Genomic DNA, 62,033 nt, shown 5'->3' with positions numbered 1-62,033 from the left:
TTTTGTGGTAATCATTCTCTGAAAGATGCTACTTAACTAAACACATTCATATTCATACGGGACAGAAACCATATCACTGTGATATCTGTGGTAAAGCGTTCTCTCAAACGGGTCAGTTAAGTACCCACAAGCATATCCATTCAGAAGAGAAGCCATATCACTGTGACGTCTGTGGTAAATTATTTTCTTCAAGTACTGGCTTGCTTAGACACAGGCGTATTCATACAGGAGAGAAGCCGTATCAATGTGGTGTCTGTGGTAAATCATTCTCTGTAAGCTGTCATTTGACGACACACACGCGTATTCACACAGGAGAGAAACCGTACCATTGCGATATCTGTGGTATCTCATTCTCTCAAACAGCTCACTTAACTACACACAAGCACATTCATACAGGAGAGAAACCATATGACTGCGATATTTGTGGTAAATCCTTCTCTCAGAGAGGTCACTTAACCATTCACAAATACATTCACACAGGAGAGAAACCACATCACTGCGATATCTGTGGTAAATCGTTCTCTCAAAATAGCGATGTTACTAAACACAAACGCAGCCACACAAGAGGAAAGCGATGCCATTCTGAAAAATACCAAGATGAAGAACAAACATTGCTCTGAAGAAAAAAAGTTGTATCAAGAATTTCTGTCATGAATTATCCTCTCAGAAACAATCTTTCACCCCTCTGTTCCCACATTTCTTTTGAAATTGCCATTGTTTTAACCCTTTCTATACCAGCCTGGTTGAAACCGGCTCTGGCTCTGTAGTAGAAATGTCTTGTTTTCAGAAGTTCTGAATGAAAATCTTTCACCAAACCTTAGTCACAATTAATGTTCCTAACATTAGCTTAATGCTAAGTTTGTTTACTAAATTCTTTGTTATATTTTAAATAATTGAGAAAAACTCAGAGCATCTCAACAGAAATATGGTGACAAAAGGGTTAAAATATATAATAGAGAAACAATTCTTAACCCTTTCGATACCAACCCAGCTGAAACCACCTCTGTCTCTGTAGTAGACATGTCTTGTTTTCAGAAGTTTTGAATGAAAATCTTCCACCAAACCTTAGTCACAATTTATGTTCCTAACACTAGCTGAATGATAACTAAGTTATTTTATTAAATTCTTTGTTATATTTAACCCTTTTGATACCAACCCAGCTGAAACCACCTCTGTCTCTGAGTAGAAATGTCTTGTTTTCAGAAGTTTTGAATTAAAATCTTCCACCAAACCTTAGTCATAATTTATGTTCCTAACATTATATATATATAGTATGTATATATATTATATATGATATATATATATATATATATGTAATATATCATAAACTAGCTGGACTACCCAGCATTGTTCGGATATTAAATACTCAGCAATGGTCTTAATAAGTTGTTCCATTATTATTTTTGTTGTACATCTCTTTGAATATTTTTTTGTGTTAAGTTGCAAACATTGACATTGAGGAAGAAGTGATTTTTTCCCCATAGACCATAAATAAAGTAGTAAGTACAAGGTGAAAAGCCGTGGAGAAGCCACAAGAGCATCTCAGGAGGTGCAACAATTGGAAGTAATATAGCTCTGAAAAGGGCTGTATTTCATTCTTACAATAGCCCTGAAGAGGATGGTTAACCGTTCACTGGTATAAACGTTTTTAATAAGGCGGCGAGCTGGCATAAACGATAACACGCCGGGCGAAATGTGTAGCTGTATTTCGTCTGCCGTTACGTTCTGAGTTCAAATTCCGCCAAGGTCCACTTTGCCTTTCATCCTTACGGGGTCGATAAATTAAGTACCAGTTATGCACTGGGGGTCAATATGGTAGACTTAATCTGTTTGTCTCCTCTGTGTTTAGCCCCTTGTAGGTAGTAAAGAAATAGGTATAAACGTCTTTTTTCATTCACATAAAAAGTAGTGAATGCAATGATGCCAAAACTCAAGCCATTTGCAAAGAGATTGAGAATCTGTAATAGACAAAATTTTAAAAGGACCTAAGAAAAACAGGTAATTTTAAAAGAATGGCAACAATAGGTGCAGGAGTGGCTGTGTGGTAAGTAGCTTGCTAACCAACCACATGGTTCCGGGTTCAGTCCCACGGCGTGGACCTTGGGCAAGTGTCTTCTGCTATAGTCCCGGGCCGACCAATGCCTTGTGAGTGGATTTGGTAGAAGGAAACTGATAGAAGCCCGTCGTATATATGTATATATATATATATGTGTGTGTGTGTTTGTCCCCCTAGCATTGCTTGACAACCGATGCTGGTGTGTTTACGTCCCCGTTACTTAGTGGTTCGGCAAAAGAGACCGATAGAATAAGTCCTGGAGTCAAGTTGCTTGACTAAAGGCGGTGCTCCAGCATGGCCGCAGTCAAATGACTGAAACGAGTAAAGAGTATAGTACTTGCTCACCATAAACCTGTTTGGCAGGGAAGTTGCAGTATGCTGGACGGCCTACAGCACCTCACAGTAGACCTATTTTGTTTTGGTTTTCGGGGAAAAAAAGTCCGATAGCATAAGTACTAGGCTTACAAAGAGTAAGTCCTCGGGTTAATTTGCTCGACTAAAGGCGGTGCTCCAGCATGGCCACAGTCAAATGACTGAAACAAGTTAAAGAGATATATATATTTTATATATCATATATATATATATATTTATATATATACTCCTTACTCTTTTACTTGTTTCAGTCATTTGACTGCGGCCATGCTGGAGCACCGCCTTTAGTCGAGCAAATCGACTCCGGGACTTATTCTTTGTAAGCCCAGTACTTATTCCATCGGTTTCTTTTGCCGAACCACTAAATAACGGGGACGTAAACACACTAGCATCGGTTGTCAAGCAATGCTAGGGAGTTAAACACAACACACAAACGCATATATATACATATACATATTAGACGGGCTTCTTTCAGTTTCCGTCTACCAAATCCACTCACAAGGCATTGGTCGACCCGAGGCTATAGCAGAAGACACTTGCCCAAGATGCCATGCAGTGGGACTGAACCCAGAACCATGTGGTTGGTAAACAAGCAACTTACCACACAGCCACTCCTGCGCCTATATAATATATATATTTTTTTTTTTATATGTCATATATATATATATGTTTGTGTGTGTCTGCCCCTCACCATTGCTTGACAAGTTTTTTTTGTATCCAACTCTTGAGCAGCTGACGTATTATTGGCCATACAAGAAGCATGGTTGGCCTAAATGGAGGCCTGTCATTGTAAGTGCTTGGCCTTAGGAACTGTTGATGGACATGGCAAAGCAAAGTCGAAGAGGGAACTAAAGTCGATGCAAGGGACGGGCATTGCTTATCTGATATTTCTTTACTACCCACAAAGGGTTAAACACAGAGGAGACAGACAAAGGGATTAAGTCGATTACATCGACCCCAGTGTGTAACTGGTACTTAATTTATCGACCCCGGAAGGATGAAAGGCAAAGTCGACCTCGGTATTTTAGGTATAAAGACGTTTCAGATGCCGCAACCCATAAGAATTGTTGCTTCAATAACATGAGGCAGCACATTTTTTACCGCTAACCGCATTCTGTTGCATGGATGTAGTGGCTCCAAGTTCCTCAGCAGAATGACCAGGTGTTCAAGAATTTGGACCTGGAGATCTCTATTTCCAGCGACTTCGAGGGCCACCTCCCAGTGGTGTCAGGCTTCAACGAAGAGCCCTCGATTTCAACATGATGACCAAAGTTTTTTTTTTTTTCCAAGGTCTGGGTTCTCCCACCCCTAAGCCCTAGACCATCACCTAATCACCCTTACCCGTCTTGTTGCTTAACAACAACAACAACAGCAGCATGACCAGAGCTCCAATTTTGAGGTGATAATTGGGAGGGGTCCAAGGAATTAAGGAATTCCGTGGGAAAATTCACGGCCTCTTCTTGGTGAACAAATAAGGTTTGCAGGGCAGAAATTATTGTTAACAAAGATATCAAAAGTAAAGAACAAGCGAAATAAGGAATGACAAACTTGATTAGATGGAGTGTTTTGTGCTTGTTGCCTGAAACTAAAACTGAAGGCAAAAAAATAATAGCAAGCTAAGAAAGAATTGCTGAGAGACTATAAGTATATATGTGACGGAGAGTATATATGCGTACACCGGGACCACTGTTCGTTAGTAGTACCCCACTCATTTTTCATACATAATTCTTTACTACCCACAAGGGGCTAAACACAGAGGGGACAAACAAAGACAGACAAAGGGATTAAGTCGATTACATCGACCCCAGTGTGTAACTGGTACTTTATTTATCGACCCCGAAAGGATGAAAGGCAAAGTCGACCTCGGCGGAATTTGAACTCAGAACGTAACAGCAGACGAAATACCTATTTCTTTACTACCCACAAGGGGCTAAACACAGAGAGGACAAACAAAGGGATTAAGTCGATCACATCGACTCCAGTGCGAAACTGGTACTTTATTTAATCGACCCCGAAAGGATGAAAGGCAAAGTTGACCTCGGCGGAATTTGAACTCAGAACGTAACAGCAGACGAAATACCTGTTTCTTTACTACCCACAAGGGGCTAAACACAGAGAGGACAAACAAAGACAGACAAAGGGATTAAGTCGATTACATCGACCCCAGTGCGTAACTGGTACTTTATTTATCGACCCCGAAAGGATGAAAGGCAAAGTGGACCTCGGCGGAATTTGAACACAGAACGTAACAGCAGACGAAATACCTATTTCTTTACTACCCACAAGGGGCTAAACACAGAGGGGACAAACAAAGACAGACAAAGGGATTAAGTCGATTATTCGACCCCAGTGCGAAACTGGTACTTTATTTATCGACCCCGAAAGGATGAAAGGCAAAGAGAGAGAAGACTTTATTTACAGAAGGATTAAGTCGATTACATCGACCCCAGTGCGTAACTGGTACTTTATTTATCGACCCCGAAGGATGAAAGGCAAAGTGGACCTCGGCGGAATTTGAACACAGAACGTAACAGCAGACGAAATACCTATTTCTTTACTACCCACAAGGGGCTAAACACAGAGAGGACAAACAAAGACAGACAAAGGGATTAAGTCGATTATTCGACCCCAGTGCGAAACTGGTACTTTATTTATCGACCCCGAAAGGATGAAAGGCAAAGAGAGAGAAGACTTTATTTACAGAAGGGATTAAGTCGATTACATCGAGCCCAGAGCGGAATTTGAACTCAGAACGTAAAGACCAACGGAATGGTAAGTATTTTGCCCGGTTTCGTAACGATTCTGCCAGCTTGCCGCTTTCCTGGTGGCGGGATCGAACCCCCGTCACCCGCGTGATATGTGGATATGTAGAAGAATGAGACTAAAGTTTGGGCGACTACTGAATTTTCGTCACTTGAAGCCTTCCATAGTTGCTAATGTAGTTATGCAACTTCATTTGTAGAGCTCGGCGTAATTTGAACTCAGAACGTACAGACGGACGGAATAGTGCTAAGTATTTTGCCCAATTTCGTAACGGTTCTGCCAACTTGCCGCCTTAACAAATATGAAGCTCCCCGGTGGGGAATCGAACCCTAGTCACCCGCGTGACAGTGCAGAATGAGAAGTAGGGGAAGCACTCTGTCGGTTACGACGACGAGGGTTCCGGTTGATCCGAATCAACGGAACAGCCTGCTCGTGCACCCTTAACGTAGTTCTCGGGGATATTCAGCGTGACACAGAGAGTGACAAGGCCGGCCCTTTGAAATACAGGTACAACAGAAACAGGAAGTAAGAGTGAGAGAAAGTTGTGGTGAAAGAGTACAGCAGGGATCACCACCATCCCCTGCCGGAGCCTCGTGGAGCTTTTAGGTGTTTTCGCTCAATAAACACTCACAACGCCCGGTCTGGGAATCGAAACCGGGAATCCGCTGCCCTAACCACTGGGCCATTGCGCCTCCAGAATGAGAAGTAAAATACTGAATAGAACGAAACATTTTGTAGAGCCATCTACTGGATAATTCAAGAACTAAATCTTATAAAGGGAAACAACTTTTACAAAACTTCGTTTCCAACCGGTCCTGCTTCGATGTTTACATTTTGAAAGCGGTAAGTTTACAAAACGTTCAGTTTCATAATTTCATAATGTGGAAAAAAAGATTTAATTATGTGACCTTTCAAGAATGCAGTAATAATATAAAAGGCAAAACACACACAACATTGGAAAAAGATGTTTCTTTCTCCAGACGTTTACCTATAGGACAATGATATTCTACAGTTTGAAATATTAATCTATTATTATTTTTAAGATCTAAGGATAACTTTTGTGGGCAATCTTTCGTCTCTAGTAGACCTTTCCGTCGATTTCCGTAAAAATTTTTTTTTTTTTTTACATATGGGCTTGCGGGAACTTTTGAAGTAATGAGAGCGAAAGAGACTAAGAGAAAGCGATTGTATGACGAGGGAAGTTCTTTTGAAGTTACCGTGCATGGGAAGCATTGATGTACATGTGTGTGTGTGTGTTTGATGGGGTGTGGGAGACAGACAGTATGTTGTGTAAGTGAAGTGCTTCTGTTAGTGTGTGTGAAGAGACAGACAGAGTAATGTGTGAAAGAAAGAGATAACTGAAATTTTTTACTCGGTGTATGTGTATATGTATGTATATTACTTCAAAAGTTCCCGCAAGCCCATATGTAAAAAAAAAAAATTTTTTTTACGGAAATCGACGGAAAGGTCTACTAGAGACGAAAGATCGCCTTTTTAAATCTAAGGATAACTTTTGTGTGCTGTGTAAAGTAAATTGCCTGCATTTGCTGTAAAATGAAAGCAGAGCGGCTTCCTTAATTTTTATATTGTGAAATCAGAATAATAATTTCTGTCATGTCCGTCCTTGTAAGCAAACTTCCGGTTTGGTTTGCAATTAAAACCATCAACCATCTTTTCTATTTCTTTATTACCCACAAGGGGCTAAACACAGAGGGGACAAACAAGGACAGACAAACGGATTAAGTCGATTATATCGACCCCAGTGCATAACTGGTACTTATTTAATCGACCCCGATTAAATAATGTATTAATGTATTTGTGTACGTACAGTGAATGGCTCAATGGTTAGAGCACCTGGCTCACAACCATAAGGTAGTGAGTTTGATTCCTGAACCGGGCTGTGCACTGTGCTCTTGAGCAAGAAGCTTTATTTAATATTGCACCAGTTTGATCAGCTGTAGAAATCAGTTTCACCACCAGATATATGTATGTATATATATATATATATATATATATATATACGAGGGGCGTTCAATAAGTAATGCCCCTGACCCACTTCCCATAGCAGTAGAGCAACGACACTTGGCACAGTTATTAGTCTTTTCTTACATAGGAACTACCCAGAGTTATGCATTTCTCCCATCGTTTGATACAGCTCTGGAGACCGTTTTTGTAGAAGACCCCAGCTTGGTCCTCCAACCACAACGTGACTTCAGAAATCAAGGCTGCATCATCTGGGAAACGCTTTCCTTTCAAAATCAACTTCATGGCTGGGAAGAGGTGAAAATCAGAGGGTGCAAGGGGAGGAGTTCATAGCTGCACGCCTGTGCTTCTGATCTGGCGACACGCGAGTTGTGGACCGGAGCGTTGTCCTGCAGGAGGAGGATGCCTTTGCTGATCTTGCACCGCCTCTTGATTTTGATAGCTTCTCTTAATTTCCTCAAAAGTGAAGCATAATAGGCTCCTGCAATTGTGGTACCCTTTGCCAGGAAATCTGTCATCACTACTCCGTCCTGGTCCCAGAAGACTGTGAGCATAACCTTGTCAGCGGAGGGCTGCACCCTTGCCTTCTTTGGAGGAGGTGAGTCACGGTGCTTTCACTGCATTGACTGGGCTTTGGTCTATGGATCATAGTGATGGACACAGGTTTTATCCTGTGTGATCAGTCTTTTGAAAAATTTTGACTCATCTTCTTGGCACATCTCCAAATTCACCCTCGAGCACTCAATGCGTTCTTGCTTCTGGAAAGGTGTGAGCAACCTGGAAATCCATCTGGCAGACACCTTTTGCATATGCAAATGGTCATAAATGATAGTTTCCACAGACCCGGTACTAATCTTGACCTTATGGGCTATTTGGTGAATAGTTATGCGTTGACCTTCCAAAATGGCAGCCTCAACTTGACGGACAGACGTCTCATCAACGGCAGAAGGGGGCGACCAGATCTGGGAGCTGTTTCCACAGAGTTCCGACTATGTTTGAATTCACAATGCCAGCGTTTTACAAGGTCATATGATGGGGCATCATCACCATAAGTTACTTTCATTTCATCAAAAGTCTCCCGTGGTGTGCATCCTTTCAAATACAAACACCAGATCACTGCTCGACACTCAATAGGCTCCATTTCACACTTGACTCATTTCAAACACCTGTAAATCAGAAACCACAATTAGTTCAGAGCTGTAATTCGCCACTTAATCTATAGAGGTATAAATAATTGCACATTCAAAATTTCAGCTAGATCAAACAACTGCAAGGGGGTCAGGGGCATTACTTATTGAACGCCCCTCGTATATATGATACAGGCTTTAAACTATGATGTGTGATGTAATTATAATAACAAATGGAAAAGTAAAGTTCAGGTAAAGGAATATCTTTGCTACTAAAATGATTCCTCTATATCTAATACTGTTATTTCTCTCTTATTTCAGAATATCAGACAACTGTGACATCAAAGAATTGCTCCCATCAGATTCATCATCAACATTTGTTATCTTTTAAAGACTAAAGAAAAACGTTGTATACAACAAATATATAATTCTGTGGTAAACTACATTGAAATATTTCTTGTGAATGGAGTTTAATGGCAGCATTTCTCTACTGTGTAGTCTGCAGTATGTACAAGATGAATTTGCCTTCAGTAATTAAATTTGGATGAAGTTTCAAATACGTTTGTGGCATCTTCAGATATTGATGAAAATCAGAGTTGATGGGAAAATAGTTGTAAAACAGTTGAAAGAAATAATTGATAAAAAGTGAAACAAGAAAATAAACCGTATATTGTTCTGAGACAAGAAAACTATTGAAGCAATGGATAATGTTACAGACTTAAAGGATTGATTTATTATTTTGTTGAAGAGATGCAGAAAGTGACTGAAAAATCCTCATACCATTGTGGTATCTGTAAAAAATCATTTTCTCTGGAAAGTAGGCTCATTAAAAAAAATGTATTGATAGAGGTGAGAAACCATATCACTGTGATATCTGTGGTGCATCCTTCTCTAGAGGTGATGGTCTTACTGGACACAAATGTACTCATACAGGAGAGAAGCCATATCACTGTGATATCTGTGGCAAATCATTCACTGATACTCGCAGCTTAACCAGGCATATCCGTATTCATACAGGGGAAAAACCATATCAGTGTGATATCTGTGGTAAATCATTCTCTGAATCTGGTCACTTAAATAAACACAAACGTACTCATACAGGAGAAAAACCATATCAGTGTGATATCTGTACTAAATCATTCTCTACAAATCATTGTCTTATTACACATAGACGTATTCATACAGGAGAGAAGCCATATCACTGTGATATCTGTGGTAAATCATTCTCTAGAAATTGTTATCTCACTACACATAGACGTATTCATACGGGTGAGAAGCCATATCACTGTGATATCTGCGGTAAATTATTTTCCGAATCTGGTCATTTAAACCAACACAAACGTACTCATACAGGAGAAAAACCATATCACTGTGATATCTGTGGTAAATCCTTTTGTGAATCCGGTGACTTAAGTAAACACAGACGTACTCATACAGGAGAAAAACCATATCCGTGTGATATCTGCGGTAAATCATTCTCTAGAAAGGATGGTCTCTCTAAACATAAACGTATTCATACTGGTGAGAAGCCATATCATTGTGATATCTGTGGTAAATCATTCTCTAGAAATAATGGTCTCACTGCACATAGACGTATTCATACAGCTGAGAAACCATATCAGTGTGATATCTGTGGTAAATCATTTTGCCAAACTGGTCACTTGAGTCAACACAAACGTACTCATACAGGAGAGAAACCATATCAGTGTGATATCTGTGATAAATCATTCTCTGAATCTGCTCATCTAAATCAACACAAGCATACTCATACAGGAGAAAAACCATATCATTGTGATATCTGTGGCGAATCCTTCTCTAGAAATGATGGTCTCTGTAAACATAAACGTATCCATACAGGTGAGAAGCCGTATCAGTGTGATATCTGTGGTAAATCATTCTCTCGAAGTAGTAACTTGACAAGACACAAACATACTCATAGAGACGAGAAGTCATATCACTGTCACATCTGTTGTAAATCATTCTCTGAAAATATTCATTTAACAAAACATAAGCATATTCACACAGAGAAGCCATATTAGTGTGATAAGGCCAAACCAATGTGAACATCATCATCATCGTTTAACGTCTGCTTTCCATGCTAGCATGGGTTGGGCGATTTGACTGAGGTCTGGCGAACCAGACTCCAATCTGATCTGCCAGAGTTTCTACAGCTGGATGCCCTTCCTAACGCCAACCACTCCGAGAGTGTAGCGGGTGCTTTTACGTGCCACCGGTACGAGGGCCAGTTTGGTGGTACTGGCAACGGCCACAGCCATGCCCAAATGGTGCTTTTTACGTGCCACCTGCACAGGAGCCAGTCCAGCGGCACTGGTGACGACCTCGCTCAAATGTTTCACATGCCACCAGCACAAGTGCTAGAAGGCAATGCGGTAACGATCACGCTTGAATGGTGTGCTTAACATGCCATCGACACGAAGGCCATCTTGTTGCTCTGGTAACGATCTCACTCGTATGGTACTCTTAGTGCTCCACTAGCAACGGATGCCAGTCACCGTCAGACACAATCAATATTGAATTGCTGTACTTACTTCACTCAGTTCTTCCTCTTCCTCATCTTCAGGTACAATTTTTAGATCAGCGGCAGTCTTGTTCTATGAATGTCCACCTCTATCATATCTGTAGTACATCATTCTCTCATTTAAATACCTTCTCACAAACCTTAAATCATTCTCTGAAAGATTTAGTTCAGCTGTTCACATATGCATTCACACAGGAGAAAAACCACATCATTGTGATGTCTGTAGTAAATCATTGTTTCACATAACTGCTTTGCATACTCACAAAAGCATTCATACAGAGGGGTAAAAAATCATAGTAGTGTGACATCCCAAGCAGGCGCGAAAGAAATTTCTTTGTCCTGTCAAAAAATGATGGATGGATTTGAACTCGAACTCCGACCCAAACTGTGTCACTTAAGGGACAAGTGAACAGGCGGCAACTTACATAGGTAGAAATTACTTCTGTGGTATGTTTGTACTTCTTGCTGGGACGACCATTATAAATACAGACACACAACAGATGGGGAGATAACCAGCAAGGGGCAAACGGTCGACAGACAGCAGTTCACTTGTTCCAGTCAAGCAGCCAACAAATAACCACATATTCAGCATGTAGCAGTCGCAGAACATAAACGGACACCACCGAATGACCAATGCTCACTCGCGTACTCGCGCAAGCTAGTCGTCACTAGTTGATCCTACAACGAATCATACAGGGGGAAAAAATCATATTAGTGTAACATCTGTGGTAAACCGCCGAGGTCAACTTTGCCTTTCATCCTTTCGGGGTCGATAAATTAAGTACCAGTTACGCACTGGGGTCGATGTAATCGACTTAATACCTTTGTCTGTCCTTGTTTGTCCCCTCTGTGTTTAGCCCCTTGTGGGTAATAAAGAAATAGGTAAACCATTCAATCAAGTAGGTAACTTCACACAAATTCATCCATACAGGAAAGAAGCCATCATCATCATCGTTTAACGTCCGTTTTCCGCGCTAGCATGGGTTGGACGGTTCGACCGGGGTCTGGGGAGCCAGGGGCTGCTCCAGGCTCCAGTCTGATCTGGCAGTGTTTCTACAGCTGGATGCCCTTCCTAACGCCAACCACTCTGCGAGTGTAGTATCAGTGTGATATCTGTGGTAAATCATTCTCTGCAGATAGAGACTTAACAAGACACAAACGTTCTCATACAGGAGAGAGACCATATCTCTGTGATAACTGGTAAATCATTCCCTCAAATGAATGGCTTTACTAAACGCAAATATATTCACATAGGAGAAAATCATGCCGTAAAAGGGGGATATACAATAGGATAAATTTGTATTTTACATGATAATGATAGGAGTGGAATTTGATGGTCATCAGACTTCCTCTTTGTGCTTCATTCTTGTCTAGCAGTAGGCTGTTTGATCCCCCAACACAACTTTCATCATCATCATCATCATCATCGTTTAACGTCCGTTTTCCGCGCTAGCACGGGTTGGACGGTTTCGACCGGGGTCTGGGGAGCCAGGGGCTGCCCCAGGCTCCAGTCTGGTCTGGCAGTGTTTCTACAGCTGGATGCCCTTCCTAACGCCAACCACTCCGCGAGTGTTGTGGGTGCTTTTTACGTGCCACCTGCACAGGTGCCAGAGGGGTCTGGCATCGGCCACAGTCAGTTGGTGCTTTTTATGTGCCACCTGCACAGAAGCCAGTCGGGGCGGTGCTGGCATCGGCCACGTTCGGATGGTGCTTTTTATGTGGGGGGGGGGTGCAGAAATATAGGGGAGCACCAGTGGGGAGGGGTGTTCGGAGAAACGATGACAGGTTCTAGACAAGTAGAACATAGGATATCACGAGAGGGGTAATGCATGGTGAAATAGCATATTGAAGAGGGGGGTTCGAAGAGTAGACACCTATAATGGTGGTGGGAGAAGCGACATCCGGTATAGATGGAGCAAAAATATAGAGATATCCGGTATTGGTGGTGGGGGTGGGCAAGGGCGGGTGCACCGCGAATACGCGAAGGTTGAAAGACGAGAGCGCGAATACGCGAAGGTTATTGGACCATTGATCCCTGTTCTTCCTTGGTGCATATGGCCAGAGGAACACCCATTTTTACTATGTGACTCATGAAAAATCGAGTAATACTAGCTACGGCGATACATATTCTAAAATTGAAACCTGGCACAGCTTTGAAGACACATGGAAGCACTCCATCGGTTACGACGACGAGGGTTCCGGTTGATCCGAATCAACGGAACAGCCTGCTCGTGAAATTAATGTGTAAGTGGCTGAGCACTCCACAGACACGTGCACCCTTAACGTAGTTCTCGGGGATATTCAGCGTGACACAGAGAGTGACAAGGCCGGCCTCTTGAAATACAGGTACAACAGAAACAGGAAGTAAGAGTGAGAGAAAGTTGTGGTGAAAGAGTACAGCAGGGATCACCACCATCCCCTGCCAGAGCCTCGTGGAGCTTTAGGTGTTTTCGCTCAATAAACACTCACAACGCCCGGTCTGGGAATCGAAACCGCGATCCTATGACCGCGAGTCCACTGCCCTAACCACTGGGCCATTGCTCCTCCCTTTTGAAGCCACAACCACTACACAACATGTGTTCAACCGGCATTCTACCTTGTGACCCCAACATCCTGTTACAGTACTATTACTATTGTGTGACCTTACTATGAACTGGCAAATTAACTCCAACTTATCTGAATATATATTTCTTTACTACCCACAAGGGGCTAAACACAGAGGGGACAAGCAAGGACAGACAAACAGATTAAGTCGCTTAAATCGACCCCAGTGCATAACTGGTACTTAATTTATCGACCCTGAAAGGATGAAAGGCAAAGTCGACCTCAGCGGAATTTGAACCCAGAACGTAACGGCAGACAAAATACAGCTGCGCATTTCGCCCAGTATGCTAACGTTTCTGCCAGCTCGCCACCTTAAAGGATGAAAGGCAAAGTCGACCTCGGCGGAATTTGAACCCAGAACGTAACGGCAGACGAAATACGGCTGCGCATTTCGCCCAGTATGCTAACGTTTCTGCCAGCTCACCACCTTAAAAGATGAAAGGCAAAGTCGACCGTAGCGGAATTTGAACTCAGAACGTAAAGACGGGTGAAATACCACCATGTATTTCGCCCAGCATGCTAACGTTTCTGCCAGCTCGCCACCTTAAAGGATGAAAGGCAAAGTCGACCGTAGCGGAATTTGAACTCAGAACGTAAAGACGGGCGAAATACCTATTTCTTTATTACCCACAAGGGGCTAAACACAGAGGGGACAAACAAGGACAGACATAGGTATTAAGTCGATTACATCGACCCCAGTGCATAACTGGTACTTAATTTATCGACCCCGAAAGGATGAAAGGCAAAGTCGACCTCGGCGGAATTTGAACTCACAACGTAATGCAGACGAAACACCGCTAAGCATTTCGCCCGGCGTGCTAACGTTTCTGCCAGCTCGCCGCCTTATCTTATCTGAATATACTGAGAGACTCATTCTATGCTCTGTATTGCATTCTTCATACGCCTTGTTTGTACTTCTGTCGCACACAGACACAAACACTTGTCGCACGTACTCAGACACACCACTCTGCTGGCACCCATACTTTATCCTATTGTACACTTCTGTAAATAAAGTCTTCTCTCTCTCAAACAGTAGAACGGTTGTCGTCCTCATTATTCCTTTTGGCACTTATTCATTTATATCATGTATTTGGCTTCTTCTTCTTTTGTGGGATGACTGTGCGGCGTTGAAAAGGGGACATTTCCATCACCAACTCCTTATGTACGGTCGTATTTTTCCCTGCACCTATATGCTTGTACACATTTGCACCACTCCCTGTTCTTCACTCCTGCTCCAGAGCGTCGGCTGCGGGGTCACTCCGAAAAGCTCTATCTGCGACGATTTCATCTCAATCGAAGGAGAGGGGCTTTCTCCGTCCGGGTTGCAGATCTGTGGAATAAGCTGCCGGATGAGATAGTGAAGATGCCGACAACCGCTCGGTTCAAAGTCTCTCTTGACCACAAGTGGCCTGAACTCTTTGCATGAACACCACCTTGTACATAACTCCATGTCCCCCGACATGGCCTTGCTTTTTGCTTTTTGAGCCAAAAAATTAAATTAAATTAAAATTATTATTATTACTATTATTATTATTATTTGTCTTATGAAGAAAGCTGAAGACGCTCGACCTTTATTCTCTAAAACGACGACCCGTGGTGATCTCATTCTCGCTCAAACATCAAAGCGGAAAGTGTAACTCTTGAAGAGCTGTTCTTCACTCCTGCTCCAGAGCATCGGCTGCGGGGTCACTCCGAAAAGCCCTATCTGCGACGATTTCATCTCAATCGAAGGAGAGGGGCTTTCTCCGTCCGGGTTGCAGATCTGTGGAATAAGCTGCCGGATGAGATAGTGAAGATGCCGACAACCGCTCGGTTCAAAGTCTCTCTTGACCACAAGTGGCCTGAACTCTTTGCATGAACACCCTCCCTGTACATAACTCCATGTCCCCCGACATGGCCTTGCTTTTTGCTTTTTGAGCCAAAAAATTAAATAACTAATTGGTACTACTATTTCTTTATTACCCATAAGGGTTTACACAGATGGGGTCATGTGGACGAAATGGAATTATTTACAGTGAAATCGGATGAATTATTTGGAATGAAATCGAATGAGTTACAAGAACACACAAACAAAATGGGACTTATGAAGTCAAAAGAACAGGATAGCCGACCCCACGAGCCCTGTTGTTTTAACTGAAACCTTTTGGTAAGGGATCACAGCGTGTTCATGCAAGGCCTTTCACACCTAGCATCCGTGCAACACGCAACCATCTTTTTTTGAATACAGACTCTGACAGACACATTTTCTCTAGCCCCACCTTCCTTTTCAGATGGAGCTACTCATTGGTACTACTTAAGAACAGTGGTCCCGGTGCGAGCACACGCGCAGTCGTGCATCCACACCAGCTAGTCATGACTAGTCAATCTTTACTATGTGTTTTTGTGTGCTCTTTTACTTGTTTCAGTCATTTGACTGCGGCCATGCTGGAGCACCGCCTTTAGTCGAGCAGCTCGACCCCGGGACTTATTCTTTGTAAGCCCAGTACTTATTCTTTTGCCGAACCGTTAAGTGACGGGGACGCAATTTACACCAGCATCGGTTGTCAAGCAACGCTAGGGGGTCAAACACAGACACACAACAAATACACACACATACATACATAAATACGACAGGCTTCTTTCAGTTTCCATCTACCAAATCCACTCACAAGGCTTTGGTCGGCCCGAGACTATAGCAGAAGACACTTGCCCAAGGTGCCACGTAGTGGGACTGAACCCGGAACCATGTGGTTGGTAAGCAAGCTACTTACCTCTTGCACCTTTCTTTTACTTGTTTCAGTCGTTTGACTGTGGCCATGCTGGAGCACCGCCTTTAATCGAGCAGCTCGACCCCGGGACTTATTCTTTGTAAGCCCAGTACTTATTCTATCGGTTTCTTTTGCCGAACCGTTAAGTGACGGGGACGCAATTTACACCAGCATCGGTTGTCAAGCAACGCTAGGGGGTCAAACACAGACACACAAACATATACACACACATACATACATAAATACGACAGGCTTCTTTCAGTTTCCGTCTACCAAATCCACTCACAAGGCTTTGGTCGGCCCGAGGCTATAAGTAGAAGACACTTGCCCAAGGTGCCACACAGTGGGACTGAACCCGGAACCATGTAATTGGTAAGCAAGCTACTTACCTCCTGCGCCTTTCTTCTACTATTTCTTTTACTTGTTTCAGTCATTTGACTGCGGCCATGCTGGAGCACCGCCTTTAATCGAGCAACTCGACCCCCGGACTTATTCTTTTGTAAACCCAGTACTTATTCTATCGGTCTCTTTTGCCGAACCGCTAGGTGACGGGGACATAAACACACCAGCATCGGTTGTCAAGCAATGCTAGGGAGACAAACACAAACACAGAAACATACACACACATATATATATATATACATATATACGACGGGCTTCTTTCAGTTTCCGTCTACCAAATCTACTCATAAGGCTTTGGTCGGCCCGAGGCTATAGTAGTAGACACTTGCCCAAGGTGCCATGCAGTGGGACTGAACCCGGAACCATGTGGTTGGTAAACAAGCTACTCACCACACAGCCACTCCTGCGCCTATATACTTTGTTTAAAAAATTATTTATTTTGTGTTTCATATACTTTGCTATTTCTTTACTACCTACAAGGGGCTAAACACAGAGGGGACAAACAAAGGGATTAAGTCAATTACATCGACATCAGTGTGTAACTGGTACTTAATTTATCGACCCCGAAAGGATGAAAGGCAAAGTGGACCTCGGCGGAATTTGAACTCAGAACATAACAGCAGACGAAATACCTATTTCTTTACTACCCACAAGGGGCTAAACACAGAGGGGACAGACAAAGGGATTAAGTCGATTACATCGACCCCAGTGCGGAATTTGAACTAAGAACGTAAAGACCAACGGAATGGTAAGTATTTTGCCCGGTTTCGTAACGACTCTGCCAGCTTGCCGCTTTCCTGGTGGCGGGATCGAACCCCCGTCACCCGCGTGACAGAGGGCAGAATGTGAAATAAAATCTTTATATATAAAAGTGAAGTTGTGTGTCTGTCTCCTACGAATTAGATTCCTAACTACTCCCACATTTTGCGGTGCAGTTTAACCAAAAGCGGGTATCTTATAGTTGTGATTCATATCGAGCCCTTCTGGGTATTAACGCACGTCTACAATGAGTCTACGATTTTAAAAAAAATTTACCATAATTTTTTTCCATTTTAATGCATTTTTTCGCTATTATATAAGGGAAGTAACTCTCTAAAAATGTCTACGATGAGTCAACGATTTAAAAAAAATTTACCATAATTTTTTTTCCATTTTTTATGCATATTTTTGCTACTTTGGGGTTATAACTCTAAAAATGCTTATATAGTTATTTCCCTTACAAAACCGAGCAACGCCGGGCGATACTGCTAGTACTCTATACAAACAAAACATGATTGATTAGAGCCACCTACTGGATAATTCAGGAAATACATTCATTAAAGGGAAACAACCTCCTCAAACTATTGTTCCCAACGGATACTGCCTCGCTGGTTACGCTTTGAAAACAGTAATTTTATTTTATAATCGGCGATCAATTCACAACATCTGATGTTTTTCCCTCGTAACTCTGAGGAAAAGGGATATATTTCTACTTCACAGCCACGTAGGAAACGAATCTGGAAAGAAAATTGCGCGGAAAGCAATGGTGGTGGGTAAGGACTCCGGATTACTCATAAGATTCATGTTTTTCCCTCGTAACTTTGAGGAAAATATAATCCTTTTGAAATCATAAATTAGGATTTTCCTCAGGAACTTAAATGCTAAACATCTCGGCAAGACTTCCTCCCGTCACCCCACCCTCCATTTTCACGCAAATTATTGGGTTTTTTTTTGCCAAAACCCACGTTTTTGTTTCGTAAATTGCCTGCATTTGCTGTATGATGAGAGCAGAGCGGCTCAAGTGTTTGACCCTGTGATATCTGTGGTAAATCATTCCCTGATACTTGCTATTTAACCAGACATATCTGTATTCATACTGGTGAGGAGCCGTATCACTGTGATATCTGTGGTAAATCATTCCCTGATACTTGCTATTTAACCAGACATATCTGTATTCATACTGGTGAGAAGCCGTATCAGTGTGATATCTGTGGTAAATCATTCCCTGATACTTGCTGTTTAACCAGACATATCTGTATTCATACTGGTAAGAAGCCGTATCAGTGTGATATCTGTGGTAAATCATTCCCTGATACTTGCTGTTTAACCAGACATATCTGTATTCATACTGGTGAGAAGCCGTATCAGTGTGATATCTGTGGTAAATCATTCCCTGATACTTGCTATTTAACCAGACATATCTGTATTCATACTGGTGAGAAGCCGTATCAGTGTGATATCTGTGGTAAATCATTCCCTAATACTTGCTATTTAACCAGACATATCTGTATTCATACTGGTGAGAAGCCGTATCAGTGTGATATCTGTGGTAAATCATTCCCTGATACTTGCTGTTTAACCAGACATATCCGTATTCATACTGGTGAGAAGCCGTATCAGTGTGATATCTGTGGTAAATCATTCCCTGATACTTGCTATTTAACCAGACATATCTGTATTCATACTGGTGAGAAGCCGTATCAGTGTGATATCTGTGGCAAATCATTCCCTGATACTTGCTATTTAACCAGACATATCCGTATTCATACTGGTGAGAAGCCGTATCACTGTGATATTTGTGGTATATCATTTCATCGATCTGGTTGGTGTCTTAAATCATCACAGACGTACTCATAGAGAAGAAAAACCATATCAGTGTGATGTCTGTGGTGAATAATTCTCAAGAAAAGAAGGCCTCTCTACACAGACGTATTCATACAGGTGAAAAACCATATCGCTGTGATATCTGTGGTAAATCATACTCTTCAAATTATCAACTGACTATGCACAAACGCGTTCATACAGGAGAGAAGCCATATCACTGTGATATCTGTGGTAAATCATTTACACAATCCAGTGGCCTTACTAGGCACACACGTATTCATACGGGAGAAAGGCCATATCACTGTGATATCTGTGGTAATTTATACTCTACAAATACTCAACTGACTATGCACAAACGTACTCATACGGGAGAGAAGCCATATCGCTGTGATATCTGTGGTGAATCATTCTCCCAGTCTGGTGTTTTACAGAAACACAAACGTGTCCATACAGGTGAGAAGCCATATCAGTGTAATATCTGTGGTAAATCATTTTCTCAAAGTGGTGGCTTAACTAAGCACACACGTACTCATACGGGAGAAAAACCATATCGCTGTGATATCTGCGGTAAATCATTCACTGTATCTGCTCACGTAACTAAACACAAACGTACCCATACAGGAGAAAAACCATATCAGTGTGATATCTGTGATAAATCCTTCTCGAGAAATGATGATCTCATGTGTCATAGGCGTGTTCACACAGGAGAAAAACCATATCACTGCGATATCTGTGGTAAATCATACACTAAAAGTAGTCACTTGGCTACACACAAATATATTCATACAGGAGAGAATCCTTATCAATGTGATATCTGTGGTAAATCGTTCCCTGGCACACATGACTTGACTAAACACAAACGTGTTCATACAGGAGAGAGACCATATCGTTGTGACATCTGTGGTAAATCATTCTCTAGAAACGAAGGTCTCACTTGCCATAAACGTACTCACACAGGTGAAAAACCATATCACTGTGATATTTGTGACAAATCATTCTCTGAATCTGGTGTCTTAATTAAACACAAACGTACTCATACAAAAGATTAGCCATTTTACTGATGCTGTGCATGAGAAGACCCGGCAGGACAAGTGAGACCATAACCCGTGGCCTTTTATCTCCTAGGGTGTAACGAGGCCTGTTATGGTGCAAGGTCAAGATCACCAGTTTGTAAGCGATGCCTTGAAATGTGTAACGGCAGAAATTAAAATATATGTGAATAATATTTCTCCCTTCTTGGTGTCCTTTCTTCGATGTTTACTGGTTCTTCCAATGCGAGAACCTTCAAGTGTTACATCTACACGCTACATTTAGTAGTGGGGTACATCATATCGATGTGATATGGCACATCACATCCAACCCGCTACAAGGTTGCCAAATACCTATTTCTTTATTACCCACAACGGGCGAAACACAGAGGGGTCAGACATGGGTATTTAGTCGATTACACCGACACCAGTGCGTAACTGGTACTTAATTTATCGACCCCGAAAGGATGAAAGGTAAAGTCGACCTCGGCGGAATTTGAACTCAGAACGTAAAGACGGACGAGATGCCTATTTCTTTATTACACACAAGGGGCGAAACACAGAGGGGACAAACAAGGACAGACATAGGTATTTAGTCGATTACATCGACACCAGTGCGTAACTGGTACTTAATTTATCGACTCCGAAAGGATGAAAGGTAAAGTCGACCTCGGCGGAATTTGAACTCACAACGTAACGGCAGACGAAAACAAGGTTGCTAAATACCTATTTCTTTATTACCCACAAGGGGCGAAACATATAGAGAGGACAAACAAGGACAGACATAGGTATTTAGTCGATTACGTCGACACCAGTGCGTAACTGGTACTTGATTTATCGACCCCGAAAGGATGAAAGGTAAAGTCGACCTCGGCGGAATTTGAACTCACAACGTAACGGCAGACGAAAACAAGGTTGCCAAATACCGTTAGTGTGTTGTTGGAGCACACCTCCAACTCCGGAATCGGATGCATCAACTAGTGGGGTGCCTGGTTTTGGGATACACCAATATGGTAGCATCCGATAATGCTGTTTTCAAGTTAGCGAAAGGGGAAAGTTGTTTTTTTCCCTCAGGGCAATGTTTTTATTTTTGTTTGTTCGCTGTACCCGAAGTAACTGTCGATCGCGTCGATTTGGTAGACGGTCCCGAAGCCCGAATGCTTCCCGTAATTCGCAGGAAACTTGTTGGTACCACCGAAAATTTGGAACACGGTCACAGAATTGCACGATTCGATGCTCATTTTTAGCATCCCTTTTGGGAAACAGCACAGCAAGGAATTGAACGCAACGGAGGTTCCTCATTCTCACCCACAAAGTCTCCTGTTTTTCGTTTGCGATCGTGTTAACAGGCACCTGTTCCCTTGTTGACACCGGCACGGAAGTCAGCATAATCCCTGAACGGTAGTGTAAAAACTAACACTTCCTTTTTCCGGGCTGAGATTCGAAACCGAATGTACAGATTGCCTCTTGTCTGACCCACCACTGGCCAAACAAGCGCGAAAGAAATTTCTTTGTCCTGTCGAAATGTGATGGATGGAATTCACTTCGACCTCCGCGACCTTTGCTGTGTCATTTAAGGTTCAAGTGGACAGGAGGCGACCGACCTACATAGGTAGCAATTACTCCTGTGGTATGTCTATCCTTCTAGCTGGGATGATCATTATACATACAGTTTGACACTTCTTAGAGAAGCACTCCGTCGGTTACGACGATGAGGGTTCCGGTTGATCCGAATCAACGGAACAGCCTGCTCGTGAAATTAACGTGTAAGTGGCTGAGCACTCCACAGACACGTGTACCCTTAACGTAGTTCTTGGATATATTCAGCGTGACACAGAGAGTGACAAGGCCGGCCCTTTGAAATACAAGGTACAACAAACAGGAAGTAAGAGTGAGAGAAAGTTGTGGTGAAAGAGTACAGCAGGGATCACCACCATCCCCTGCCGGAGCCTCGTGGAGCTTTTAGGTGTTTTCGCTCAATATACACTCACAACGCCCGGTCTGGGAATCGAAACCACGATCCTACGACCGCGAGTCCGCTGCCCTAACCACTGGGCCATTGCGCCTCCACACAGTTTGACACACGACAGATGGGAAGACAGCCAGCAAGAGGCAAAACACCGACAGACAGCAGTTCACTTGTTCCAGTCAAGCAGCCAACAAATAACCACATATTCAGCATGTAGCAGTCGCAGAACATAAACAGACACCACCGAATGACCAACGGACACACAGACACAAAACATGTCCGGTTCTACCTCGTTACATCGACACATTATCTCCCATGTTTATTTTATATTCCCCACTTCGAAGCAAGTTAGTAATGTCATGTAACGAATTTTCTGGTGTATATATTTCTTTACTAACCACAAGGGACTAAACATAGAGGAGACAAACAAGGACAGACAAGGGGATTAAGTCGATTACATCGACCCCCCAGTTCGAAACTGGTCCTTTATTTAATCGACCCCGAAAGGATGAAAGGCAAAGTCGACCTCGTCCGAATTTGAACTCAGAACGTAACGACAGACGAAATACCTATTTCTTTACTAAACACAGAGAGGACACACAAGGACAGACAAACGGATTAAGTCGATTACATCGACCCCAGTTCGAAACTGGTCCTTTATTTCTCGACCCCGAAAGGATGAAAGGCAAAGTCGACCTCGGCCGAATTTGAACTCAGAACGTAGTGGCAGACGAAATACCTATTTCTTTATTACCCACAAGGGGCTAAACACAGAGGAGACAAACAAGGACAGACAAAGGGATTAAGTCGATTACATCGACTCCAGTGCGAAACTGGTCCTTTATTTATCGACCCCGAAAGGATGAAAGGCAAAGTCGACCTCGGCGGAATTTGAACTCAGAACGTAACGGCAGACGAAATACCGCTACGCACTTCAAAGCACGTAAATGCAACTGTCGGTTAAATAATTTATTTAAACCACAATCCAATGCTTTCCCATTGTTCTACTTTGATGTCGTCCACATGGCTATTTCTTCTGCTACCTCAGCAAAATATTTCGCTACTCATCCCGCTACAGTAGTTTCATAGACATCAGCAGTTCTCAAAGTCGACCTCGGCGGAATTTGAACTCAGAACGTAAAGACCGACGGAATAGTGCTAAGTATTTTGCCCGGTTTTCTAACGATTCTGCCAGCTTGCCGCCTTAACAAATACGCACCATCCCGGTGGGGGAAATCGAACCCTTGTCACCCGCGTGACATAGTGCAGAATGTGAAATAAAATACTCAATACAAACAAAACAAGAATGAGTAGAGCTACCTAATTATAATTAATTCAGAAAGTAATTCTTATGGATGGAGACAATCTCTTTAAAATATTGTTTCCAACGGATACTGCCGCGCTGTTTACATTTTGAAAGCGGTAAGTATATTATCGTTGAGTTTTTATTATTTTATAAGTGGAAAAAAAGATTTGGCGATCTTTCGTCTCTAGTAGATCTTTCCGTCGATTTCCGTAAAAAAAAATTTTTTTTCTTTACATATGGGCTTGCGGGAACTTTTGAAGTAATGAGAGCGAAAGAGACTAAGAGAAAGCGATTTTATGACGAGGGAAGTTCTTTTGAAGTTACCGTGCATGTGAGCATTGATGTACATGTGTGTGTGTGTGTTTGATGAGGGTGTGGGAGACAGACAGTATGTTGTGTAAGTGAAGTGCTTCTGTTAGTGTGTGTGAAGAGACAGAGTAATGTGTGAAAGAAAGAGATAACTGAAATTTTTTTACTCGGTGTATGTGTATATGTATGTATATTACTTCAAAAGTTCCCGCAAGCCCATATGTAAAAAAAAAAAATTTTTTTTACGGAAATCGACGGAAAGGTCTACTAGAGACGAAAGATTGCCAAAAGGGCGATTGCCAAAAGATTTAATTATGTGACCTTTCAAGAATGCAGAAATAATATAAGGGGCAAAACACACACAACATCGGAAAAAGATGTCTCTTTCTCCAGACGTTTACCTATAGGACAATGATATTCTACGGTTTGAAATATTAATCTATTATTATTTTTAAATCTAAAGATAACTTTTGTATGCTATGTAAAGTAAATTGCCTGCATTTGCTGTAAAATGAAAGCAGAGCGGCTTCCTTAATTTTTATATTGTGAAATCAGAATAATAATATCTGTCATGTCTGTCCTTGTAAGACAACTTCCGGTTTGGTTTGCAATTAAAACCATCCTTTCGCCCATCCCGTAATTGCTTCTTTTCATTCTCAATATCTGTGTCTATGAATGCATACATGCTTTGGATCTTTTCGGTTTGACCGGCAGTTTTTTAAAAATAATTTCCACGTAACTAAACACTTTTAAACTTCGTATACTGGTAGAATGTGTTTATAAAACATCTTTTTCTCTTGGCTTTATTGAGAAAATTCTATAGTTTGTAAGATATTTGTTGTTTTTTTCTTCAATTTCTGCCATTTCAACCAATCAATGACGTGTATTGAGGTGAAAACATTCTGTGCCGTATGAATATGTCCCTCATTAACTACTTTGCTATTAAAAGGATTCTTCTATATTTAATACTGTTATTTCTCTCTTATTTCAGAACATCAGACAACTGTGACATCAAAGAATTGCTTCCATCAGATTCATCATCAACATTTATTATCTTTTAAAGACTAAAGAAAAACGTTGTATACAACAATATATAATTCTGTGGTAAACTACAGTGAAATATTTCTTGTGAACGGAGTTTAATGGCAGCATTTCTCTACTGTGTAGTCTGCAGTATGTACAAGATGAATTTGCCTTCAGTAATTAAATTTGGATGAAGTTTCAAATACGTTTGTGGCATCTTCAGATATTGATGAAAATCAGAGTTGATGGGAAAATAGTTGTAAAACAGTTGAAAGAAATAATTGATAAAAAGTGAAACAAGAAAATAAACCGTATATTGTTCTGAGACAAGAAAACTATTGAAGCAATGGATAATGTTACAGACTTAAAGGATTGATTTATTATTTTGCTGAGATGCAGAAAGTGACTGAAAAATCCTCATACCATTGTGGTATCTGTAAAAAATCATTTTCTCTGGAAAGTAGGCTCATTAAACACAAATGTATTGATAGAGGTGAGAAACCATATCCCTGTGATATTTGTGGGGAATCATTCTCTGAAAATAATCGCTTAGCTGAACACAGATGCGTTCATATAGGAGAGAAACCATATCATTGTGATATATGTGGTAAATCATTCTCTCAAAGAATTAACTTTGATACCCACAGATGTGTTCACACAGGAGAAAAACCATACCGCTGTGATATCTGTGGTAAATCATTCGCTAAAAATAATAATCTCACAACTCATAGACGTATGCATACAGGTGAGAAGCCATACCGCTGTGATATCTGTGGTAAATCATTCTCTAGAAGTAATAATCTGACAATTCATAGACGTAGTCATACAGGTGAGAAGCCATATGGTTGTGATATTTGTGGTAAATCGTTTCATGAATCTGGTGTCTTAAATAAACACAAACGTACTCATACAGGTGAGAAACCATATTCATGTGAAATCTGCGGTAAATCATTCCACGATACTTGCAACTTAAACATACATTTCCGTATTCATACAGGTGAGAAGCCGTATCACTGTGATATTTGTGGTAAATTATTTCGTCAGTCTGATGACTTAAATAGACACCAACGTACCCATACAGGTGAGAAGCCATATCCATGTGATATCTGTGGTAAATCATTCTCCACAAATCATTATCTCATTACACATAGACGTATTCATACAGGTGAGAAGCCATATCACTGTGATATCTGTGGTAAATCATTCTATACAAATATGCATTTGACTACACACAAACGTATTCATACAGGAGAGAAGCCATATCGCTGTGATATCTGTGGTAAATCATTCTCTGGAAGTAATAATCTCACAACACATAGACGAATTCATACAGGTGAGAAGCCATATCACTGTGATATTTGTGGTAAATCATTTCATGAATCTGGTATCCTAAATAAACACAAACGTACTCATACTGGAGAGAAGCCATATCAGTGTGATATCTGTGGTAAATCGTTCTCTGATAGTCGCAACTTAACCAGACATATCCGTATTCATACAGGTGAGAAGCCGTATCACTGTGATATCTGTGGTAAAACATTTTGTCAGTCCGGTGTCTTAAATCAACACAAACGTACTCATACAGGAGAAAAACCATATCAGTGTGATGTCTGTGGTGAATCATTCTCTAGAAAGGATGGTCTCTCTACACATAGACGTATTCATACAGGAGAAAAACCATATCGCTGTGATATCTGTGATAAATCATTCTCTGTAAGTATTTACTTGACTAAACATAAGCGTATTCATACAGAGGAGCTATATTAGTGTGATATCCGTGGTAAATCATTCTCTCAAATTAATGACTTTACTAAATAAACACAAAGTGGAGGCACATGGCCTTGTGGTTAGAGCAGCAGACTCGCGATCGGGGGATCGCGGGTTCGAATCTCAGACTGGGCGATGTGTGTGTGTGCTTATGGACGAAATACTTAAGCTCGACGCAGCTCTGGTAGAAGGTAATAGCGAACTTCTGCTGACTCTTTCGCCACAACTTTCTCTCACTCTTTCCTCCTGCATCTTGCAGCTCACTTGTGATGGACCGGTGTCCCATCCAGGTGGGGAACCTATATGCCAAGGAAACTGGGAAACCGGCCCTTATGAGCCGGGGATTGCTCAAGAATGAACAAACAAAAAAAAACTAAACACAAATGTATTCATGCAGGAAAAATTCCATATGGTTATGATATCTGCTGTAAATCTTTGTGTAAAACTTCTGCTTTAAGTGGACACAAACATGCACACAAAAGGGCCTTACCTATGTTATATCTGTGGTAAATAATTCACATCAAGGTTTAATTTAACTACTCATATATGCATTCATGCGGGGGGGGGGGGGAACATATCACTGTGACATCTGTGGTATATCATCTTTTCAAACAAACATTTTTTGTACACACAAATGTATTCAGTCAGGAGAAAAGTCACAGCATTTGGATATCTGCGGGAATTTATTCTCCAACAAAAGTGAGACAATTATTTTATTTGCTGAACATTATTTACCCTTAAGACCTGGCAAGACACGTGAGGCCATAACCCATGGTCCCTACCTGGGACGTAGTCAGTCCACTGTGCATACCTTCCTTCTTGGGACACTTGTGAAGACCTGTTGAGGCAAGTGAAAATGGAACCAAATCAAAATCGATGAACATCAATGGAATTTGTATTTATGTGGTACCAGTGCCAGTGGCACATAAGAAAACCATCCGAACGTGGCCGTAGCCAGTACCGCATCGACTGGCCTCCGTGCTGTGGGCACGTAACAAACACCATCTGATCGTGGCCGTGCCAGCCTCGCCTGGCCTCCATGCCGGTGGCCGTTCGCCAGCTTCGTCTGGCACCTGTGTCGGCGGCACATAAAAAACACCATCTGAGCGTGGCCGTTCGCCAGCCTCGTCTGGCACCTGTGTCGGTGGCACATAAAAAGCACCCACTACACTCACGGAGTGGTTGGCGTTAGGAAGGGCATCCAGCTGTAGAAACACTGCCAGATCTGACTGGCCTGGTGCAGCCTTCGGGCTTCCCAGACCCCAGTTGAACCGTCCAACCCATGCTAGCATGGAAAGCGGACGTTAAACGATGATGATGATCATGAACTTTACCTAATTACTAATCTCATTTTGTTTCCCCTTTTTGAAATAATCTTTCAAAGCTCAATACTTTTCTTGATGCCAGCTGTTTAATCACCTTTTACATTTTACGTACTCAAGGCATGTGTTGTAAAACCAAGATACACGCAGTGTTTGTCAAAGGAAAGAAAATATAATGTTATTTTACATATAACTACTACTATGTCGACATGAGTGTGGTAACTTACTGCTGTAATATTTCTAATAAAAATCATTTATTCACTTTGCTTGTTTGTCTTCCATCATGCCTGCCCCACTCTTCCCCACCTGTCCTTGCAAATTATCCAACATCATGTCGCTTCTGTTGTCCCTCTCCTCTCTACCGTATCGTCATTACTGTTCTGCTGCGTTGAATTCTCAGTCACTTCCTACTCCACCTCTCCCTCCCTATTAAGAAGGGTCTAATCTCATTTGACAGGAAACCTGGATGAAGGATATATATAAAACAAGGCTGTGACTTTAAATACCTTTAATGTGGCCACATGTGTATACACAAGCTGAATGATAAAGAAATAATCTCCCCCATTGATTCTCCTTACCATGCATTTTTGTATCCAATTTCTGTAATTTCAACCAATCAATGACGTCTATTCACTTTGCTTGTTTGTATTCCATTAAGCTTGCCCCACCTGTCCTTGCAAACTATCCAACAGCATGTCACTTCTGTTGTCCCTCTCCTCTCTACTGTATCATCATTACTATTCTGCTGCTTTGAATTCTCAGTCACTTCCTACTCCCCCTTTCCCTCCCTATGTGTCTTACATTGTTACAGGTTGCCTACTTTCCATCTCTTCACCCTTACACCGTCCCCACCCCTAACACACTCTTGCCATCTCCACCAAGTGTCCCACACTTTTCTTCCCCCTGCCCCACTCATCCTCGTACTTTGAAGGCCAAGCTTAATACTCCATCACCCCTATTTTCATATCTTTCTATGAAGTCCATGAGATTCCTCATGATCCTTCCCTCCTCTTCTCAGCTCAGCTGTACTACTCTTCTCTCAGTTTATCTCTCCCTCAGTCTGTTTGTCTCAGTCCTAACTGAGAATCTATTTGTCAGTGTCTGGCTGTCTGTCTATTCAATCATATATTGTCTTGACTGTGTGGCCTATAATTTACATCAATAAATGACAGGTCATTCTAATTTCTAATAAAAATCATTTATTCACTATGCTTGTTTGTCTTCCATCATGCCTGCCCCACTCTTCCGCACCTGTCCTTGCAAATTATCCAACATCATGTCGCTTCTGTTGTCCCTCTCCTGTCTACTGTATCATCATTACTCTTCTGCTGCGTTGAATTCTCAGTCACTTCCTACTCCACCTCTCCCTCCCTACTAAGAAGGCTGTAATTTCATTTGACAGGAAACCTGGATGAAGAATATATAAAACAAGGCTGTGACTTTAAATACCTTTAATGTGGCCACATGTATATACACAAGCTGAATGATAAAGAAATAATCTCCCCCATTGATTCTCCTTACCATGTATTTTTGTATCCAATTTCTGTAATTTCAACCAATCAATGACGTCTATTGAGGTGAAAACATTGTGTGTCATGAATATGTCCCTCATTTAAGAAACAGATTGGGTTTATTTACATTTCTGAAGAAAAAAAGATACCCTTCCCCACCAGCCTAAAACAGCCCTAACCCCTCCCTCCCTACTAAGAAGGCTGTAATCTCATTTGACAGGAAACCTGGATGAAGAATATATAAAACAAGGCTGTGACTTTAAATACCTTTACTGTGGCCACATGTATATACACAAGCTGAATGATAAAGAAATAATCTCCCCCATTGATTCTCCTTACCATGCATTTTTGTATCCAATTTCTGTAATTTCAACCAATCAATGACATCTATTGAGGTGAAAACATTCTGTGCCGTATGAATATGTCCCTCATTTAAGAAACAGATTGGGTTTATTTACATTTCTGAAGAAAAAAAAGATACCCTTCCCACCTAACCCTAACCCTAAAACAGATTGAAATGCAATAGATCGATACTAGGGTCATAATTATGGGTGACAATTTCATATGACACTGCTAGAAAAAACTGCCGTTCAAACCGAAAAGATCCCACATTCTACCAGTGTCCGAAATTTGAAAGTGGCTTTGGTCGGCCCGAGGCTATAGTAGAAGACACTTGTCCAAGGTGCCACGCAGTCGGACTTAACCCGGAACCATGTGGTTGGTAAACAAGCTACTTACCACACAGCCACTCCTGCGCCTATATATATATATATATTTTGGATCTTTTCGGTTTGAACGGCAGTTTTTTCTAGCGGTGTCATATGAAATTGTCACCCATAATTATGACCCTAGTATCGATCTATTGCATTTCAATCTGTTTTAGGGTTAGGGTTAGGGGTGGGGAGAAGAGCATGTTACAAAAATTTTTTTTAATCTGTAGGTCAAAAGGTAAAGAAATCATACGTTTTCGCATCATGAATCTTGCAAAAAAATTCAGAAACGTAAATTTGTAGAATATTTCCTAGCTAAAAATGAAGTGATTAAAAGGAAGCCATTCCAGTGTTGGTAGGTAGTACAGTTTCAAAAACCAATGAAGGAACCTCTAGGGACAGACCATTTATTTCGGGATGAACGTTATTCTTTGCTTGGATGTTATGGATTAGTGTGATTTCTGCAAAAGTAAGTAATAGGCGCAGGAGTGGCTGTGTGGTAAGTAGCTTGCTTACCAACCACATGGTTCCGAGTTCAGTCCCACTGCGTGGCATCTTGGGCAAGTGTCTTCTGCTATAGCCTCAAGCCGACCAATGCTTTGTGAGTGGATTTGGGAGACGGAAACTGAAAGAAGCCTGTCGTATATATGTATGTGTGTGTCTGTGTTTGTACCCCTAGCATTGCTTGACAACTGATGCTGGTGTGTTTACGTCCCCGTCACTTAGCGGTTCAGCAAAAGAGACCGATAGAATAAGTACTGGGCTTACAAAGAATAAGTCCCGGGATCGATTTGCTCGACTAAAGGTGGTGCTCCAGCATGGCCGCAGTCAAATGACTGAAACGAGTAAAAGAGTAAATGCACTGGAAAATATATATATATATATATTTTTTGGATCTTTTCGGTTTGAACAGCAGTTTTTTCTAGTGGTGTCATATGAAATTGTCACCCATAATTATGACCCTACTATCGATCTATTGCATTTCAATCTGTTTTAGGGTTAGGGGTGGGGGGAAGGGTATGTTTTTTCTTCAGGAATGTAAATAAACCCAATCTGTTTCTTAAACGGGGTGGACATATTCATACGGCACTGAATGTTTTTTACCTCAATACACGTCATTGATTGGTTGAAATTTCAGAAATTGAGGGAAAAAAACCCAACAAATATCTTACAAACTATAGAATTTTCTCAATAAAGCCAAGAGAAAAAGATGTTTTCTAAACACATTCTACCAGCATACGAAGTTTAAAAGTGTTTAGTTAGGTGGAAATTATTTTTAAAAACTGCCGGTCAAACCGAAAAGATCCTATATTTTTAACATTAGCTTACAATGTAGAATAAACGTAGTATTAAATGTATTCAATGATATAAATATATCAAGATGTGCAAAGGTCGACTTTGCCTTTCATCCTTTCGGGGTCGATAAATTAAGTACCAGTTACGCACTGGGGTCGATGGAATCGACTTAATACCTATGTCTGTCCTTGTTTGTCCCCTCTGTGTTTAGCCCCTTGTGGATAATAAAGAAATAGGTATAATTGAATCTGGGATAATAGAAATCGCGTTCAGATTAGCGGGAGATAACTTATTATAGGCGAGAATTTGACGTCTTTACACCAGTGACACTTTCCGCTTTCTTCTTGTTTTCGTTTCATTTTTCCGTGTCAGTTTTTATACATTTCACTCGTGAAATTTTCGTCTCGCAGAGAGAATATTTCCTGAAGACGATTAGAAGAGATGGAAACAGAAATAAGAAATTTATGGAGAAATCCAAGTAAGTCTTTTACTCGGTGATGTGAAAGTAATAACTTGATAGATTCATTGTATAATACAACAATAATTAAATGTATAGCCTTCACTGTTGTAAAGAGATTCAGTAATTACGATGGGGATTATAATTGTTCAAATCTTTATATATAAAAGTCAAGTTGTGTGTCTGTCTCCTACGATTTAGATTCCTAACTACTCCCACATTTTGCGGTGCACTGTAACCAAAACCGGGTATCTTATAGTCGTGATTCATATCGAGCCCTTCTGGGTATTAGCGCGCGTCTACGAGGAGTCTACGATTTTAAAAATTATTTACCATCATTTTTTCCCCATTTTAATGCATTTTTTCGCTATTATATAAGGGAAGTAACTCTCTAAAAATGTCTACGATAAGTCAACGATTTTTTAAAAAATTTACCATAATATTTTTTCCATTTTTAATACATTTTTTGGCTATAACTCTAAAAATGCTTATATAGTTATTTCCCTTACAAACCCGAGCAACGCCGGGCGATACTGCTAGTATTGAATATATATAAAAGTCAAGTTGTGTGTCTGTCTCCTACGATTTAGATTCCTAACTCCTCCCACATTTTGCGGTGCAGTTTAACCAAAACCGGGTATCTTATAGTCATCATTCATATCGAGCCCTTCTGGGTATTAGCGCGCTTCTACGATGAGTCTACGATTTAAAAAAAATTTACCATCAATTTTTTTCTATTTGAATGCATTTCTTTCGCTATTATATAAGGGAAGTAACTCTCTAAAAATGTCTACGATTTAAAAAATAATTTACCATAATTTTTTTCCATTTTAATGCATTTCTTCGCTATTATATAAGGGAAGTAACTCTCTAAAAATGTCTACGATGAGTGAACGATTTAAAAAATAATTTACCATAATTTTTTTCCATTTTAATGCATTTCTTCGCTATTATATAAGGGAAGTAACTCTCTAAAAATGTCTACGATGAGTGAACGATTTAAAAAATAATTTACCATCATTTTTTTCCATTTTAATGCATTTCTTTCGCTATTATATAAGGGAAGTAACTCTCTAAAAATGTCTACGATGAGTCAACGATTTTTTTTCCATTTTTAATGTATTTGTTTGCTATTTTTTGGCTATAACTCTCTAAATATGCTTTATAGTTATTTCCCTTACAAACCCGAGCAACGCCGGGCGATACTGCTAGTATTAAATAATTCCGTTGTGTCTGGGGGAGTCGTTCGCTTTTAGTGTCTTATAATTGAACACATTCACTGGTAAAATTTCCACTTATTTCTTTTTTGTTTTTCTCAAATTTTCGTTGCGTCTTGCAACCTTTTCAAGAGTTTTGAGTCAAAACTATTTGAAAAGGTTGCAAGACGCAGCGGAAAAGAAATAAGTGGAAATTCTAGTGGCGAGTGTGTTAAATTATAAGGCATTAAAAGAGAATGCCATGACGGCGATCTTTCGTCTCTAGTAGACCTTTCCGTCGATTTCTGTAAAAAACATTTTTTTTTTACATATGGGCTTGCGGGAACTTTTGAAGTAATGAGAGCGAAAGAGACTAAGAGAAAGCGATTGTATGACGAGGGAAGTTCTTTTGAAGTTACCGTCCAGGGGAAGCATTGATGTACATGTGTGTGTGTGTGTGTGTTTGATGGGGTGTGGGAGACAGACAGTGTGTTGTGTAAGTGAAGTGCTTCTGTTAGTGTGTGTGAAGAGACAGGGTAATGTGTGAAAGAGAGAGATAACTGAAATTTTTTACTCGGTGTATGTGTATATGTATGTATATTACTTCAAAAGTTCCCGCAAGCCCATATGTAAAAAAAAAATATTTTTTTACGGAAATCGACGGAAAGGTCTACTAGAGACGAAAGATCGCCTTATAAGGCATTAAAAGAGAAGGATTCTTCCCAGACAACAGAATATGCTTCAACACACGAACTCACATAAAGAATCTTGCAAACCAAATCCCAAAACGAAATTAAATAATTCATCTGTATGAAAAATGTTATGTTAACGTCTTTAATGAGTGAGACAGTCGAAGGTTATTAAGAAAGAAGGCATTAAAAAAGGCTGCGAGCTAGCAGAATTGTTAGCACGCCGGGCGAAATGCTTAGCGGTATTTCATCTGCCGTTACGTTCTGAGTTCAAATTCCGCCTAGGTTGACTTTGCTTTTCATCCTTTCGAGATCAATAAATTAAATACCAGTTACGCACTGGGGTCGATGTAATCGACTTAATTCGTTTATCTGTCCTTGTTTGTCCTCTCTGTGTTTAGCCCCTTGTGGGTAGTAAAGAAATAGGTATTTCGTCTGTCGTTACGTTCTGAGTTCAAATTCCACCGAGGTTGACTTTGCCTTTCATCCTTTCGGGGTCGATTAAATAAGTACCAGTTACACACTGGGGTCGATATAATCGACTTAATACCTATGTCTGTCCTTGTTTGTCCCCTCTGTGTTTAGCCCCTGGTGTGTAGTAAAGAAATAGGTATTTCGTCTGCTGTTACGTTCTGAGTTCAAATTCCGCCGAGGTCGACTTTGCCTTTCATCCTTTCGGGGTCGATTAAATAAGTACCAGTTACGCACTGGGGTCGATATAATCGACTTAATCCCTTTGTCTGTCCTTGTGTGTCCCCTCTGTGTTTAGCCCCTTGTGGGTAGTAAAGAAATAGGTATTTCGTCTGCCACTACGTTCTGAGTTCAAATTCGGCCGAGGTCGACTTTGCCTTTCATCCTTTCGGGGTCGATAAATTAAGCACCAGTTACGCAGTGGGGGTCGATATAATCGACTTAATCCGTTTGTCTGTCCTTGTTTGTCCCCTCTGTGTTTAGCCCCTTGTGGGCAGTAAAGAAATAGGTATATCGTTTAGCTTACATTCTGAGTTCAAATTCCGCCGAGGTTGACTTTGCCTTTCATCCTTTCGGGGTCGATTAAATAAGTAACCGTTACGCACTGGGGTCGATGTAATCGACTTAATCTGTTTGTCTGTCCTTGTGTGTCCCCTCTGTGTATAGCCCCTTGTGGGTAATAAAGAAATAAGAAAGAAGGCATTCCTTTGATATAGCTCAACAAGGTCGAGACATTTCACTTCCATGGGTTGTGGAGTATAGATATAACGAAATTATGCCAGGTTTATCTTATACTGTTTCTTTATTCTTTCAGATCTCCAGGTGACATTGGTATAAAAGAGCCATTTACATCAGATCCATTGTCAATATTCGTCATGTCTTAAAGACCAAAGGAAAATGTCCTGTGAAATGTGGAAGATTAAATATAATCCTGTTTATATAAATGGGAAAATTAATGTGAAACATTTTCTCTAAACTAAGATAAATATTAATGCTTCTTGGCTTCGATACCTGGGATGTGTTCAAAAAAGTTTTTGTATATTAATTATATTAATTATGTTCAGAAATTTTACAAATTCATTTGCGTCGTCTTCAAATATTGGCAACAACCACAGTTCCTGGGAATGTAGAAATAATGACCAAGATGTTTGGCTATTTGCTGTGCCTGAGAAGACACGTCAATCCAAGAAAAATCATAGACATGCCCAGTGTTGGTGACCTATAAAAGGTACTCAATACACTGTGGGAAGGTTAGCATTAAGAAGGACATCCAACCATAGAGACCAAGCAAAAACAGACTTCAGTCCAGAGCAGCTCTCCAACATACCAGCTCCTAGTGAAACTCTGTGGATGTTAAATGATGATGGTAATTATTTCTATGAAATAGACTATTCAAAAGACGGCAAGAAAAAAAAATGTTTTGGTGAAAAACAACAAATAATGGAAAAGGGAGTGGTTTTAACAGGTGAGATGTTAAAAGAGATCGGAAAATCATCTTACGCATGTGATATTTGTGAAAAGTCAGTCTCTCGAAAAAGCGACCTTGTGAAACACCGACGTATCCATACAGGAGAGAAGCCTTATCCCTGTGATATCTGTGGTAAATCTTTCTCTGGAAGTAGTGGCTTGACTGTACACAAACGTATTCATACAGGAGAGAAACCGTATCAGTGTGATATCTGTGGGAAATCTTTCTCTAGAAGTAGTCACATAACAAAACATAAACGTATTCATACAGGGGAGAAACCGTATCATTGTGACACCTGTGATAAATCGTTCTCTGGAAGTAGTGACTTAACGACACATAAACGTACTCATACAGGTGAGAAAGCACATCAGTGCGATGTTTGTGGTAAATCCTTCTCAGGAACTAGTAACCTGAGTAAGCATATCCGTGTTCATACAGGTGAGAAGCCATATCAATGTGATACTTGTGGTAAATCGTTCTCTGCAAATAGTGACTTAAGTACACACAAACGTATCCATTCAGGTGAGAAGCCATATCAGTGTGATATCTGTAGTAAATCATTCTCTAGACATAGTCATTTAACTAAACACAAACGTATCCATACTGGAGAGAAGCCATATCACTGTGACACCTGTGGTAAATCGTTCTCTGGAAGTAGTGACTTAGGTACACATAAACGTATCCATACAGGTGAGAAACCATATCACTGTAGCGTTTGTGGTAAATCCTTCGCGGGAAGCAGTAATCTAAGTAAACATATACGTATTCATACAGGTGAGAGGCCATATGACTGTGATATCTGTGGTAAATCTTTCTCTAGATGTAGTAACTTAATTAACCACAGACGTATTCATACAGGTGAGAAACCATACCACTGCAATATCTGTAGCAAATCTTTTACTTTGAAACGTAACCTAGTTACTCATGCACGTGTTCATACAGAAAAATAACTTTGTAAATATCTAAATTCATTTCAACACATGATGACAACAAACCTTTGAAAACCATTTTCTCTGCTAAAATGGCATTTAGCATTTTGGACTTAGCCTTTGTCAGTAACCATACTCTTCCTGGTTGTGGAGGCGCAATGGCCCAGTGGTTAGGGCAGCGGACTCGCGGTCTCTATTCCCAGACCGGGCGTTGTGAGTGTTTATTGAGCGAAAACACCTAAAAAGCTCCACGAGGCTCCGGCAGGGGATGGTGGCGATCCCTGCTCTACTCTTTCACCACAACTTTCTCTCACTCTTACTTCCTGTTTCTGTTGTACCTGTATTTCAAAGGGCCGGCCTTGTCACTCTCTGTGTCACGCTGAATATCCCCGAGAACTACGTTAAGGGTACACGTGTCTGTGGAGTGCTCAGCCACTTACACGTTAATTTCACAAGCAGGCTGTTCCGTTGATTCGGATCAACCAGAACCCTCGTCGTCGTAACCGACGGAGTGCTTCCACTCTTCCTGGTTCCCTTTTTGAGACCAAGTTTTACAGTCATTTACCTGTTGTGAGATTAACTTCTTTAGTGTCCTTTAAAAACATTCAGGGATACACACAGTTTAACATTGTTCTTCCTATAAGAAAAATATATAAATGTAAATATATCCACATTCAAAAGAATATGTAACAGTGTGCGATAATTCTCCCCTAACACTATTTTCTATTATAACCCTTTCAGGGTAATGATATTAACATTAGCTTAGATTTAGTACAGTCTTATTATTTACTAGATAGTGCTAGTGCATGCATATACAGCTGCGTGTGTGTGTACATACACGCGAGTACTGTCCAAATCTCCGACCAACCACATACAGCTAGCAGGCATTCAATTGGCGTATCAAGTTTCGGGCATTTTGATTGGGTTTTGAATAGAAAATTCACAAAAAAATCTTCTATTGATTTTTTAATGGCTTTGCGGGGTGACTGGAGAAATGTAAAGATGTGCACGACCACCCTTGGACGGTTTTGAATGACCATAGAAAGTGCGAGCCCTCTAACTGAAAAATTGTGGATTTGTATAAAGGACACACACACAGACATTTTGCCGTTTATATATAGAGAGATTTGCGGGGTAACTGGGGAAATGTAAAGATGTGCACGACCACCCTTGGACGATTTTGAATGACCATAGAAAGTGCGAGCCCTCAAACTGAAAAATTGTGGATTTGTATAAAGGACACACACACAGACATTTTGCCATTTATATATAGAGAGATTTGCGGGGTGACTGGGGAAATGTAAAGATGTGCACGACCACCCTTGGACGGTTTTGAATGACCATAGAAAGTGCGAGCCCTCTAACTGAAAAATTGTGGATTTGTATAAAGGACACACACACAGACAGACATTTTGCCGTTTATATATATAGAGATACTGGTTCCACATTTTGGTACAAGGCTAGCAATTTGAGGGAAGGAGTAAGTTGATTACATCAACCCCAGTTTTCAACTCGTATTTATTTTATTGCCCCTTAAAGGATGAAAGGTAGAGTTGGAACTCAGAACATTGATGGATGAAATACAGCTAAGCATTTTTCCCAGTGTGCTAATGATTCTGCCAGCTCACTTCCTACTTTTTTTTTGTTATTCCTATTATACAATATTATGATTTAACAGTAAATATTAATTTACATATGTAAATAATAATAATAATAATGAAATTATTCTATACAGTGCTCAGGTGCACCACAACTTGTCAGAAAGTGTGTATAAAGTATATGCAGTAATGTACAAATGTCTGGAAAGCGAACAATGTATGAGTCAGATACATGCTTGTGTGTGTATGGAGGGGAGAAAATCAGGTGTAGTGTTGGCGAATCTCAGAAAGCATGGAAGTTTTGAAGGATGCAGTGCTCCGACAACTAACAACTGATGCCGGCAGTCTGTTCCATGCTTCAGCTACTCTCAGCGTGAAAAAATGTTTCCGAAAGTCATGGGAGCTGTGCTGGTTTCTGACTTTGTAAACATGTCCACGGGTGTTAGACGGGTGGAGTTTGAAAAGGTGCTCAGAGTTAGTTTTTGTAAGATGGTTAATAAACTTTATAGGTGTCTGCCAAGTCAGATGCCACATGGAGTTTCAATGTGTCCATGCCCAGGGAAGTAAGGCGTTCAGAATATGGTTGCATGTCGCTGAATGTAGCATTAAACTTAATGTGAATACAAAACGGTTGATGTAATTTGTGGAACATTCCTCATCCATATTTTAATGTCCATTTATGGACATATTTTGTTATAAAAGAAGCCAGATTTTATCTTCGTCTGACATCTCAACTACAATGCCCAGAATCTTTAATTTTTACATCATTTCTCTCTCAAGACAATATGAAATTAAAATAAAACTGGTTTATTCTTGAATTATTCTGTCATTTTTACATACTCTTTTACGCTTTTACTTGTTTGTCATTTGACTGGCCATGCTGGAGCACTGCCTGTAGTCGAGCAAATCGACCCCAGGATTCATTCTTTGGAAACCTAATACTTATTTTATCGGTCCCTTTTGCCGAACAGCTAAGTTACGGGAATGTAAACACACCACCATCAGTTGTCAAGAGGACAAACACAGACACACAAACATATACACACACATACATATATACGACGGGCTTCTTTCAGTTTCCGTCTACCAAATCTACTCACAAGGCTTTGGTCGGCTTTTTGCCGAACCGTTAAGTTATGGGGATGTAAACACACCAGCATCGGTTGTCAAGCAATGCTGAGGGGACAAACAGACACACAAATATATACACACACTCATGCATATATATATGATGGGCTTCTTCCAATTACTGTCTACCAAATCCACTCACAAGACTTTGGTCGGCCCGGGGCTATAGTAGAAGACACTTGCCCAAGGTGCCATGCAGTGGAAATGAACCCAGAACCATGTGGTTGGTTAGCAAGCTACTTACCGCACAGCCACTCCTGCGCCTTACATGTAGAGCATGTAATCAAATCATGTGTTGGTCTAATTATAAAGATTACTGTGGATTCTCCTGTCGCAGACATCAGATGAGGATTTCACAATTTTTTGCTGAACAACCTGCACAGATGCTAGTACTTCATTCAGTGAGTTTTATCTCGCTGGAGGAAGACGTGGCTTTCCTTTCGCAGTTCCTGAACATCTCATGAGGCTGGTGATTTTGCCTGGCTATTCGAGTTACATTTTTTAGCTCCTATTTCTAGCAATTACTGGTGCTATTTTTCACCCTTATTCATGTATTTTACCTGTTTGGTTTTTAATCGCTATAGCCACCCATGTGGAGGCGCAATGGCCCAGTGGTTAGGGCAGCGGACTCACAGTTCGATTCCCAAACCGGGTGTTCTGTGTTTATTGAGCGAAAACACCTAAAAAGCTCCACGAGGCTCCAGCAGGGGGTGGTGGCGACCCCTGTTATATTCTTTCTCTCACTCTTACTTCCTGTTTCTTGGGTAATGCTGCGATAGACTGGCGTCCAGTCCAGCTGGGGGGAGCACATACCCCACAGAAACCGGGAAACCGGGCCCATGAGCCTGGCTAAGCTTGAAAAGGGCGCATAAATAAATAGCCACCCATATTATAATGTATTTAATATATCATAATCACGTGATCACGTGACCGACCAGACCATCAGATGTTGTTACACATCGCTGGTCACAATGCGTTCGCATTGTTTTAGCCTTCGAATGACGCCACCCCGCTGGCTAAGCGAGCAGGCCAACAGAGGAAAGAGTGTGAGAAAGAGTGGTGAAGGAGTACAGCAGGGATCACCTCCCCCTGCCGGAGCCTCGTGGAGCTTTTAGGTGTTTTCGCTCAATAAACACTCACAGCGCCTGGTCTGGGAATCGAAACCGCAAGTCCGCTGCCCTAACCACTGGGCCATTGCACCTCCACATATATCATAATATGTAAATTTATTGTTATAATATCTTGTAGTTATATATATATACATACATACATTTATCACCGTGGTCACTGTGACCGACCAGGCTCTCAGATGTTGCTACACATCTCTGGTCACAATGCGCTTCGCATTGTTTTAGTCTTCAAATGACACCACCTCACTGGCTAAGCAAGCAGGCCAACAGAAGAAATAGTGAGAGAAAGTTGTGGCGAATGAGTACAGCAGGGATTGCTCTAACCCTAATCCTCTCTGCTTCTTCGTCTCTCATTGAGTCATCTCTTCTACATGCAATTCTCTTAGAGGACACATTGCCTTTATGTGCCCTCTGCTTTTGCACTTATAGCATACTGGAGGTCTCCCCTCCACCACAACTCTCGAGGAGCACCAACTACTCTGAAATGTTATGCAAATCTGGCAGGGTTTTGTGTAATAAAGCTTCAACTCCATAACCCCACCAGTTAATATCTCTAGACTTCTCTACTTTAAGGATATCCACCTTTTCTTTGCAATTATATATTATGGCTGCTACCAGCCTTTCCATGTCCATTTCCGGCGACACTTTTCCAATTCTAATTCTCGCAGCTCATCTACTGCAGTATGTAGGTAGGAGTACCCACCTAGTTGTTTTCAGTGCTGTTGTGGCGTGTCTACTCGCTTCTTCGCTTTCAAAACGTACTTCTACCGTGGCATACTTCCTCCCTCTTGTGTAAAAGGTGGTCCTGTCCTTTATCTCTTCTAGACACTGCTCTATATCCTCTATTTCTGCCACTTCAATTCTCTTTGTGGCTACATTCCACGTTCTGTAGGTGATGGGTTTTTTTTCCCTGCTTTTTGTACTGCGTCTTTCGGCGATATGATTCTCAGGCAGTCTCCTTCTTTTTTAAAACTCTCAAAATATTTTTCCAGGTTTTTTTTTTCAATTTTTACATCCTTCAACTGCATCGCATCGGCAGAGAGGCTTTTACCTGCTGCTCGCGCGTAAGTCACAGCTTGCATAGCCAACAGTGGGCGGCAGCAGGAAAACAGTTTTCAAAAATTCAACAATCAATAAAACGTCCAAAATAACAATTTTCAATAACAAAATTTAGCTCACAATATCATCACCGCAACTCTGAAAAACCGACACTCAACTTCTGTATCATAATCACAGTCTAATGACTGAAACAAGCAAAATATAACAACAGAGTCATTTCATTGATGGGATAGACTTAATAATATTTTATTTCAGAATATACATATGAGATTTATGAAAGAAGCATATATAAGATCTAGAATATAAATAACATGTATAGACCCGACAAATAATGTGAGTTCATGGCTGCTTCCTGCACCAGTTTCATATAGCAGCCCCAGCCCATTCGAAGTACCTTGGATTGCAGAACGACCCGCTGTGCTTGCCTTGGATCGTAGGGCCACCTGCTGTGCTTGAGGAGACCTATTGAGTCAAGTACATCAACATCAAAATAAATATCAAATGGAAATTGTAGTTGTGATATTTGTGCCGGCGGTACATAGAAAGCACCATCCGAATATGGCCGATGCCAGCGCCACCTTAACTGGCTTCTGTGCCGGTGGCACGTGACCTGCTGTGCTTGAGGAGACCTATTGAGTCAAGTACAACAACATCAAAATAAATATCAAATGGAAATTGTAGTTGTGATACCTGTGCCAGCGGCACTTAAAAAGCACCATCCGAACGTGGCCGATGCCAGCATCGCCTTGACTGGCTTCTGTGCCGGTGGCACGTGACCTGCTGTGCTTGAGGAGACCTATTGTGTCAAGTACATCAACATCATCATCATCATTTAGCGTCCGCTTTCCATGCTAGCATAGGTTGGATGGTTCAACTGGGGTCTGGGAAGCTAGGAGGCTGCACCAGGCTCCAGTCTGATCTGGCAATGTTTCTACGGCTGGATGCCCCTTCCTAACGCCATAAAAATAAATATCAAATGGAAATTGTAATTGTGATATCTGTGCCGGCGGCACGTAGAAAGCACCATTCGAACATGGCTGATGCAAGCGCTGCCCTGACTGGCTTCTGTGCCAGTGGCACGCAAAAAGCAGTTAAGCATGAGGATCGATGTAATCAACTGTACCCTGGTCAACAAAAATTTCCGGCCCTGTGCCTAAAATATAAAGGATTATTAATACAGTTACACCTCAATATGAATACCCACGTGTTTGCTCAAGTAATATTTACGAAAGAATGATTTACCACAGATATCACAGTGATATGGCTTCTCTCCTGTATGAATGAGCTTGTGAGTAGTCAACTCACCGCTTTGAGAGAAGGATCTATCGCAGACGTCACAGTGGTATGGCTTCTCTCCTGTATGAACACGTTCGTGTATGGTTAAGCCACTGCTTTGAGAGAATGCCTTACCACAGACACTACACTTATATGGTTTCTCTCCAGTATGAATACGTTTGTGTGTAATTAAGCCACTACTCTGAGAGAATGATTTACCACAGATATCACAGCGATATGGCTTCTCCCCTGTATGAATACGTTCATGCTTGGCTAAGTTTCCATTTTTAGAGAATGTCTTGCCACAAATATCACAGTGATATGGTCTCTCTCCAGTATGAATACGTTTGTGCTCAGTCAAAATCCCCTTTTCAGAGAATGATTTACCACATGTATCACAATGATATGGTTTCTCTCCCGTATGAATACGTCTGTGTGTTGTTAAATGCTCATTTTGAGAGAATGGCTTTCCACAGATGTCACAGCGATAAGGTTTCTCTCCTGTATGAATACGTTTATGCTTAGTCAAACTACTGCTTTCAGAGAATGATTTGCCACAGATATCACAGTGATAGGTTTTCTCTCCTGTATGACTCCGTATGTGAGTAGTTAAGTCACTACTCCCAGAGAAGGATTTCCCACAGATATTACAATGATATGGCTTCTCCCCTGTGTGAATGCGTTTGTGAGTGGTTAGGTTACTTTTCCAAGAGAATAATTTACCACAGATGTCACAAGGGTATGATACTTTTATCTCTTTCGACATCTCAGAATGAAATTTTTAAAAAAATCACTCATAGGCGCAGGAGTGGCTGTGTGGTAAGTAGCTTGCTAACCAACCACATGGTTCCGGGTTCAGTCCCACTGCGTGGCACCTTGGGCAAGTGTCTTCTGCTATAGTCCGGACCGACCAATGCCTTGTGAGTGGATTTGGTAGATGGAAACTGAAAGAAGCCTGTCGTATATATATATATGTATGGGTGTGCGTTTGTGTGTCTGTGTTTGTTCCCCTAGCATTGCTTGACAACCGATGCTGGTGTGTTTACGTCCCCTGTCACTTAGCGGTTCGGCAAAAAGAGAGACTGATAGAATAAGTACTGAGCTTACAAAAAAGAATAAGTCCCGGGGTCGAGTTGCTCGACTAAAAGGCGGTGCTCCAGCATGGCCGCAGTCAAATGACTGAAACAAGTAAAAGAGTAAAGGAGAGTAAAGAGTATATAAATTTCTTGATTCAGTTTTTCCATTATTAATATTTTTCTCATGAAGGTATATTGTTATATTTCTGGTTTCCAGTTTTATCGTTTCATTCCTTAAAAAATACTTTCACTGATGTATATTTCCATCACCTGTGATCTTCGTCAATATCTTAAGATGCTGCAAATGCATTTATAAATATTTCCAGTTAGATTGCAAGCTCACCCTCTGGTGATATTGCAGAAAATGTTAAGGAATGCATTTTTGCTTATCACAGTTTAGAAGAAACATTTCAGCTTAATTCACCACAGACTGATATCATCATCATCATCACCATCATCGTTTAACGTCCGTTCTCCATGCTAGTATGGGTTGGATGGTTCGACCGGGGATCTGGGAAGCCAGAAGGCTGCACCAGGCTCCAGTCTTATCTGGCAATGTTTCTACAGCTGGATGCCCTTCCTAATGCCAACCACTCCAACATGTTAATATCTTCATTCAAACATTTTTCTTTTCATCTTCAAAACATGATAAATATAACTGTGTCTGATGTGAATAATCCTTTAATTGCAAATATAATCCAATAATCTGAAATAAGAAGAAGAAAAAAACAGTATAAGATATTTAAATAGTAAAGATACAAATGTGAAATACTAAGAAACTCAAAGACTGCTAAAAACAGCAAGTGACAGAAATTATGATAGACAACCAAATCAAAATAGATGAACATCAATGGAATTTGTATCCTTGTGGTACCAGTGCCGGTGGCACATAAGAAAACCATCCGAACGTGGCCGTAGCCAGTACCGCATCGACTGGCCTCCGTGCTGTGGGCACGTAACAAACACCATCCGATCATGGCCGTTCGCCAGCTTCGTCTGGCACCTGTGTCAGTGGCACATAAAAAAAACACCATCCGAGCGTGGCCATTCGCCAGCTTCGTCTGGCACCTGTGTCGGTGGCACATAAAAAACACCATCCGAGCGTGGCCGTCTGCCAGCCTCGTCTGGCACCTGTGTCAGTGGCACATAAAAAAAACACCATCCGAGCGTGGCCGTTCGCCAGCCTCGTCTGGCACCTGTGTCGGTGGCACATAAATCACCCACTACACTCTCGGAGTGGTTGGCGCTAGGAAGGGCATCCAGCTGTAGAAACACTGCCAGATCTGACTGGCCTGGTGCAGCCTTCGGGCTCCCCAGACCCCAGTTGAACTGTCCAACCCATGCTAGCATGGAAAGCGGACGTTAAACGATGATGATGATGATAAGATGCAATATAAGGCGCAGGAGTGGCTGTGTGGTAAGTAGCTTGCTAACCAACCACATGGTTCCGGGTTCAGTCCCACTGCGTGACATCTTGGGCAAGTGTCTTCTGCTATAGCCCCGGGCCGACCAATGCCTTGTGAGTGGATTTGGTAGACGGAAACTGAAAGAAGCCTGTCGTATATATGTATATATATATAAGTGTGTGTGTGTGTATGTTTGTGTGTCTGTGTTTGTCCCCCTAGCATTGCTTGACAACCGATGCTGGTGTGTTTACGTCCCCGTCAATTAGCGGTTCGGCAAAAAAGACTGATAGAATACGGACTGGGCTTACAAAGAATAAGTCCAGGGGTCGAGTTGCTCGACTAAAGGGCGGTGCCCCAGCATGGCCGCAGTCAAATGACTGAAACAAGTAGAAGCGTAAAGTATAACTTTTTTTCTCTTCCTTTCATTACACAATGAAGGTACATGGTGCAGTGGTTAGAACATATGACAAGTTCCTGTGGAAAAATTTTGACAATTTTATAGTGTTACTAGCAGTATCGCCCGGCGTTGCTCAGGTTTGTAAGGGAAATAACTATAAAGCATTTTTAGAGAGTTATAGCCAAAAAGTAGCAAAAAAATGGAAAAAAAATTATGGTAAATTTTTTTTGAGAGTTAAAAAAGGTGGAGTTGCGTCCCCTAGACAGTCTGTGGTTTGGGTTTCTGATTCTCGACCCCCATGTCGAATTTATCGATTTTTTTCAGAACTGGGGGAACTTTTCAAAATTTTCGCTGCGTTAGTTTTGAATTATGACATTGGGCTATGTGTGTGTCAAGTTTCATCAGAATCGGTTGAAAGCCGTGGTCAGAGTGAGGGTACGAGAAAACAGACACACAGAAACACGCACAGACAAACTGCCGTTTATATAGAGAGAGATAGTGTCACTGAGTGTGTAGTGGTGGGGAGGGATATAAGATAGTACAAGAGGGTGGTGAATGGGGAGAAAGTGAGAGAGAGCATGTGTGCGTGTGTGTTTTTGTATCTGAAAAAGGTGTTAAAGATAAAGAATTGAAGGAAGAAAAGGGAGAGAGGGAAGAAGAAAAAATTGTTTTGCTGGTTTCTTTTGTAGTTGGTCAGGATGTTTACTCCAAGGGGGGGTCTAAGATCTTGTGGAAAATATATACTCTTTTTACTCTTTTACTTGTTTCAGTCATTTGACTGTGGCCATGCTGGAGCACCGCCTTTAATCGAGCAACTCGACCCCGGGACTTATTCTTTTTGTAAGCCCAGTACTTGTTCTATCGGTCTCTTTTGCCGAACCGCCAAGTAACGGGGACATAAACATACCAGCATCGTTTGACAAGCAATGCTAGGGGGACAAACACACACACATACATATATATATATACATATATACGACGAGCTTCCTTCAGTTTCCGTCTACCAAATCCACTCACAAGGCATTGGTCGGCCCGGGGCTATAGCAGAAGACACTTGCCCAAGATGCCACGCAGTGGGACTGAACCCGGAACCATGTGGTTGGTTAGCAAGCTACTTACCACACAGCCACTCCTGCGCCTATAATATATATTTATACACAAAATTTAAATCTACATCTTTATCTGTATATCTACCTTCTCTATAATGTTCCTACTTGATTCGAAAGCTTCTGTATTAATGGAAAACCTATATAATTGGCCGATGAGCACTCAGCATCTTAAATCTACTGTAATACTTACAACATTTAATAAAATGATGTAGTACGAAACGATCGTACCAAATTACCGGAGTCATTCTTGTTGCTTATTTTTCATTATAATCACCCCGCAAATTTTTATGGATAACACCATACAAAATTCTGGTGCATCTAAATTAAGTACCATATTCATTTGAATCTAAATTGTTGCTGAACTTATATATATAAGGTATGCAATTAATTCTGTTTTTTATATAAATTTTCATCTGTCCTGCCCGCCAAATTTGGTTCTGGTGTTCGCTGAATTTTTCCTCTAGAGAACTTTCTTTGCAGTTTGATCGTTGATGATCTATTTCTAGCATACGGCCGACTACCTAGCAGTCTTGCCCTGCCAATATACACATATATTAGAATTTTCTCTGATTTCTCAGATTTTTTGTATGCTAGACTACTGGTTTTAAATTGATATTAAAATTAATATTAATTTATCTCCCTCATTATTATATATATATATATATATATATATATATAATATATATATATATATATATATATATATATATATATATATATATATATATAATATATATATATATATATATATAGGCGCAGGAGTGGCTGTGTGGTAAGTAGCTTGCTAATCAACCACATGGTTCCGGGTTCAGTCCCACTGCGTGGCACCTTGGGCAAGTGTCTTCTGCTATAGCCTCGGGCCGACCAATGCCTTGTGAGTGGATTTGGTAGACGGAAACTGAAAGAAGCCCGTCGTATATATGTATATATATATGTGTGTGTGTGTATGTGTCTGTGTTTGTCCCCCTAGCATTGCTTGACAACCGATGCTGGTGTGTTTACGTCCCCGTCACTTAGCGGTTCGGCAAAAGAGACCGATAGAATAAGTACTGGCGGTGCTCCAGCATGGCCGCAGTCAAATGACAAACAAGTAAAAGAGTATATATATATATATATATAGATATATATATGAAGCGGGCTTGTGTGTGTATTTCTTGCAAATATTAAAACATCACAACCAATACATCAAGATAGAAAGCAAAAATACTCTAACTGACAGATAAATTCGATAAAAATAAACTCAGACGAAGAGGTATAGAAAGGCAGATCATCTAATTCAAAGTCGATCAATCACTGAAATAAACGAATATCCATTTTAAAATTTGATGACTTCATCATTCTGTGCATTACAACGAATAATTAATATGGCGATTTATTTAATTACTGCTGCTAACTAATTAGCAACAACTAACTACATTAGCAATAGAGCTATTGTGTTACTATAAATAATTTGGTTATCGGTTTCGATGCTGTAATGTTTTGTTCTACCGAGTATTAAAAATAAGCTCCCTGGATCAGAGTAAATAGTTAATACGATTATATTAATTATATTTAATTTAGTTGCAGCCACATCACGTCCTAATTACAGACAGCTAAGAAAATGGCGAAATGGTTATTAATTAGAATATTCATGCATTACATTATCATAAGATCTAATATCGAAATATATCAAATTCGATGATTTTTTCTCTCATCTGTTTGGATTTTTTTAATGAATGGCGTTATTTTAAGTATATGTTTTTTCCAGAAATGATTTTAAAATTTATTTTCAAATTACAAGTTTATTTATAAAAAGAAAAAAAAATAATTGCAAAAAGGAAATCAGTAAATAAATAATTAAAAAAATAGGTTTGCATTTTCATACATGACTAGCAGTATCGCCCGGCGTTGCTTGGGTTTGTTTCGACCCTTTAGAATTGGAATTTTTGAAAAGTAAAAATTTTGCATTATGTAGCTTGTTATTCTCTTTAATTGAACATTTTTGTGGTTGAAATACACCGAAAAATGGCGACAATGCAGTCAAAAAATCGTAAAAAATAGGGATTTTCATAGAAAAAAAGCACCTTTTTGATGTAAATAAGTTTTGGTGTTACCATGGACCGATTTGAATTTTTTCTGCTACGGAATGAAGACCAAGCCTTCTTCTATCATACTCTAAATTTTGGTCAACTTGCGTCGCAGGGTCTCGGAGGAGATAGTGTTAGTTGAAGGCTACCAAACCTGCCATACACAGACAACTTCAGCTTTATATAGAGAGAGATTCACATACACTGCAACCCGGGTAAAGCTAAGCGATCTTTCGAGACACGTCAAAACATTACCGCGGGTGATTGATGCAAGGTCGAAGCGCTGGCACAGTCAGGAACCCTTCCGCGCATCATACGTTACATCAATATTGCGAGCCGTTATGAAAAGTACTGCACTCACTAAAAGTCTCGAAAACAGCTGGCTGTAATATGTATTTCTCCGACAGATTATGGCATTTTAGTACCTTGTTTACTCCAGTTACGGAAACAGGTATCCTCACAACACCCACTGCAAGTTGGTAGAAGATTAACGGACGTGCGGAAGAACAAAACGAGCAATGAACAGTGGCCCTACCCTAGAGGAGATGAGTCCATCGGGCTTTTTCTCAGCCACCCTGGACAGCCCTCACTGGTTCCAAAGTTTAGGGAATGTTTACTATAGCTAGTATTCATTTAATAGTTAGTTATTATTATTATTATTATTATCCGTGATGCAGCACGGATTTTTGTCAGTGAACAGGTCGCGGTCTTAAAGCAACGAAAATATTTTGACAAATTAAACTTAAATGTTGAAGTGAATCGAACGGCTTTTGTGTGTTTCTTAAATGGATTACAAACACCTTCCACGCTGCAATTGTCTATATATATATAAACCTTATTCAGCATGGATTTTTGTCAGTGAAGAGGTCGTGGTCTTAAAGCGACGAAAATATTTTGACAAATTAAACTTAAATGTTGAAGTGAATCGAACGGCTTTTGTGTGTTTCTTAAATGGCTTACAAACACCTTCCACGCTGCAATTATTGTTTTTTTTAGTTTAGGTTCATTTGTTGAGAACCAACAAATCATGGAAATAACAGCCAACGAAAAAGGGCTTTATGGAAATATCCCCGGTATATTAATTCATTCGAGGGCAGAGCACAAGATATGCTGGTCACTGCTATCGAAGCAAAGAGGAACTCCTCCTGTGCGCCCCGAACCATGGCAATTCTCATGTCGGACGACTAAGAATGAAAGTACATTGACCAACTCTCTAGCGATGTAGAATTAGAAATATAAGTCCGCAAAATGTCACGGAAGACAGAAACACTTGGAAGAGAGAGAGTAGTTCTAGTCCGGACAACTCGCCCAAAACAATAAAGATAAAGGTTAGATTCATATGACATCCGAACTGAAATTTGGCGAAAATATTCTTCGTTTCACTTAGTTAAAACGAAGCTATTACCCATAAGAAAATATTTTCTAATACTTAAATTATATAAATTTGAAACGATAAATCTTTATATATAAAAGTCAAGTTGTGTGTCTGTCTCCTCCGATTTAGATTCCTAACTACTCCCACATTTTGCGGTGCAGTTTAACCAAAACCGGGTATCTTATAGTCGTGATTCATATCGAGCCCTTCTGGGTATTAGCGCGCGTCTACGATGAGTCTACGATTTTAAAAAAATTTACCATCATTTTGTTTTCCATTTCAATGCATTTTTTCGCTATTATATAAGGGAAGTAACTCTCTAAAAATGTCTACGATGAGTCAACGATTAAAAAAAAATTTACCATCATTTTTTTCCCATTTTTAATGCATTTTTTTTTGCTATCTTTTGGCTATAACTCTCTAAAAATGCTTATATAGTTATTTCCCTTACAAACCCGAGCAACGCCGGGCGATACTGCTAGTCTATTATATAAATTTGGAAAGTTATTTTACAAATGTTAATTTAAAGAAAAATGTAGCTTCTCTATGCGTCGCTATTGTAACGAGAAAATGCTAAAGTAAAGTATAATATACCTTGTCAGTAAAATGTCATAGACGAAAAACTATACAGGTATGACAAATAATTTCTTGTCTTCAGATTCTTTGATTAAACAGGATAAATTAATGAAGCAATCAAACCGCGATTCGCAATTAAAAAAATATATTGAAATCAAACCAGAAATTGGATTTCTTGAATTTTCATTGGGTAGTTTAGATCATGTGATTAATTGTGTAGTAACCAAGAGAGAGAAAGGGGGTTTTGTGATATTGATATCTCACGAGTGTAAATAAGACTGCTTATATATTAATTACAAATTTATTACGAGGCATATGTACAGTTTGGGGCTCCCTCCCAGAATTGCTCTCTTGTGTCACTCGTGAGATTGCGACCATGTTGGAGCACCACGTTGGAGAATTTGTTTAGGATCTTTTCGGTTTGAACGGTTGTTCAAACCGAAAAGATCCCTTTTTTTTTCTTCAGAAATGTAAATAAACCCAATCTGTTTCTTAAACGAGGGACATATTATTCATACGGCACAGAATGTTTTCACCTCAATAGACGTCATTGATTGGTTGAAATTGCCGAAATGCAAGAAATTAGAGGCCAAATATCTTACAAACCATAGAATTTTCTCAATAAAACCAAGAGAAAAAGATGGTTTATAAACACATTCTACCAGTATACGAAGTTTAAAAGTGTTTAGTTACGTGGAAATTATTTTAAAAAACTGCCGGTCAAACCGAAAAGATCCCAAATATCTTACAAACTATAGAGGTTTCTCAATAAAACCAAGAGAAAAAGATGTTTTATGTAACACATTCTACCAGTATACGAAGTTTAAAAGTGTTTAGTTACGTGGAAATTATTTTTTAAAAAACTGCCGTTCAAACCGAAAAGATCCTGCACGGCCACGTAAATGATTCCACGTTGATACGTAATATTTTATTTTGCAAGATGATAACTTCTCAAGTTACCAAGAATTGGATCGATCGCAAAAATGAATAGATTTATTTTTGAAGGTATTTCTGAAAGTATTAAATTACACTAGTGACTTTTTGACTTACGACACCGTTGTCATTCGGGCGGGAAGTAATTGCCAAAGACACCGCCTTTTTTTGTGTGTGTGTGTTTATTGTAATTATATTTTGTTTGATAATTATTATCTAATTAATAGGTAGACGTTGGTTTGCGTGGACAGCGTATGGCAACTCAGTCGGTGTTCCATCACCTCCACGATCAAATGTTTTGTCTCATCACAAACTACATCACGTCGCCAATTTGTTGTTCACTTATTTTACAAGACAAGGAAAAGAGGGTTTTTTTTCTTTAATCACCAACGAATGAGTGAATTAATAACTTTGCTGACCATTCTTGGCTTTCCAGTTAACTATCAGATCTAAAGTAAGTATTTATGTCGTCAGAATTATGGTTTAACCATCTCATAGAACCCCTTGGCATCTTTTCGGTTTGACCGGCAGTTTTTTTAAAATAATTTCCACGTAACTAAACACTTTTAAACTTCGTATACTGGTAGAATGTGTCAAAATAAAACATCTTTTTCTCTTGGCTTTATTGAGAAAATTCTATAGTTTGTAAGATATTTGTTGTTTTTTTTTCTCTTCAATTTCTGCAATTTCAACCAATCACTGACATCTATTGAGGTGAAAACATTCCTGAGCCGTTAACAGCGAAGCTCTTGTCATTGTTGGCGTCTCACTCTACCGAAATCAGGGGATCTTTTCGGTTTGACCGGCAGTTTTTTAACATAATTTCCACGTAACTAAACACTTTTAAACTTCGTATACTGGTAGAATGTGTTTATAAAACATCTTTTTCTCTTGGCTTTATTGAGAAAATTCTATTGTTTGTAAGACATTAGTTGTTGTTTTTTTCTTCAATTTCAACCAATCAATGACGTCTATTGAGGTAAAAAAACATTCTGTGCCGTATGAATATGTCCCTCGTTTAAGAAACAGATTGGGTTTATTTACATTTCTGAAGAAAAAAATATACCCTTCCCCCCACCCCTAACCCTAACCCTAAAACTGATTGAAATGCAATAGATCGATACTAGGGTTATAATTATGGGTGACAATTTCATATGATACCGCTAGAAAAAACCGACGTTCAAACCGAAAACATCCACCCCTTGTAACTTCTTTTTATTTTATGGAATTTTCAGAATTTTTTTTGCGAATTGATTTAGATTATCACCATATGGTAGACGGAAACTGAAAGAAGCCTGTCGTATATATGTATATATATATATGTATGTGTGTGTATGTGTTTGTGTGTCTGTGTTTGTCGCCCTAGCATTGCTTGACAACCGATGCTGGTGTGTTTACGTCCCCGTCACTTAGCGGTTCGGCAAAAGAGACCAATAGAATAAGTACTTGGCTTACAAAGAATAAGTCCCGGGGTCGATTTGGTCGACTAAAGGCGGTGCTCCAGCATGGCCGCAGTCAAATGACTGAAACAAGTAAAAGAGTAAAGAGAGTAATATCCACACGTTGTGTATTCTTGATGTTTTCGGTAAACAAAACATACACACATTCTTTGACATCACCATCCTGTCTTTTTTCTTAACATTTCTGCGAACTAATCGTTCTATTCCAACCTGTAGTAGAAGTTTTTGGCGATCTTTCGTCTTTAGTAGACCTTTCCGTCGATTTCCGTAAAAAAATTTTTTCTCTTTACATATGGGCTTGCGGGAACTTTTGAAGTAATGAGAGCGAAAGAGACTAAGAGAAAGCGATTGTATGACGAGGGAAGTTCTTTTGAAGTTACCGTGCATGTGAAGCATTGATGTACATGTGTGTGTGTGTTTGATGGGGTGTGGGAGACAGACAGTATGTTGTGTAAGTGAAGTGCTTCTGTTAGTGTGTGTGAAGAGACAGAGTAATGTGTGAAAGAAAGAGATAACTAAAATTTTTTACTCGGTGTATGTGTATATGTATGTATATTACTTCAAAAGTTCCCGCAAGCCCATATGTAAAAAAAAAATATTTTTTTACGGAAATCGACGGAAAGGTCTACTAGAGACGAAAGATCGCCGAAGTTTTAATAATTTTTACTACCTTCTGCCGTCTCACCTGTATGAAAGTATTTGCCTTTAAAACATAATGGTTTCTGGCGGTCAGATTCGTTCAAAAGACTTAACAACAACAACAAAAAAAGACATAGGAAAAACAAGCATCTTACATTCAAAATGAGGCACAGGAGTGGCTGTGTGGTAAGTAGCTTGCTAACCAACCACATGGTTCCGGGTTCAGTCCCACTGCGTGGCATCTTGGGCAAGTGTCTTCTGCTATAGCCCCGGGCCGACCAATGCCTTGTGAGTGGATTTGGTAGACAGAAACTGAAAGAAGCCTGTCGTATATATATATATATGTGTGTGTGTGTGTATATGTTTGTGTGTCTGTGTTTGTCCCCCTAGCATTGCTTGACAACCGATGTTGATGTGTTTATGTCCCCGTTACTTAGCGGTTCGGCAAAAGAGACCGATAGAATAAGTACTGAGCTTACAAAAAGAATAATCCTGGGGTCGAGTTGCTCGATTAAAGGCGGTGCTCCAGCATGGCCGCAGTCAAATGACTGAAACGAGTAAAAGAGAGAAAAGAGAGTGTAATAGTAAAAATTTACTGATCTTCCACGACAGGTTAACGGAAGACTTCTTGATGGCGATCCTTCGGTATAGGTACACACGTGACTTTGTTTACATTTCTGGAGATAAGAGAAACCCTTTTCTCCCACCCTTAACTCTAACCCTAACCCCCCATATATAAAAAACTTTCTTGAAATGTATCCGGTACTTATACTAAAGTTACGCCCTTCTTGATTTTACTAGGAACTTTTCCACCAATTATCAATTATTATCGAATCTTTTTTCTTCATTTTTCAGCCGACATATCTATCAACCAGACTTATGTTCCTTTAACGTCCAAAGTAAAACGGTTCTTGTTTTACAATAATATGCAATTGAGAAGAAGTTCCAAAAAGAAGAGAACAAGTATTCAAGTTGTAAGAAGAAAATATAGCAACATCGTATATTAAGTACACGTCTGCAGTCCATGATTATGTGAAATAACAAACTGAACCTTAACCCTTTTGTTACCAACCCAGCTGAAACCGGCTCTGGCTCTGTTGTACAAATGTCTTGTTTCCATAAGTTTTAAATTGAAATCTTCCACCAAACCTTAGTCACAATTTATGTTCCTAATACAAGCTGAATTATTTTACAAGCTAAGTTATTTTACTAAATTCTTTGTTATATTTAAAGTAATTGAAAGAAACACAGAACATCTCAAAATAAATACAGTAACGAAAGGGTTAACAGAGATTTCTTATACTGGTTAATATTTCTCAACCTTTCAGAATTCCTCAAGTATCAATTAATTAATACGGAAGACTTTAATTACCGGGATACCTGTAATACAACTGTTCTTAACAATGGAAATATATTAACAGAGACAGATATTGGGGAGAAACTTTTTATGAATTTGTAAATCAAAAAAAAAGCTGAACTGTAATAAAGATTGTACTGACCATCATTTCTCAACCTTCAAGAATCCTTCGAGTATTAATTAATTAATTAATTAATATGGAGGACGTTAATTACTTGGACACTTCTAATACAACTGTTTTTAACAATGGAGATACATTAACAGAGGCAGATGGTGATGAGAAACTTTTTATGAATATGTGAATCATAAACAAACTATTCTGTAATAGAGATTGTACTGACTGAAATTTCTCAACCTTTAAGAATTCTTTGAGTATTAATTAATTAATTAATATGGAGGACATTAATTACTTGGACACTTCTAATACAACTGTTTTTAACAATGGAGATACATTAACAGAGGCAGATGGTGATGAGAAACTTTTTATGAATTTGTGAATCATGAACAAATTATTCTGTAATAGAGATTGTACTGACTGAAATTTCTCAACCTTTAAGAATTCTTTGAGTATTAATTAATTAATAATATGGAGGACATTAATTACTTGGACACTTCTAACAATGGAGATAGATTAACAGAGGCAGACGGTGATGAGAAGCCTTTACTTAGTGAAACATTTACTAAACAGAAATCATCTGCCAGAAATATTGCTAAATTTCGCTGTGAGATTTGTAGGAAAATTTTCACTTCAGAATATGAAGTTCTAACACACAAGGAGATTCACAACAAGGAAAAACCATTCCACTGTGAAGTGTGCGGCAAGTCTTTCGTCTATAACAGTGACTTCACAAGACATAAACGGATTCACACGAGTGAAAGGCCCTATCTTTGTGAAATCTGCGGGAAATCCTTCACGCAAAATTCTCACCTTCTTAACCATATACGTAGTCACACGGGAGAGAAACTGTTCCCTTGTGAAATATGCGGGAAGTATTTAGTGTCTAACAGTAGTTTAACGAAACACATGAGAATCCATACCGGGGAAAAGCCATATCATTGTGAAATCTGTGCCAAGTCCTTCTCTGATAACGCTAACCTTGTGGTCCACGTCAGAATCCACACGGGCGAAAAACCGTTTCACTGTGAAATGTGCGGTAAATCTTTTACGACCAATTCCAAACTTACGGTGCATAAACGTTGTCATACCGGGGAGAAACAGTTCCACTGTGAGATATGCGGGAAGTCTTTTATCCAGAATTCTAAACTGACAATCCATAAACGGACCCACTCTGGTGAAAAGTTGTTTCACTGTGAAATCTGTTTGAAATCTTTTTCTTCTAACAGCATCTTAACGAAACATAAGAGTTTACACTCTGGAGAAAAACGCTTCCACTGTGAAACGTGTGGCAAATATTTTGCTCAGAAATCTTTTATTATTCACAATTGTAGTCAGGTTGGGAAAAAACCCCTAACGTGATGAATCATGTGGATGAGTGGCTGTGTGGTAAGTAGCTTGTTTACCAACCATATGGTTCCGGGTTCAGTCCCACTGCATGGCATCTTGGGCAAGTGTCTTCTATTATAGCCTTGGGCCGACCAAAGCTTTGTGAGTGGATTTGGTAGACAGAAACTGAAAGAAGCCCGTCGTATATATGTATATATATATATATATGCGTTTGTGTGTCTGTGTTTGTCCCCCCTAGCATTGCTTGACAACCGATGCTGATGTGTTTATGTCCCCGTTACTTAGCGGTTCGGCAAAAGAGACCAATAGAATAAGTACTGGGCTTACAAAAGAATAAGTCCCGGGGTCGAGTTGCTCGATTAAAAGGCGGTGCTCCAGCATGGCCGCAGTCAAATGACTGAAAAGAGTAAAAAGAGAGTAATTTTGGCACAAGGCCAGCAAGATGGGGTAAAAAGATTACATCGACCCCAGTGTTTTACTGGTACTTATGTTATTGACCTTGAAAGGATGAAAGGAGAAGTCAGCCTCTGCAGAATTTGAACTCAGAACATAGAGTCAGAGCAAACTCTGCTAAACATTTTGCCCATGTACTTTCATATGAATTGGTTTGTGAGAGAGGATGAGTTGATTACATCAGGAAGGGAAGAAGGAAGCACTCCGTCGGTTACGACGATGAGGGTTCCGGTTGATACGAATCAACGGAACAGCCTGCTCGTGAAATTAACGTGTAAGTGGCTGAGCACTCCACAGACACGTGCACCCTTAACGTAGTTCTCGGGGATATTCAGCGTGACACAGAGAGTGACAAGGCTGGCCCCTTGAAATACAGGTACAACAGAAACAGGAAGTAAGAGTGAGAGAAAGTTGTGGTGAAAGAGTACAGCAGGGATCACCACCATCCCCTGCCGGAGCCTCGTGGAACTTTTAGGTGTTTTCGCTCAATAAACACTCACAACGCCCGGTCTGGGAATCGAAACCGCGATCCTATGACCGCGAGTCCGCTGCCCTAACCACTGGGCCATTGCGCCTCCACTGATTACATCAACCCCAGTGCTCAATTAGTACTTGTTTGATTGACCCCAAAAACAGATGAAAAGCAAAGTCAACCTCAGTGGAATTTGAACTCAGAAGGTAAAGACAGTTTTATTGTGAAATGTGCAGTAAATCTTTTATTTAGAACTAGCACTATGACCTGGCAACACCGGGTCATAATGCTAGTGCATGCATATACAGCTGCGTGCGTGTGCTGGTCTTCCACAAACAACCTTGCCTGGACCTTTGCTTCAGAGGGGAACTTACTAGGTGCAACCCCACAGCCATTCATAACCAAAGGGGTTCTTTACCCTATATACATATAAGGTGGGAGCTGGCAGAAACGTTAGCACGCCGGGCGAAATGCGTAGCCGTATTTCGTCTGCTGCTCCGTTCTGGTTTCAAATTCCGCCGAGGTCGACTTTGCCTTTCATCCTATCGGGGTCGATAAATTAAGTACCAGTTACGCACTGGGGTCGATGTAATCGACTTAATCCCTTTGTCTGTCCTTGTTTGGCCCCTTGTGGGCAGTAAAGAAATATATATACATATAATGGCATGGAGAAGGGAGGCTGGTATGCATGGGTGACTGCTGGTCTTCCATAAACAAATTTGCCTGGACTTGTACCTTTGATGGGAATTCCTTGGTGTAGTTCCGTGGTCATTCATGACCGAAGGGGGTCTTCTACATTTGACAGAAGAATGTGAATGCTAAAGGGTGAAAGAAATTAACAGAAAGAAAACCTCAACTTTAGTTGGGTTGTCGGACTTTAACCAATTCTGAAATACAAAAATAAAATAAAATACCTGTGAAAATATGTACAAATCATTTATTATAACATATAAGCTAATAAATTTTTTTAAAATATTTTTTCATGTTATGTTGTTTTTGTTTTTTTTAGTTAAATCTCATATCTTGAAACCAGTTACAAACATAGGAAAAACACGTATCTTACAGGAGTGGCTGTGTGGTAAGTAGCTTGCTTGCCAACCACATGGTTCTGGGTTCATTCCCACTGTGCGGCATCTTGGGCAAGTGTCTTCTGCTATAGCCTCGGGCCGACCAAAGCCTTGTGAGTGGATTTGGTAGACGGAAACTGAAAGAAGCCCGTCGTATATATGTATATATATATATATGTATATGTGTTTGTCCTCCTAGCATTGCTTGACAACCGATGCTGGTGTGTTTATGTCCCCTTTACTTAGCGGTTCGGTAAAAGAGACTGATAGAATAAGTACTGGGCTTACAAGAGAATAAGTCCCGGGGTCGAGTTGCTTGATTAAAGGCGGTGCTCCAGCATGGCCGCAGAGAAAAAAAGATATGTTAAGGTCTGCCTATATTTGAAAACAAAGGGATTAATCTAATATAAGTGTAGTGTTTTTTTATATATTGGTATATATATTCTTTTACTTGTTTGTCATTTGACTGTAGCCATGCTGGGGCATCGCATTTAGTCGAGTCTCCCGCTGGCTATACGACACGATCTGTGTCCAGCTGGAGATGATGTCTCCTGGGGCTAAATTACAGCAACATTTGTCCTAAAACCAGGACTGCCATGTTATGTTAGCAAATAATCTTTACTCCAAAGTACTCTTTACTCTTTTACTTGTTTCAGTCATTTGACTGTGGCCATACTGGAGCACCACCTTTTAGTCGAGCAAATCGACCCCAGGACTTATTTTTTTGGAAGTCTGGTACTTATTCTATTGGTCTCTTTTGCCAAACCGCTAAGTACTGTTGCTGAATATCTCTCATTTGAGATTTAATAATAGTAATTTTCTAATTCTTTTACTTGTTTCAATCATTTGACAGTGGCCATGCTGGAGCAAGTTTACCGACTGGATAAACATGATTTGATCAAATGTTCTACATGTAAAAATGACACAAAAATAATTTAAGAATAAACCAGCTTTATTTATATAGATTTTAGATTTCATGATGTCAAAAGTAAAGATTATAGGCCACAGTCATCATCACCATCATTTAACGTCCGTTCTCCATGCTAGCATGGGTTGAACGGTTCGACCGGGGATCTGGGAAATCAGAAGGCTGCCCCAGGCTCCGGTCTTATCTGGCAATGTTTCTACAGCTGGATGCCCTTCCTAACGCCAACCACTCCGTGAGTGTAGTGGGTGCTTTTTACGTGCCACCAAGACGATAAATGTTTCAGAAATAGATAGGCAGATGGATACAGGAGGAGGTGGCTGAGAATTCAACGCAGCAGAAGAGTAATGATGATACAGTAGACAGGAGAGGGACATGATGTTGGATAATTTGCAAGGACAGGTGGGAGAGAGTGGGGCAAGCATGATGGAATGCATATAAGCATAGTGAATAAATGATTTTTATTAGAAACTAGAATGACCTGTCATTTATTGATGTAAATTATAGGCCACACAGTCAAGACAATATATGATTGAGAAGGCAGACAGACAGACACTGACAAATAGATTCTCAGTTAGGACTGAGACAAACAGATAAACTGAGAGAAGAGTAGTACAGCTGAGAAGAGGAGGAAAGGATCATGAGGAATCTCATGGATTTCATAGAAAGAGATGAAAATAGGGGTGATGGAGTATTAAGCTTGGCCTTCAAAGTACAAGTATGAGTGGGGCAGGGGGGAGAAAAGTGTGGGACACTTGGTGGAGGTGGGGATGGTGTAAGGGTGAAGAGATGGAAAGTAGGCAACCTGTAACAACGTAAGACACATAGAGAGGGAAAGGGGGAGTAGGAAGTGACTGAGAATTCAACGCAGCAGAATAGTAATGATGATACAGTAGACAGGAGAGGGACAACAGAAGCGACATGATGTTGGATAATTTGCAAGGACAGGTGGGGCAAGCATAATGGAATACAAACAAGCAAAGTGAATAGACGTCATTGATTGGTTGAAATTACAGAAATTGGATACAAAAATGCATGGTAAGGAGAATCAATGGGGGAGATTATTTCTTTATCATTCAGCTTGTGTATATACATGTGGCCACATTAAAGGTATTTAAAGTCACAGCCTTGTTTTATATATTCTTCATCCAGGTTTCCTGTCAAATGAGATTACAGCCTTCTTAGTAGGGAGGGAGAGGTAGAGTAGGAAGTGACTGAGAATTCAACGCAGCAGAACAGTAATGATGATACAGTAGACAGGAGAGGGACAACAGAAGCGACATGATGTTGGATAATTTGCAAGGACAGGTGCGGAAGAGTGGGGCAGGCATGATGGAAGACAAACAAGCAAAGTGAATAAATGATTTTTATTAGAAATATTACAGCAGTAAGTTACACACTCATGTCGACATAGTAGTAGTTATATGTAAAATAACATTATATTTTCTTTCCTTTGACAAACACTGCGTGTATCTTGGTTTTACAACACATGTCTTGAGTACGTAAAATGTAAAAGGTGATTAAACAGCTGGCATCAGTAAAAGTATTGAGCTTTAACCCTTTAGTGTTTAAACCGGCCCAAATATTCTATATGTTTTATATTCAAACTGGCGATATCTAACCTCTCACACCTAACCTACATTGACATTCTAAAAATAAGCAATCACATCATTGAAACCCCAAAGCTATAAGATAATGCTTGATTAATTCAAAACAATTTGAGTAAAAAAATATTACATTTAACAGAGTAATCTGAACACTAAAGGGTTAAAAGATTATTTCAAAAAGGGGAAACAAAATGAGATTAGAAATTAGGTAAAGTTAAGGGTAAATAATGCTCAGCAAATAAAATAATTGTCTCGCTTTTGTTGGAGAATAAATTCCCACAGATATCCAAATGCCGTGTGAATACATTTGTGTTTAGAAAAATCATTAACCATCCAAACGTGGCCGTTGCCAGCGCTGCCCTGACTGGCCTCCGTGCCGGTGGCACGTAAAATTCACCTTCCGATTGTGGCCGTTGCCAGCCTCGTCTGGCCCCCGTGCCGGTGGCATGTAAAAAGCACCATCCGATCGTGGTTCTATAGGAGAATCAAAATCAAAATCAATGAAAATTGTAGTTGTGATACCAGTGCCGGTGGCACATAAGCGAACCATCCGAACGTGGCCGTTGCCAGCGCCGCCCCGATGGGCCTCCGTGCTGGTGGCATGTAAAATGCACCATCCGATTATGGCCGTTTGCCAGCCTCGTTTGGCACCTGTGCAGGTGGCACGTAAAAAGCACCCACTACACTCACGGAATGGTTGGCGTTAGGAAGGGCATCCAGCCGTAGGAACACTGCCAGATCTGACTGGGCCTGGTGCAACCTTCTGGCTTCCCAGACCCCAGTTGAACCATCCAACCCATGCTAGCATGGAAAACAGACGTTAAACGATGATG

The 62,033-nt window shown here is 40.4% G+C and overlaps 4 protein-coding genes and 2 long non-coding RNA genes across 9 annotated transcripts in view; 3 read left to right on the top strand and 3 right to left on the bottom strand.

The window, feature by feature from the left end:
- The first annotated feature begins 6,000 nt into the window (after positions 1 to 6,000).
- Positions 6,001 to 9,056, top strand: LOC118768478. Its single transcript, XR_005004332.1, has 2 exons — positions 6,001 to 6,034; positions 8,623 to 9,056. It is a non-coding gene; the product is annotated as an uncharacterized LOC118768478 (long non-coding RNA).
- A 101-nt stretch (positions 9,057 to 9,157) lies between these two features.
- Positions 9,158 to 37,414, top strand: LOC115226317 (zinc finger protein 2 homolog). The gene is made up of 8 exons (XM_036515053.1): positions 9,158 to 9,671; positions 9,924 to 10,028; positions 10,113 to 10,158; positions 19,378 to 19,736; positions 20,073 to 20,186; positions 26,030 to 26,312; positions 36,221 to 36,761; positions 37,147 to 37,414. The coding sequence occupies exons 4-7, from the start codon at positions 19,524 to 19,526 to the stop codon at positions 36,646 to 36,648; spliced, it is 1,038 nt and encodes a 345-aa protein (XP_036370946.1). The 5' UTR covers positions 9,158 to 9,671; positions 9,924 to 10,028; positions 10,113 to 10,158; positions 19,378 to 19,523; the 3' UTR covers positions 36,649 to 36,761; positions 37,147 to 37,414.
- On the bottom strand, positions 20,835 to 24,915 carry LOC118768481. The gene is made up of 4 exons (XR_005004335.1): positions 24,783 to 24,915; positions 23,537 to 23,539; positions 23,117 to 23,126; positions 20,835 to 20,845 (listed from the first exon to the last, which is right to left on the bottom strand). It is a non-coding gene; the product is annotated as an uncharacterized LOC118768481 (long non-coding RNA).
- Positions 34,414 to 51,125, bottom strand: LOC115226321 (zinc finger protein 100-like). Of its 2 annotated transcripts, XR_005004330.1 has the most exons (4): positions 50,841 to 51,125; positions 44,036 to 44,599; positions 42,637 to 43,616; positions 34,414 to 34,462 (listed from the first exon to the last, which is right to left on the bottom strand). XR_005004330.1 is itself a non-coding variant. In XM_029797316.2 (3 exons), the coding sequence occupies exon 3, from the start codon at positions 43,581 to 43,583 to the stop codon at positions 42,723 to 42,725; it is 861 nt and encodes a 286-aa protein (XP_029653176.1). In that variant the 5' UTR covers positions 43,584 to 43,616; positions 44,036 to 44,599; positions 50,841 to 51,124; the 3' UTR covers positions 42,542 to 42,722. The 2 variants fall into 2 exon arrangements, 1 of the variants encoding a protein (XP_029653176.1); XM_029797316.2 differs by lacking the exon at positions 34,414 to 34,462 and having other exon boundaries at positions 42,542 to 43,616; positions 50,841 to 51,124.
- Positions 51,126 to 51,743: 618 nt separating this feature from the next.
- Positions 51,744 to 56,823, top strand: LOC115226318 (oocyte zinc finger protein XlCOF19-like). Of its 3 annotated transcripts, XM_036515080.1 has the most exons (4): positions 51,744 to 52,209; positions 54,710 to 54,910; positions 55,585 to 55,672; positions 55,852 to 56,823. In XM_036515080.1, exons 3-4 carry the CDS (start codon positions 55,604 to 55,606, stop codon positions 56,686 to 56,688), a joined length of 906 nt encoding a protein of 301 aa, XP_036370973.1. In that variant the 5' UTR covers positions 51,744 to 52,209; positions 54,710 to 54,910; positions 55,585 to 55,603; the 3' UTR covers positions 56,689 to 56,823. The 3 variants fall into 3 exon arrangements, with proteins under 3 accessions (XP_036370973.1, XP_029653174.2, XP_036370974.1); XM_029797314.2 differs by lacking the exon at positions 55,585 to 55,672 and having other exon boundaries at positions 54,710 to 55,477; XM_036515081.1 differs by lacking the exon at positions 51,744 to 52,209 and adding an exon at positions 54,451 to 54,466 and having other exon boundaries at positions 54,710 to 55,672.
- Positions 56,824 to 58,459: 1,636 nt separating this feature from the next.
- The window catches only part of LOC115226460 (zinc finger protein 22-like), a 5,363-nt gene continuing 1,789 nt past the window's right edge, over positions 58,460 to 62,033 (bottom strand). The window contains exon 3 of the mRNA XM_036515164.1: positions 58,460 to 58,488. Within this exon, the coding sequence (XP_036371057.1) occupies positions 58,460 to 58,488 (29 nt within the window). The remainder of the gene's footprint in view (positions 58,489 to 62,033) is intronic.

This window comes from Octopus sinensis, linkage group LG30 (assembly GCF_006345805.1).
Source record: "Octopus sinensis linkage group LG30, ASM634580v1, whole genome shotgun sequence".
Lineage (NCBI taxonomy): Eukaryota > Metazoa > Mollusca > Cephalopoda > Octopoda > Octopodidae > Octopus > Octopus sinensis.
Note: the sequence above shows the minus strand (reverse complement) of the source record. Positions and strands in the feature narration are given on the sequence as shown.

Excerpts from the sequence above, each read along its gene's own strand:
- LOC115226317 (XM_036515053.1), top strand. The coding sequence starts at position 19,524 with ATGCACAAACGTACTCATACGGGAGAGAAGCCATATCGCTGTGATATC. Across the intron at positions 20,187-26,029 it reads AATCATTCTCTGAATCTGGT|CATTTGACTACACACAAACG; the intron begins GTCTTAATTAAA and ends TATACAAATATG. Across the intron at positions 26,313-36,220 it reads ACATATCCGTATTCATACAG|GTGAGAAGCCATATCAGTGT; the intron begins GTGAGAAGCCGT and ends GTATCCATTCAG.
- LOC115226321 (XM_029797316.2), bottom strand. The coding sequence starts at position 43,583 with ATGTCGAAAGAGATAAAAGTATCATACCCTTGTGACATCTGTGGTAAA.
- LOC115226318 (XM_036515080.1), top strand. The coding sequence starts at position 55,604 with ATGGAGGACATTAATTACTTGGACACTTCTAATACAACTGTTTTTAAC. Across the intron at positions 55,673-55,851 it reads ATGGAGATACATTAACAGAG|GCAGACGGTGATGAGAAGCC; the intron begins GCAGATGGTGAT and ends AGATTAACAGAG.